Below are 72,089 nucleotides of genomic sequence, written 5' to 3' on the forward strand. Positions count from 1 at the left end.
CCAGTCTTAAAAGTTTATATAATACTCCATTGTATAAATGTACCACAGTTTCTTAATTCAGTCGTCTACCGATGGGCATTTCGGTTGTTTCCATGTCTTTGCTATTGTGCATAGTGCTTCAATAAACGTAAGGGTGCATAAATTTTTTCGATTTAGAGTTTTGGATTTCTCTGGATAGATACCTAGGAGTGAAATTGCTGGGTCATAAGGTAGTTCCATTTTCAGTTTTTTGAGATACCTCCATACTGATTTCCATAGAGGCTGCGCCAATCTGCAATCCCACCAACAGTGCACACGGTTCCCTTCTCTCCACTTCCTCGCCAGCACTTGTTTGTTGATTTATTGATGATAGCCATTCTGACTGGGGTGAGGTGGTATCTCATTGTGGTTTTTATTTGCATTTCTCTAATGATTGGTGAGATTGAGCATTTTTTCATATGTCTGTTTGCCATCTATATGTCCTCTAGAAAAATATCTCTTCATGTCCTCTGCCCATTTTTTAATTGGGTTGTTTGGTTTTTGGAGTTGAGTTTTTAAATAAATTTTTGATATTAACCTGTTATTGGATATATCATTGACAAATATCTTCTCCCATTCAGTAGGATCCCTTTTTGTTTTATTGATGGTTTCCTTTGCTGTGAAAAAACTTTTTAGTTTAACATAATCCCATATGTTTATTTTTTCTCTCCCTTCCCTTGCCCGAGGGGATATATCAGTAAAAATCTTACTCTGGGTAATGTCTGTAAAGTTTCTTCCTATATTTTCTTCTAGGAGTTTTATGGTTTCAGATCTTACATTGAAGTCTTTAATCCATTTTGAATTTGTTCTTGTGTGTGGTGTAAGGAGGTGGTCCAGCTTCATTTTTTATGCAACCATAAAGAAGAATGAAATCTTACCATTTGCAACGATATGGATGGATCTAGAGAACATTATGCTAAGTGAAATAAGTCAGACAGAGAAAGATAAATACCATATGATCTTACTTATATGTGGAATCTGAAGAAAAGAATAAACGAACGAACAGCCTCAGAGATATAGAGAAAAAACTGAGGGTTGCTAGATGGGAGGCGGGTGGGGATGAGGGAGAAGGTGAGGGGATTAGCAAACAGTCGGTAACCACAAGATTGCCCCGGGGATACGACAGTCAGGTTGGGGAATATAATCAAGAATGTTGTGAAGATTTTGTAGGGTATCCGATGGACACTTGTCAGAGGGGTAGTAGATGGGGGGAGCGGGATTATCACTGTGTGAGGGATATAAATGATAAATGTCTAACTATTATTACGTTGTTTTGTGCACCTGAAACTAATTTTAAAAAAAGGACAGGAGGTAACTTTGGGAGGGACTGGATATGTTTATGGCATAGACAGTGGTGATGGTTTCACAGGTTATACTTATCTCCAAACTCACCAAGTTATGTACAGCTTTTGTAGGTCAAAAATAAATAAATAGATAACAGCAACAACAACAGAAAAGTTTATATAGAGACTTTAAGGGGGTTTAGTCACGTATATAGTCCATATGACCTCAACAACACCTTACTCTCTCAAGGCTGTGTCTTTTAAATGGCTCCCACTGTGGGAATGGTGGGCATAACATACTTTGAAGGACAGGGGCGGGGGTGGGAGCTTGATTGCTTGGGTCCAGCTTGAGTGTCCACCGGTGGTCACTTCCTCTTGATGACCTCCTTCAACACTTTTGCAGGCTATCCCTCCATGAACCCCACTGAGCACTCACTGAATAGATCAAAAATAACCATAAGCTATTGGAGTGAGGGGCAGTAGCCCTGGAGGGAGGGCAAGACACCTCACCTAGAAGAACAAAATCACTAATCTGGGGGTGGGGGTGTAAAACTGCCGGCTTTAAGATATTGGTAAATACTCATTGCAGCTGAGGGAAGGGAACAGGAGGGAGGAGAGTCTGTTCTTGGGACAAGGGACAGGATTGAGTACGGAACCCACAACTGCAGCTAGAGAAAGGGCAAGAGAACTGAGAGGGCCCCACACCCCAGGGACACAGGCGTGCCTAAGAGCCTTAACCAGAACAATAGACTGCACCTCCCTCCCTGTACCCCGTGAAGCTAGGAAACTTCAAATGACATGTGACAGCAAAATACTGCTGGAAGAGGGATGGGAGAAGAATGAGAAAGTGCAAAGAGGATCTCTTTGAGGCGCGGCTCAAAGGGAAGACCAAAAACTCAGAATCAAACAGACATGGGTCTAATACACATTCACCATCCCAGAAACCAGCTCTCTGTAGAAATTGGAAATCTGTGCTTCACTGAGTAGAACCATAGCAAAAACAACAGCAGCAACAACAAAAAAAGTGAGTTCAATTACTAACTGGGTTAATGCAAAGACTTCCATTACAATTCTAGCAGAAGGAAAGGCATATCCACATCCAGGTATTAAAAACCCACATGCCTCCATTGCTACTGGCCTACACAATAATTTGGCTTTTAACAAAAAATTAAGAGGCATACAAAAAAAAAAAAAAAAAAAAAACAGAGAAAACAACAGCGTGCTCCCAACTGATAGAGTAATCATCAGAGATAATTTTAAGGTTTACTATAAAGTGACCGTAATTGAAGAATGTGGTATAGGTGAAAAGGATAAATGTATAAATAAATGGAACAGAATAGAGAGTCTTGAAATATACCTTCACAAATATAATCAACTGATTTTTCACAAAGATGCAAAGGCAATTAAATGGAGAAATCCTAGTCTTTTCACCAAATCATCTTGGAACAACGGGATGATCCTAAGTTAACAAAAAAAAAAAAAACAAAAAAAAAAAAACAAGACTTCAATATGTATCTCACATCTTATAAAAAAATGAACTCAGTCATCAAGATTAATATCAGCAGTGATTAGTCATACTGGTATCAGTTGCCCCTAATAGGATGTGAGAAGGGCCATCACCTATGTGACATTCTCCCCCAAATCCATAACATCAATCTATTCATAAGAAAACATCAAACAAACGGAAATTGGGGCATATTTTACCAAACAGCTCCCTACGGGTACTTTCTCCAATCTTTTCAATGACTCTGTACATCTAAAATTGTTTCAAAATTCAAAGTTTGAAAAAGGAGACACTGACGTGAACTTATGTATAATCTCTCCCTTGGAGGAGAAGCCTGAGGCAGCCCTGACCCCAAGAGCAGCCAGGGCAGCCAATCCAATTAGCCGTGGAATAATTGATACTTGATGCCATCGACTTGCAAACTTTTCTTAAACTTAGCTGACGGGTATAGGCCATTTCATTATCGGTAAATAAGCACTTGGGTGGAAGAACTGGCGCTTCTGAAGAGAAAATGCAGGCTATTGGTTAGCTCCCACCCTCCTGCTTGCTTATACCTGCAACACTTAATTCCCACGGGTGTTTCTATTTCAAGGACTGCAACATTGGGACTCTGTCTGGTTCTCCAGGTCTGAGCCTCTTGACGCCCCCTCTGCTTTTTATTTCCCCAGTTTTGTGGCTTTGTGTAATGTTTATCTGTATCTGCCCTTCTGTCAGAGTGGTCATAGCTGATCTGATTTCACATAGGGTTGGTCTGGGCCAACATTATGCTGTAAGTGACGGTAAAGTGAAAGAAAAGAGGAACACAGACTGGGAAAAGGATGGGATACAGTGGATCCTGCTCACGGTGACAGCCCCTTCTTGGGAAGTGTAACTGACAAAGACAGACCCTCACTGGCTGTGTCTTTACGCCCATATAGGGCAACCAGAGTCCCTTTCCTGGGAATTTGAAATTTTGAACTAAAAGATGCAGAAATGTAGGACTAGGAGACGTACAGGAACGTATAGGAACTTCTGCCCCAACAGGCCCAGAGCTATCTCCAATCTGCCATTCCCAAGGCTTGGGTACAACCTGAATTAGCTTCCTGTGGCTGTTGTAGCAAATGACCACAATCTGGCTTAAAACAACAGAAATGAATTCTCTCATAGTTCTGGAGCCCAGAAGTCCAAAATCAGGATGTCAGCAAGACTCTACTCCCTAGGAGGCACTAGGAGAGAATCTTTTCCTTGCCTCTCCTGCTCCCTTGGCTTAGGGCTATGTCACTTCCATCTCAGCCTCTGTCGTCACATTATCTTCTGTTTGTCCCCTCTGTGCGTCTCTTATAAAGACACCTGTCATTGGATTCAGGGCCCAGCTAGATAATCCAGGATGACTTTGTCATCTCAAGATCCTTAACTTAATTACATCTACAAGGACCCATTTTCTAAATAAGGTCACATTCACAGGTTCTGGGGCTTATAATATGAACCTATTTGGGGCAGGGGTGTCATTCAACCCAATATACCACCCTTCCAATTAAGTTTTTCTTGAACTAAATAGTGCCAGTTTCTATAATTTGCTACCAAAATAACTCACATAGTTTGGTCTCTCAATGCTAGTGTCAGCAATTATAAGTGGTTTGCACCATCTGCATGCTAAGCTTGACTTCAGAATTTCTCTAGTTTTAGTGTAATACGAATTACTTTGGACTTGTTAAAAAATGCAGGTTTCTGTCCTCCCCAGAGTATGTCAATAAATTAGCCCAGAAATCTGCTTTATTAACAATTCCCAGATGGTCCTGGTGATAAAAGAACAGAGAAAATTATAAAAAGTCACACCCACTAATGTCCCATTCAAAGAAAAGCAGGAGGGAAAGCAATGAAAAATAATTAGAAAACTTTAATGATGTTGTTTACATAATAAAAACATAAAATCTTTTAAATAAGGTACATTCAATTTCTCAGCGCATCTAATATTCAGATAATTTATATTTCATACAGTTTCCAACATTAAACAATTGACTAAATAATGTACTTTCTATAAAATGATATTATAGCTTATATAGGTAAAATTATATTACCAAAAAAATTCCACACAGCAAGAATGGCAGTACCTATTAGGAAATGCTACAAACTTACCATTAAAAATATATTTTATCTCTTTCATTTGTCATAATAGTAAACAGAATATATGTTTTTTTTTTCTTTCTAAAATTAAGTCTTACACAGTTTCCCTTTAGGATGATAATATGTACAAACCTTATATCTGAAAGAATATAAATAGCAAATACTGTAATAGTGTTGTAGATATATTAGTACTTTTACAGAAAAAAAATATGGCTTTCTTGTAAAAGCCTATAGACAGCTGAAATCTCAAAGCTATTTAAGTTAGACATTCCCATATTTAGTAAGGCACAATAGAGTCTAGTTTCTTATTTCCAGTTGAATTACTGCAACAGTAATAAGGGAAAATAAAGTCAGTAGATACTGGACCAGATCTGTCAGTTGGATAAACTATTTGGGGTTTATTGAACTTTTAGGGGAGAAGTTAGTTCTTTCTCCACACCATAGTTTCTTCCCATGCCTTGGGGCCAAAGCTCGTCCTTGGTGATGAGAAAGAAATCATTTTACCCCCCTCAAGTGCCTGAGAAACAGTTTACTCATCCATCGGATCTGGTCCATTGTGAGGAAACAGCCCAATGACCGTTTCCAGTTATAAGCAGCTTACTTTTACTGATTGGACCTGGTTCCCTATCATTTCTAAAAATAGCTTCTGATACAATCTGTACATCGTGAAGCTGTGAAGGAACCTGATGGTCTTCTTCAGACTCTGAGTGACAGTTTTGGGAAAGTGGTATGTTTTCAAGTGCTTTAGTGCGTGCATTAGGCCCTTTAGAGTGTCTTGGTCGCCATTTTTTATTCTCCACAGGCTGAGCAGCTTCAGTAACTGCTCATTTGATTTGCACGCCTTCATTGTTCTTTCAATGTCTTCTGTCATGACTTTCTTCCCTGGCAAGCTTTCCATCAAGCTGCAGAGCTGTTCGAAGGTGAGATTTGTGTGCCCGATGTGTTTCTGCACACTGTTTTCGCAGAGGTCGATATCTGCATAGAGCAAAAGCACAAAGACACGTTCACATCATGTATATTCTTCTAATGACATCAGCAAACTACACTGAGGCCATGGTTCGCCAAGTTCCATAACTTTGAGGATACCCTTTTCCTTTATTTCGGGGGGGAGGGCTTAAGTGATGCTAGTTATTTCTAAGAACTGAGATAAATATTACTTTGTGTTATAATAAGATACTATGCTATATATATTCTGACAAAGCTTTGTGAGAAACCTTCATTTTGAAAATTACCAGTAGAAAATTACAGACAAATCATTCTCAGTTTTCTAAAAAAATGTTTCAGAATACAATGTCAGAGGGGTAGTAGATTGGGGAACGGGGGTTATCACTTTGTGAGGGGTGTAAATGCCTATTACATTATTTTGTACACCTGAAACTATAATACAAAAAATGTTTGAGAAATTAAAGCTATAACATTTCAGATAAGCAAAGTATTCAAGTTAGTTATTCTGTAATACAAACTTTCATTAGTTGATATTCGACATATGTGATATTTGAAAAGAGTTAGTTGCTTCAAATGGTTTTTAATAAATAACACCAGAGGCTTACAACCACAGAAGAGAAGATCAAAAACCCAATAATATGAGGCCAAGGAACAGGATGAGACACACAGCCTAGAGAATATTTCAGTAATGAGCTAAGATAGAAACATAAGTGGGAGTAACTAATGTTTCTATTAACGACATGAGTCATTTAGTATCTGTGAGCCCTAAAGCAAGTCAGTTCATCTTTCTGGGCTGAAATGTCCTCATTTATAAAATAGGGATTTGGTCCTTTCCCATTCTAACAGTCTGATTCTCTACTTCCCTTTCTTTTTGCTTCAGGGCTAGTTGTATTTGCAAAGAATACATTTTGTTTGGCAAAAAAAACAAAACAACAACAATAACAACAAAACAACCAGAAGTTTACTCTTTGCACAAGTGAAAGCATTCAGCTGTCAAAGATGTCAGTCTCCTAAAATATGTTGCCTCAGTTTCAGGTGTCTGGACTTTTGGGTAGTGTAGGACTCCTGAGTCACTTCACTATGGGGAAGAGAAGATTGGCTTTCTCAGTGACAGTGTCTGCATTATGAAAAGCTTCCCCCATTTTTTTTTTCTGACACGTGCTCCCATTGTTAATTGAAGTCAGAACTCTTTCCACTGTTTCCAGTCCACACTGTATGAAATTTACTTTTCTCTTTCGATTCTCTCCCAACACTCACACACACACACACTCACACACTCAGTCACTGTTTCTAAAAGAGATTCTTTATAAAATTCTGATAAAACATGAGCATGCTTGGTTTTAACTAGCCCTTTTCTCTAAGAAGCTCAAACACTTTACAGCCCTTATCTCATTAATCCTTACAACATATGCTATTAAAATGGTAATTTTAAGATAGGTTGTGTTGTGAGGATTAATGAGAGGATATTTCTAAGACACTTATAGGGTCTCTAGAGAGTACTACCAAATAAATACAACATAGCTTCTTGGTAGAAATGCAAGGTAAGATTCAAAGTGGTTAAAAAACTTCTGGGAAGGTCAGAGAGGATACTCATAAAAGTGCGAAGGGATGTAGCGGCAGATTTTCTGAGGTCTAGCCTGGCACTGACATGCATTGTGTCTTCTTTGCACATTTGCAAAAGAAGAGGAGGGATGTGAAGGAGGTGAGACCAAAACCCTGCGTGATGGCTTTGGGAACAGCATTTACACTGTCCCTTAGTGAAAACTTTCGGTCCAACAATAATTCCAAAAGAGGGACAGTATGCACACAACAGAACAGGAATACAGTCTTCTTCCTGTTTTACGATCAAGGGGTGTCTTCGCTTGCTGGTTGACGTGCTTATTTCAGGTTACCATACCTTGGATGATCTTCTTGACCATATCTTGGTCTTTGTTTTGATGTTTCCACAACTTCAGCAGCTGGAAAGTCTGTTCTTGTGAGTTGTGTCTCCGCTTTATCCTCTCCAGACTCTCTGCATTGACTTTGGTGCCAGGCAGGTTGTCCACCAGGACACTGAGCCAGTTAGGGGTAAACTTGGTAGGAACAGCAAACCGGAAGAACGCCTCCTCACACAGGGTGACATCTAAAGGAAGGTGGGAAAACCAAGGCGATTTACTCAACAATTGGATTCTTGGAAGCTTAGTAGACAAAATCAAAATTAAAAACAAATAAACAAAAAAATACACAATTGAGTTGTCCAAGATAGAATATGTGAAAATGCAAAGTTTGAATAAAATCACTCTTCTGTTGGCTGGTCTTAGTGGGAGATTGCCAATCCAACTGGGCTTATGTCCTTTCTAATATTCTTTTGGGGCATTTTGAGAGAGAAACTTTAATAAATATTTAGTAAGAATGTAATATTACTATAAATTGCAGCAAAAGTTCTATGACTTAATGTAAATATTAACATTCTGTTGAGGTTTGCCTATAGCCCACCGGGTTATTCAAGGTCAATGTCCAAATAAATATGATCCTTGCCTTTAAAGGAGTTTGAAAGTAATCTGGAATAGTGTATTATTTTCTGCACATACACAAACACATCATTTACGTTTGGGAATAAGAATGCATATAGACCCATGAGCATATATTAAATGAGAAAATCGCACACAAAAAACATGTCACTTAGAAAAGAGGTACAATATCCTCAGTATCTAGGTAGGGTCAGTATATCCCAGGGCATAAGTCTGTCTTTGGATTTGTCAGGCCTGAGTTTAATTCCTGGCTCTGCCATTCACCCCATAGCAAAATACCTGGCACAGAGTAAGTGCTCAGTGAATGATAAAAGTAAAATTAAAAGTGAATTAAATAAAGAGGATATCAAAATTAGAAGTCACTACCCTTACCACGCCTTGTCTTATTCCACTTTTTAGGTAAGAAAGCAGAAAGGCTAAATGACTTGTCTAAGATTTTGATTACACGGTGAAAAAAAATGTAAGAACTGGGTTGGAACCTTAAATCTTCCAATCCCCATTCCTATGCTTCACACACTTCTGTGTTGTGCAAATAGATGTTTAGTGAGAGTCCAGCTGGTCCGTGATGTTTTTTGGCTAAATGCTAAAAGGCAGATTATCCTCCGTGTAATGAGTCCTTGGTAGAAGGTGTGAGATTAGCATAGCGGTGGGAGTGGTAGTGTGAGGACACCAGTCTGATTAGTGTCATGGAATGCATTCAGATAACTTCCGCTTGGAGTTAGTGACCCTGCCTGTATAGAGTTTAAGACAGCAGGACGAACTTGGAACTTCTGTGTAATCAATGCTGCAATACCACAGAAAAGTCAATTTCACATTTCTAACTTGCCATCAGTTTATGTCACTGCTTCTTAGTTGCCAACTGATACTTCGGCTAATGATATGGACATTAAAAGTGATGAAAATACATAACAAAAAACTCTGCAATTTGGACTCTGACAATTTGGCGCCAGACATAATCTGTACACCACCCTTTTCCCCATGGGTAAGAGTTGATTTAAGTGTGAAAGGAAGAAAGTCAGGATTTGGAGCATGATCTGTGAGAAGCTGAGGACTTTGGAGGAGTTTGAGTTGTGGCTTTAGTGACGGTGCACAGACCGGATAGTCTTAGCTGGTTAAAATTCAAGAAAGGGAAAATATGAGTTTGACAAAGGAGGTGGCCAGGGGGTCTCGTATTCACCTCAGGTGGTACAAAGGCTGATATTTCATTTTATAGTTACCTATTCCGCATTTGTGAGTCGATTCACTGTTTCCAGAACATACATTGTCATGCATTGCATTTCCTTTCTGAGTCAGAAGGAGACCCAGTGCACTGCAGTTGGTGTGTTTCCTACAGGGTGCTTTTGATGACGTCTCATTCGAGAAGAACCCATCTGGACATCTTTTGCAAACTGTATTTCGCTCTGGGGTTCCTACAAAAAATTACCAAACAATTTAGCACCTTCCTCTCACATACTTTCACAGCAGAAAACTCTCTCTTCCCACAGTTTCAGAAAGACTTTCCACTTGGTTTTCACTGCTATGTTTTTCCTATTAATGTTGTACATCACATCAGGCATTCTCATTTTTCACTTCATTAGACAGAGAGAACAAAACTCGCACATTTAGCCCCCTTAGGCAGTCTCCCCGCCTTGTCATTGTAATACAAACACAAGTGTGTTTTGCTGTTGCCTACAAAACCCTTGTGAAATGTGAGAGGCAAGGAGAAGGGTGTTCATCATTCCCGCCTGTGCTGAAGTGTCAGTAAAGTCTTGTCGTCCACCATATTCTTCGCACGTTTCTCCTGGAAAATCGTGAAGATAACTGTTGTGTAACTGCTGCAATATCATTCTCCGAAATCAGTACCCATCGAATGCCGCGTCATTAAATTCCAATCGGTTCCTCGCAAAGTTCTTTCTTTCCTGAATCCTAATTGTGAAGCAACGCAGAAGAATGCTAACCTTGAGAAGTAAAAATTTACAACCTTATAATAAACTTTGGAAGGTGGCAATAAAGTTGGCTGTTGGCTCAAAAGCATAAGCCTGCAGTTAAGCTACCCAGTACATGGAAGATGACATGCCGTTTGCTTAAACTGTTGAGATTTAGAAGAGTATCGTTGTTAAAATTGCAGGGAAGGGGGACTGCAAGGGCATTTTATTTCACGGTGGAAAGATACTTGACAAATTTGGAGAAATCATTGGTAGGCAAACTGGAACTAGTCAACACCTAAAGATGCTATTAAAAATAAATACCTTTAAACCCTTGACTCTCTTATTCATGGATAAATCATACATTACAGTGTATTTGCATATGAAAATACCTCCATCTAGTGTAAGCTAGTTGAACAGATTTCGACTTCAGATTTCAAATGTAGCTTTTATAGGACAATTCTGGCTTATGTAAGACAAATGGGACAAATGAAAGCTACAGGAAGTTAATGACCTTCATTTATTAAAAATTCAAGCCTCCCACCTCATTGTATCAAACCCCCCCGAAAAAAAAGAGCAACATAGTTTTGTTCCAGTTTCATCTCTTGCTTCTTCTATCGGGATTAATGATGCATTGACCAGTAAAAATGACGAAGGGCTGGCAGAAAAGAAAGAGGAGGTGGCAAACCACAGGAGGAAACCTTCATATATTAAAAGCCATTTCCAGAGTTGCAGTGACAGCATCTTAGGAACCAACTTACAAAGAGGTCGATTTTTTAAAAAAAGAGAACTTTCTTCATTTCCAACTCTACACCAACTTCTACAACACCATAAGTGAAGGTATTTGGGCAGGGATTCCATGGTCTTCTTTCATTGCTAATATTCTGGAAATAAGTGAACTTGGACAGGTGGGTCCAAGTCTCCCTCTGCCAACATGTTCTGGAAAGCTGACTGCACAAAGAATAGTCTTGTCGTTCTTCAGATACATGTTGACAGCTTGGGTCCTATCGCGCATCCCAACGAGAGATTCATGAGTATGAAATAGTCTTTCAGGTAGTGGAGCCTGTAAAGTCCTTTAACAAAAGAAATCTAAGAATGATAGAAGTTTCTTAATGTATGTAGTTGGAGGTTTTATATAATGACCTTGCTGAGTGGGACCTCCCTCCTTTAGAATCGATAGAACTTTTTTAAAGAAAAATGTGTGCATCCAGGTAAATGATTTTTGCCTTGTTAATATCAGGGAAACCATAAAAAGTATAATCTGGCAGGCAAAATAGAAAATATCATAATGATGAGAGTTCTGTTTTGTAGTTGAGAATGTCACCATGCAATCCTTAAGTAATTACATAGTAATTACAGGACTAACAGATAGGATGGAGTCAATAAAACATGAGGGGGAGACAATCTGACTTCAAAACAACAACAAAAAGGGATGGTTATTAAATACTTTTTAGAACAACAGTGCGTAGTCTTCCTTCTCTGTGGGCTGGAAACCTCTTTTGCATGAGGAATTTCTTTGTGGGCTTTTAAGGAGGGAGAGGTAAATATACACCACTGTGGTGCCACAAAATAAAATGAGTATCTTTGTCCTTAGTCCTTTGGCTGCCAGCTTACTTCACTCTACAAACAGATTTCCATGCTTATGTGAGAAAAATCCTTGCTATTTCCATAGTTTTTCAAAACTTTAGTTTCCAAGCTGCATAGTCCCTTAGTTATTTTTTCTACATATACAACTTACTAAGTTGACTTAAATGGATTTGTTTTTGTTGGATGGGCTTTCCCCCCTACAACTTGGCTTAGCTTTTGAGTCCCCGAGTATCATCCAACAAAAACACGGAAGTGTCACCGATTGCTCCCTCAAAAATTCGTACTAGGGGCATTTTAAGGAACTCTCATGCAATTTGCACCATCTGTGATTAATATTACAAGATTCACAGCTTAGGAAACAATAGATTTCAATTTTTGAACATTTTCTTTTATGCCTGTAAGCCTAAAGTATTTGTCATCTAATAATTTAGACTGTGTATATCACAACTTCTGAAAGTTAAAATAGTTACAAGTACTTAGCATCTGCTAAACCAGTGGTTGTCAGCCAGGGGTGGTTTTGCCATTAGGGGACAATTGGTCATGTCTGGAGACATTTTTGGTTGTCAAAGCTGAGGGAGGAGTGCTGTTAGCACCTAGTGGCTGCTAGATGAGACCGAAGAGGCTGCTAAATACTTGACAACGCACAGGACAGCTGCCCACAAAAAGAATTGTCCAGCCCCAAGTTTCAATAGTTCAGAGGTTGAGAAACACGGCTTCAAAGTGACTAATCAGCATCTATACTGATTACTACTTCCTCCAGAAAAGTAAGCGAATTACTCTTTATATTCCCAAGCTATGAGATGATACAGACGACACCGAGGCTTTGTCAATGTGGTAGAAAAAAAAAAATGTGGGTTGCAGCTTTTAAAAGATTCAAGGCACACTGGCCTTAACCTATGCTTTTCAAAATGCAAAATGAAAAAGTGCTTGGTGTGTAGACAAATACTGACACTTGGCTTGATAATCTGTTTTGTCGAAGATAAAAATAAGCTCACTGAGGAGATATTGCTAGAGCTTTTATCCTCCCAGACACTCAACTCCCATGCCAAAGGAAGAACTAGCTTCATTTTTTATAATAAAATGCCTTTCCTTTACCCATTCTCATTTTTTTGCATAATTACTTATAACTGCTCATTGTTAGCACTCCAGAGCCCCGTTAATAGCGTAATTACTCTCTTGGTATCAATTAAGATTTCTGATGTTTGTCAGAAAGCACTGCAGTTTGAAGCTGGCCATGCTGAAGTGAAACATAGAGGTACATGTCAACTATAAACAGTGCAACTCATAGTGTGTCGCTTTAAAAAAAAGCAATCCATCATGCATCTCATTAGAGAGCAATTTGCTGCATTTGAGATTTGTCATGAAATTGCCCTGTAGTCACAGAGTATTCCTCTGAGAAATGCTCCTTTGGCAGTGATCCAGACACATTGCACGTCCCTAGCAGGTTCCATTACTTTTGCAATTTGCTATCCTGTAATGTCATCAGACAAAAGTGTTCCCTTAAACATTCCCTACTAGACTTTGTACGATTCTAATTCTTTTGGGCGCATGTTGAAAGCTGATACGTACCAGCTTGTAGCACTCCAAATCCAGGGGGACAGCTCCGGTGCTTCAGGCAGAACTCAACCTCGAGGTAGCGCCCTTCTTCGCATTCGCACACGAGATTCTGGGTGCGATTGCAGTTCTGCTTGACATACTGCAGCTCCTTGCACACGGAGTTGCAGTACAAACACTCGTCACTGGTGTGCCAGGTGTCTGTGTAGTAGTTGTCAGGACAGGGGGCACACACGGTCTTCCACCTTGCTGTACAGTGTTGCTTTAGGTAGGTGCCAGGAGGACATTTGTCACACATAAGCTGACGAGAGGTTTCTGGGTCATAATGAAGGTACTTGGGAGGAAATGTTTCCTGGGTGGTCCATTTAATGGAAACGTCCAGGAACTAGAAGAAGAAAGGGAAAGAGTGGCACGTTAGCCTTGGAATAGGGTGGTGCCGTGCAGAGGCATCTTTAGACTCCAAGACCTTTACGATCTGAAGCCTCATGACCTTTCTGCCTACCCGGCTGCACACAGAGTAAGTTTAGAGGTCGTAATTCTTGCCTCTGTGAGCTCAATCTCAAAGACCAAGATGGCGATGGCAGCACACTTATTAAGTAAATCCAGCTCATAGATGAATGGAGTAGAAAGCTCATCAGAATAGAAATGACTGCAGTTAGATGTACCACTAAGTAAGCCACGTGGCCTCAGAGGCACTTTATCACCCTGGACTTCGGGATTATCTCTAGGTGATTGAGTTGGATGAACTAGTGGTTTTCAGAACAGCTATACCAGATGCCTTGGTAAAAATGTAGGTTCCCGGATCCACAGCCTTAAGCATTCTGATTCACTAGAGATGGAATTGGGGTTAGGGATTTACGAAAAACTCCTGCAGTGACCCTGGTGTATAGAGTCCATAATCAATAATTATCCTTTTGTTCATTGACTTGATGAATAGTTATTGAGTCCTTAATATGTGCCACGCTCTGTTCTGGGCCATCGGGATACAGCAGGGAATGAAACAGGCAGGAAACCTGATCTTGTGGAGTTCACAGTCCAATTGGGGGAGTAAAAAAATAAATAGCAAACTGCAGATAAATTACATGTTAGAAGGAAAGTGTTGTAAAAACAAATAAGCAAAAGAGATTGGACTCATGGAGGTGAAGGTGGGGAGATTACAGTGTTTAAGTGGGGAGGTCACAGCAGCCATGTTTAGGCCTCACTATCTCCTTTTTAGGTGACCCATTCTCAGAGGATACGATTCCAAACATAGAGTGAAGTACAGAGTTGGCGATGTGGGAAGGTTGCATGATTCCATAATAATCGTCCTGATCACTCCTTCATTCATCCCACAGATACGCATTGAATGCAGACCAGGATATACCCGGAACATGCTGGTGAGTAAGACACGCTCCCTGTCCCCATGGAGCTTGCAATCCACTGGAAAGATTCCTAGAATTTTAAGACTGATGTTTCCTCCGACACATCACAGGGCCCAGGCTTGACCCTCTTAGGTCAATGATATCTAGAAAATTAAACGACCACCTCTTTTCATGTTAACTGGGAAAAACTTCAGGGAGCACGCAGGGTTTCCGAAGTATCCCTACATACTGCAAGAAGACTGCTATGCAGCAAGAGATAGAGGATTTTGTAGGCAGGGGTCCTGCTTGGGAGGGCAGATCCGATGGGACATTCCTTCTTGTATTCTAGATCTCAAAGGGTCTTGAGGTAGTGTTTCACATGAATTACAGGAGACACATGCTCCGAAGAAACAGTGTTCTATGTGTGTAGAGGCGGTTTGTTTGGTTTTTATTATTTGTTTTTGGTAGAGGGACTATTTTCAGGCTTTGGGGAGGTGGCTGGCCAAGCACAATAAATTTTTCCAAACTCCCTTCTTTGCCGAACTCAGGAAATTTCACAGAAACCCCTTGACCTGGGAAAAGCATGCCAAGCTAGGGAAACAGTACTCCCTTTGGAATTAGGAGTGACAAAGGTAAAGAATGACCTTTTTCATAAGCATTTGGGCATTTTAATCTAAGTAATTTCATTCACTTCTGATGGGAACACAACAAGCGTCAGGGCTGACTGGACCTGATATGAGCTGATAAACCAGAAAAAAGAACAAAATATCTCAGGGCAATGGACCCTTTAACTGAGAGCAGTTTTCAAAGTGTTGCGATGGAAGGGACTCCTAATCAACAAAACATAGAATGCAGTGCAAAATCGGTTGGTCTTTTCATAAAGACCTGAGGGTTTCTGGGGAAGATGTACTTGAATATCCCTGGGGTTCCTTATTGTCTCAGTTGGAGTGCGTCAGCATTAGGAGAAAGAAATGGACCAGTATTCGGTGAAAGTTCTGGTTAGCTCTGGATCTTTCAGAACTAGATGGAATCAATTCATTCACTCAACACACACTTATTGAGTACCCACTGTATACCAAGCATTGTAGGAGGACAGTGCACAAAACAAAGACGGTCCTTCTTTCAAGGAGCACACAGTGTAGTGAGGGGGCAGACAGAAGAGAAGTGAAGAAATAAGTAATTATAAATAACGATCAGTGTTTTGAAGGAAACAAAGCAAAATCCAATGACTTTGTTGCTTCTTGGTCATTTGAATATATGATGCTGCATCTTCCAAGACCCCTTGTGTGGATCTGGCACAAATATTTCTAAAATCGTCAATGCTAGGCAATTGAGTTTTCCTGGTGCCACTTGCAAAGACAAGAAAAGCCACGAGAAATGCTTTTTTCTCTTGCTGTTTACTTTTGAGGGTTCTATTGCTTTCAGGAGGCCTGGCCCAAAGGTCCAGAGGGACACCATTGTCTTGCGTGCTACCCATCCTTGTAGGACTAGCCGTGAGGCCTCATCCAGCCCAGCTTCCCATCATTCCCCCTTCCCCATTTCAGTGTGGTCAGCAGCGTGTACTTGTTCACCAGTGCGGGACGACTCTCTTCTCCCTCACCAAGAAGTGATGGAGATGGGCTGGGAAAACCTCAAGATGGCACCTCTATTCCTCACTAGAAGGAGCCACACAAATCCAAGATCAGACCAAGAAGGCTGAATCGATTTGGATTTTTCTAGGCAATTGGACACGACCCTGTTGCTTTCCTGAAACTATGCTATGGAAATTAGTTGCCATTTCTTCAAAATACAGGGAAGTTGAGGTGAAAGGAACCCACAGAGAAAAAATTAAATAAGCTTGACCTAAGGATGAGAGAGCAATTGTATTAGTGAAGGTAATTTCTCTAAGGCCACTGCATGGAGTTATCATATATATATATATTTTAAAAAATCAGAAATCCTTGAGGAACTGCAGACTTGTTTGCAGCAAGTTCCATTGGGCCTCTGTGTTTGATTTGAAAAATTTCCATTTTGGTAAAAGACAGAACACTGTGTGGCCAAAATTGGACGTTTAGATCTCAATCTCTGGTTAGCCCCAATTCCCACATAGAATTTCTTGAACCAGTTACTGTACAGAAGATGGGCAAGATTAATAGAATTCTTCATCAGTCCTCTCACTTACTTTCTTTTGCATTTCCTGGAAAAGCAATGGAAAAGATGCCACAGGAAGACAGATCATTTTAACATTGGCTCTATCTCCTTTGGCAGCTGATAATATTGAAAATCTCGTAAGAGCTCAAAAATTATTTTCTGTGTATAATGCATAAGCACTGAGGAACATCTGCAAAAGCTAGGACATGGGCATAGGTGTCTCTGCCAAAGCATAAAGTGCTGTTTGAAGAAGAGGCCACTCTGTGTTCGGTATCTGATGCTTGACTTTTAAAGAAAAATTCAATGGAATTTTCTCTCCATTTTTTCTTTCTCCCTCATCCCATTTCCTATCTGTCCATCCTTTGGTGTAGAACACTTGTGCTTGAAGGGAAACCAAAAGTCCTCCAAGCTAGTGCTTCCCACCAGCCCAGGAAGTCTTCCTGAAGCCCCCATGCCTCTTTTCTTGAAAGGGCTCATTTCTAATAGCTTTGTTCTTCTCCTCACCTTCCATTTGTAATGTTGGACAGTGTTAAAGAATTTTCTGTTTCAAATCCAGCCATCTTTCCTCATCTCTCAACTGTTAGCAGATGATGGTAGTGGGTGAAGGAGGTGGGTGGGCTGAATTAATTGTTGTCTAAAGCCTTTTCTAGCTCCACCATTGTCGTATTCATTGGTTTGACAGAGCTTAATTAGCCAGTGAACTTGGAAACAGTGAACTTGCTCTAACCTCCTTCCTCTTTCTAGATCCACTGCTTTATTAGTGCAACCCCTTTTTATTGCAGAACTTTCTTGACCAATCTCCACTTTCCAGATTCACCCATGCCTTCCATTTCCTTTATAAAATCAGCTGATGCACCAGCAGCCTAAATTCTCAGCTCTGCCTTCTCCTCTGGCATGCAATCTCCCATCTGTTCTTACCAGTGGAGTTGCATGCTTACCAAGAGTCAGCTGTGTGTTTGATGCTGAGTCCGCTTCTGCTTGCTTTATATATGTATCTATATATGCTGTAGTTGTAACTACCATTAGGTAATTCAGTTAACTACTACGTAAACCAATAAACATGGGTGTGAAAAACAAAAGAATTATTTTTGTATAAAAAGTAAATGGAATGCTCTGGAAATGAGTTGATTAAGATAAGCCACACACACACACAAATAACCTATCATAAATTTGGGGTACCTGAGTCAATTGTAAAAACAAAATGGGGAAAACATCTCCAAGGATTATAGAATCAATTTATTTCATAAATGTCTTTCGATTCCAAAACTGAAACGAATGAGCAATAAATTATAGATTTAGTGTTGTGAAAGAAAGGCAGCATGGGACTCTAGTTAGCAAACAGATTCCAAGAAAGGCCCAGGTCAAATCTCAAAATACAGGTGAATAAATGTTTATTTCAATGGTTTAAGTCAAAATAAAATATTATATATATATATGATATATTTTTAATAATATTAAAAAATAATAATTTTATTATTTTAATATAATAATTTTATTGTTTTATTTTAATAAAAATTATATATATACACACACACATATATATATAATTTGTATTATTAAAAGTTTTAATTGATTTTTCAATTAGTCACCTAATTCTCAATCCCAAACACACAAAATTTCTAATGAAAATTCCCCATATTTACAAAGTAGTGTGATATGGTAATTGCATGTGCAGGCAGCAAAGATGGGCAATATGAAGACAGAATTCTGTTTCGTCTATTCCATTCTAACATATACACATTAAATCTCTATTCTGTGCCCGGCAGTGGACTAAAAAATAATCTTTATAATATTTTGGTTTTTGTACCTACTTTAGGATGTTTTACCATTATCATCAAGTCTCCGCCAGCTATAAAAATGAGTCTTAGAATGAGTAATTAACCATCCCAAATCATAATAATTAGTGGAGGCAGAATTCAAACCCAGAGCATGTGCTATAGAATACTAGTTTTGGGGCAAATCCTTTAACATTTACCAAATGCTCTCACTTACGTTATAGCCTTCATGAATGGTCCAAAGGTGAGCTCTGAAGTGCTAATTTGTCATTCAAACTCAAGAGCACAGAGTTGGGACATCAATCAAAGAGTTCTCAAAGTCCAGATGAACTGACAATGAGTTTTTTTTTCCTTGTACTAAGACTAGCTCTTGTCCAAAGCTACTGAGATGGACATTTCTCAGATAATAAGTGACTTGACTACAGCATTCTACTGGTGCATGCTTCTTTCTGAAGGACAAAAGAATACACTTCCTCCAGCAAGTTTATTTTTGCATTGTGCAGCGCAGCCAATCCCGTACTACTGAGCTTGCCCTCTGGGATGCAGAACCATGAGTGACCTAGTGGGTTTCTGTTTATGGAAAATTCATTAAAAGGAGCCCACACAAAGCTTGAAATAACTATTTGGTTTGGGAGTTCCTTTTGTGATCCCTTGTCATGATCTTTGCCACAGAGAACTATTTGAGGATTATCCAGAGTTAGGTAAAGTGGTCAGTTTGGAAACCATGCCATTTTATAGTTCATCTTACCCAAGAAAGGAAACATTCAGGATATATCTCCTGGTGAGTTTCCTAAAGATCTCTTGTAATGTGAACTATAAATCTTATTAAAAGAAGCTATTTTCTTATGGAAGTTAGTTTATTTGATTTTCTATAGTTTTATAGTGTAGTAGCTCCTTTGCATTTTCTTCTATTCCTTAAATCATTCATTCATTCATTCATTCATTCAACAAACGCTTATTGAAATAATTGCTATGCTCCGGAAATACTGCTAAATGATGACATTGAATAAGTTAACGTTCCTGTTTCATAGGAACATTCATCTAAAAGCCTACTTTGATGTGAAATACTCATAAATCACTGTAATATAATTGGTGGCAGAAGAGAGGAGAATGAGAATGAAGAAAGGTCAACAGAGAAACAGATCCAAAAGGAGGAAGGGTTGAAGTTAGACACTGGTAATGGAGGAGAGGAAGGGATAGATATATTGGCTAATTGCATGGGGAAGGGGTACTAAAAAGAATAATTGAAGAACATGCCCATGAATTCTAATCATTAGTTATGTGGCATTGCCACTAATTACTGAGAAGAAGGGGGAAAGTTATGGAGAAAGACAATGAATTTAGTTTGGAACATCTTCCGTCTGTGAGACTCAAATGATGATGTCTAGTAGACAATTGGATATATGTACTGGGACTTCAGGACAGAAATACAGATAAGGACACAGCTGTTAGAGATACAAGCACATAAATGGATCTAGAAGCAGGGCAGGTGATATTACCCAAGGATATGGTGTACAAACAAAAAAAGGACAAAAGTGTTAACCTTTGGGACTAATAAACATTTACAAGATGGGATAAAAGGAAGGCTAAAACGCAGGGATATCACAGTGTCAAGATGAATACTAAATGGGTAATGAAAAATCCGTTCTAAAAAGTATACAGCATGGCAATTAATTAGATCAACGTGAATTAACACGAGTACTTTCAGCTGGGAACCGGAATTTAGAATATACATACTGGGGATCCAAACTCAGACCACCAGGTTAATAACCCTGGGCCACTATCTTACCTCTAAAATGAGATCAATCCTGATTTTACTTATCCCTTTGCAATGGTTCATTTCAAATGAGTAAAGGGATACAAACTTGGTAAAGAATAAGGTTCCAGACAAGTACCAGGCATTGTTACATATGCTAATTACCCAGGATGTGGGGAACAGGAGAGGGTTTGAATTCAACTCCTTTCTGAAGATATTTTGAAGTTTCTAGTTCACTAGGAAGCAACACACCTAAAATGTGCCGTAAGTTGATTATCTACCTACCCTGTTCTTGTCTCCAGGAAAAGCATCCCTGGCATGTTTTTTAAAATCAGTTTCAGTGTCTTCCCAACTGGTATTATTTTCTTGCTCTAGATCAAATGCTTCAAGGCAGTTCGTGGGTTTGCTCAGAGGTCTCATAGAAAAGTATTAGTCTCCATACTCCTAAGCATCTGTAAATGCTTAGCATGGCGTCTTACACATAGCAAGTATTCAATAGATCAAATTTAATTTTATCCAATTCAATAGCTATAATGAATATCGACTATGTGCAATTAGGATTATTGATGATTATATAGACGCAGATAAATATCCACCATGTAAAGGATCAATTTATAAGGACAAGCACAAAATCTGCGATTTTCTCATCTATAAAACGATAGTGATGACAGAATTTGCCTAAAGGAAGATTTTTTTTTTTAAAGCATCTTTCATTTTTGCATGGCCTTTTGCATGTATTGTTCCATTTGTATGTAGCTTCCATTTTAAAGGTGAACGTGTGAGAAAAGCAGGTTGTTCATTTGAGAGGTTTATCTGCTGCTGCCAGTTCCCCCCCAGAGGGCCTACCACTGCTTCTTAATTTTCACAAGCCAGTTGTTTAGCTGAGGATTGTGTCTCTAGGTAGGAATAAAAGCAAGCAAACTAAATCTGTTCATCTATACAGACTTGATTTGGTGCCACAGCTTTTACTAGACAAACAGGGGAAAGAAAATGCAGGCAATTATGATTTATTAGATGAATCACTGGGCCAAAACTCTACACTATTTTGCTTCCCTTGGGGCTGAAGAACTGTCTCCAAGTAAAACTGAACTTTAAATGTGATTTTTTGTTTGTTCCCTTCAGAATTTTCCTTAGTTGTGTGAAGGCTTTTAAATTCATTAGTGGTAGCTTGTTTATGTTTGGAATCAACCAGAATTGTCAGGACATATTTGTTTATGATGCTTTGGGTACTTCAAAGGAGTGTTACAGATAATTAACATTTGACAGATTAATGAAAAAAGAAGGGGGAAAATCTCTGAGAAAAAGCAAAAGATCTTGTAATGCAGGTAAACACTTAAAACTTTCCAAGGAAGGAATGTAGAAACCTCACATATTTGGCTCCCACTTCTTAATAGTTCTTCTCTTGAGCTTCTGTTAATCACCAGATTTGAGATGTGACATCAATTCTGAAAACTTCAATTCAGCAGCAGGGCTGGTTGCTGTTTTCCTTGTAATTATGTCCACGCAGGCCCACTTGACAAGGCCGAGGGCGGGATCACTACTTTAGAATTTTCTGTCTGTAGTCCCTGGCATTTTAGGCTCCGAATTGGCAATACATTTAGTATGTTGCGAGTTTTGCGCATCAATTTTAAAATTCCATGTTATTTCTACAGTGCTTTCCTTTGAAGATCGCACATGGCTCAATCATCTTATGAATCTCTTTTGGTTGCTAATGATCTGGATTGAAACCCAATCAATATATGATTAAGGGCAGCTGGTGAGAGAAAGTTAGAAAAGAAAAGCCACGGTGGTTATGAAATAGAATAGAAAGTAGGAGTAGAAATGGAATAAAGTTAAACATGTTAAACACATGTCTGACTTAAATATGGAGACATTTATTATGTGCCTAAAACATGGAAAACACCATCCCAGCAGCCCTGGGTGGTACGGTGAATAATAGGTTAGTATATTATATTAGGTTGGTGCAAAAGTAATTGCCGTTTAAAGGGTAAAAAATAATTGCAGAAACCGCAATAACTTTTGCACCAACCTAATATTAGTATACAGTAGGCTCTGTACTAACACCCTTTCTTCACGTGCTATTATCATCCATCGCCTCTGACCACCTTTAAGGAGATAGGACTGTCATTCCCCATTTTGTAGACAAAGAAACTGATTCTCCGAGAAGTTGAGTGACTTGTCAAAGGTCACAGGTACACAGGTCAAAGGTAGACATTCAAGTTGGGATTCAAATCCCGCCCTGTTGGAATCTAAGCCTTTAATAGCTGCCTCTTCCCTCTGGGGACTTGCAGTTTTATGAAAGAGATAGGCATATAAATGATCAACTACAACACAATGTAAAACTCAGTAAGATCTGTCTTTTGTCTGTCTGTCTGTCTATTGTGAATGACAAAGGGGCTATGTAACAAACCTGGCAAACTCAGGGGGCCACATGGCAGGCCTGCCACGCTCAGTGACCAAGAGTAACCACACAGGATGGTCTGATCATAAATTGCTAATCGGGCGGCCATATTGGGTAGTCACATCCCAGGCCTGGAGCTTCCTTAGTACAGGTCAATTTTGACCTTAAGTGAGCCTGTCTACAGTCTTTTTTACATCTAAGAAAGCATACCTTTGAAATGTCAGAGTCATCTTCTCTTCCAGACTCCTCAGGGCATAACCACTGCTGGAGCAGAACCCCTCATTGTTACCTTGCCCCCCCCATAGCATCTCTATGTGCTGTAAATGTTAACTATTCATTCTCCTGTACTCACCCAGGTAAAAGTGTCTTCATTTTGCTTTTTATCCAATCCTAGAGATCCCCCCAACTTTGTTTTCTCCCAACTCCTTTCTCAACCATCAATGGACTTCATGTACCTTCCCGATGTTTTCTCCTTTGATTCTAAAGGCATAAAAGGAAATGCAAAACTGCCATTCTCCAGCGTACTTTGCTCAGTCTGTTGAGATTTTGCTTCCAGCATGTCCTCAAAATTTTGGCTCAAATAAACTCTTATAAAACTTCTTTATAGGCTAGACATTCTTTCATTGACTCTGTCTGTCTGTCTGTCTGTATATATAAATTCTTCTCCTTCTCCTGTCCTGAAATGCAGTTAGGTCACACAGGCTCTCTGGAAGACGGTCCTGTGAGATTGACCAATGACTTGACACCAGGCAGTGGCTTCTCAGTGACGCACCCCTTGAATTGGCTCTCCTTCCTTTTCTGCCTTATTCTTCTTTCGCTCACTCTTGCTTCCCTAGGATTGCAATGTTTAATAAGGTACTAAAACAGAAGTGTTTGCCTCCTGCCCTGTTCCCTGAGGCATCTGGGCGGAGAACTCAACTCTAATAGGAGGCCCAAGCATTTAATATCAAAACAACAACAACAAAAACATGGTGACTCCCTGGAGCTGAAGGAGGAGCTAGAAAAGGATGAAAAACACTTTGCATCACCTTGCCAAGGATTTGGCATTTCTGAATCCCATCCTGGGGCATTCTTACGCCCAGCAGAGAAGAGAGCACTGGGTCGAAGGCACCCACACAGGCTTAGCTCTGATTCATGAGTATTTTTCACTGGACTCAGTTACTAGATCTAAGCTTGTATAGGGCAGAAAAAAACTCAGCTAGGTAACTTATGGAAAGTTACTTAACTTCTCTGAAACTCAGTTTTCTCATCTGTAAAATAGACACTAATCTCTGCCTGATACGATGTTTGTGAAAATTAAGTGAAACGTTGTGTGATTTTCATATATAGTACAAATCCTAAGAATAGTTTCTTTGTGTTTTACGATTACGTCCTTTTGGCTTAGCTTAAATGGGTTGAAGTTTTCCTGATGAAAGATGAAGATGAGTGAACCTCCACAAAGGAAGGATCAGTTGGAAGTGATGAAAAAAAAAAGATCCCTATTTGCATACTCTCACAAAATAGGGTGTTTGATTTAGTCCCCTGCTGAGTATCTGTTCACCCTCCCATTTTGCAGCCCAGCTAAGCTTTTGGGTATTCTCAGTTGCATACATTTTGAATTTTCACCATCAGAAGAGGTCCTTGCTCCTGAGTCCTTCTTAGAATATGTTTGATGAAAAAGGAGTTTACGTTGATCATCGAAAGCCGTAGATTTTAGTCATCTTTGATCTTTAAGGGCTCTTTGCAGTTACTGTCCCCCGTGATCAGAGCTCTGACTAGGGTTTTGCTACTGCATCAGTCAGGACTGGCTGCGTGTTACGCTGTGCCGACAACCAACTTCACAGTCTCAGTGGCTCAGTAATAACAAAGGTTTATTTCTCACTCATGCTACATCCCTAGTGGGTCCACTGAGGGCTGTTAGCATGGCCCACTGCCCACGACCTAGGATGATACAGCAACTGATGTCTGGAACATGGCTGGCTTATTGTGGAGGAAGGAAAGAGACACAAAATGTTGGGGGTCCTGTATTGGCTATTAAGTGCTCTCACTGGGAAGTGACTTATTGGCCAGAGCTAGTCACACCATCCCACCCGGCTCCCTCCCCAGAAAGGAGGCTAGATACAATCTTACCAAGCTTCTGGAAGGGAGGAGAGCTGAGAACAATTTACAAACAGCTTTAGCAATTACATCATCGTTCACTGAACATCATTCATAGTTTTTAGTTGACATTTCTTGTAGCACAATCTAGTTGATGTCTTTCTTTTTACAGGGTTTTAAAAGGAGAGACAGGAAACAGAGAGTGTGGGAGTGTTTCAGTCTGTCAGCCAGGTGAGGTATTCAAGTGTAGTGTTTAATGTCCACTCCAACCTACTCATTATCATGCTTATTCGGCTCCATGGTGTGACATTTATTCCAAAGAGAGGTATGCAATTGTCATACTTCCCTGTGAACACAAATTCAAGGAAAATTCTGTTCAATGAAAAAGGAGATTGCTAGTGACCATGCTTATCCTTCTTCCGTATGTCCTGAGGGAATGTCTGGGACCTGCTTTCTGGGTGTAATATTAAAAAATAGGCTCATTAATGATTTCTACGCATCCTAAAGACAGGACTTGTTTCAGAATGGGACACGAGTTTTTGGTTTATAAAAACTAATCTCTGATCCTAAAGCAAATCTTAGCACTTAAAAGTACTAAGCTGCTTTCTCTTGTGATCACATTGACATAAATGGAATTTCTTATGCATGAAACCAGTTGGGCATGAGAGACTTGGATAACTGCAGCAAAATAGATTAAAACAAAAAACGAAAAACAAAAACTTATTCCTTTAGGAATAAGTAAGTTTGATTTAACTACTTATTCGAAAGCTTCAATATTAATGTTAAATTTAAATATATATTTAAGTATTTAAATACATATTTAAATAAGTCTGAGTTTTGCATGTTTGGGATATTAAATAGTATACCATATAATCAATCATTTTTTTCAATTCATTTTTTCAGTGACTAAAGCTTAAAGCTGAAGCAGACCTTCCACATATCACCTGGTCCAACACCCCTATTTTAGAGATGAGTAAAGGAAGACCCAGAGAAGCAGTTCTGCCGACTACTATGGCAGAACTGAGAAATCAGATCTCTTTTCTGTTGCAGAGGTCTTAGTGTTACTATGTCCCACAACTGAATTCTTAAATTACATTTCTTTATGTTGGTGGTGGTGGTGGTGCCAATTGATGGTAGGGGACACTTTCTAAAGAATAAGGTCCTGATGTTCATATCATCTAAGAATAAAAGATACCTTTTTTTTTTTTTTTGAACAAGAAAGTAAAATTACTACTATGTGGCAAGAGAGCTGAGGTTTTGGGATCAAAGACCAGAGGAGAAAATTGAATTTACCAAAGGCAGTCACAAAGCTTAGATAAATTACTGTCTCGTTTTAAATCTAAATTCATCTTGACACCTAGTTTCCTATTTTAGAGTTGATTATTTAAGAGGCACTTATAGAAAATACTTTCACAGTGCAGACTCAATTGAAGTGAAAATCCTCAGGCTATTCTTTTCATTGTTATAGAAGATGCTTCAAGGAAATTAAACCATGTTTTTACAGTATTAAAACTATAATTTTAGGGAGATACTTTTTTTTTTTTTTGTAATCACCATGAGAAAGTAATAAATTAAGCCTGTTAGGAGCACGTTACTTTTTTTAGAAGAGCGTCAGGAATGACGTTGCACTTCCTCCTACATCTCTGTCCCTTCCTGGTCAGGCTGATTCAGGTGCTTCTGCGAAATTGGGGCGAAAATATATCTACCCAAAACTTGGCAAGTTATGTCACCTTGTAGTTGGGAGAAACCATTTTAGTGTGTCTGTAGACTCTTCTGGGCTTTGGAACATTCGTTTAGAGAAGCCAGGTGAATGTGAGAGGGAGTGGGTACCACACAGCTTCTTACCTAATGTGTTGTAATACTATTCTTATCCCGTACAACTGTCTAAAAGAATTCTTTTTTTAGACATTTCTATGCTAGTTACCCCAAAATATTCTGTGGTAGTGAGTTCCAAAAACTAATTACATGTCACATAAAAATACCGTCCTTGTATCTATTTCAAGTTGGCCATACCTCACTCTTTCTTCTTGCATAGATAGTTTACAGATGTTGCTAGGATTTCCGATTCACTAGTTCCTGCTATTGTGGGTTGCTAAGTTTTATTTTGATTTTTGTTTTCTTTTCTAAACATGGCTGCTATTATTGTTCATATTTGCATTTTGTTTACCAGACTATCAGTATCAGAAATGTGCTCTGGAGCTGCTTCCTTCTCTCCTGTCTTACTCTGTGAAATCATCCTTCCCTAGGCTTTAAAAACCTGCTCTATGCCGATAAGCCAGATTTTTTATCTCTAGCCCAGGCGAGAATTCCCCTGAGCTCCAAACTTTTTTGAATCTAGATGCCTACTTGACATCTCCATTGGCACATTTTACAAACATGTAAAATATATCAAACCAGAAATGAACACCTGATGCTCGGACCAACCAGATGGGAAGGTCAGAAGGCAAGGTTCAACTGAGCTTCAGTAGCACATCCAAAGGTCAGTGTATGAATCTGGTTCATTTTTGTTGCTCACTTAAGAATGGGCCTTCATGAACCTCACAGTAAAACTCTACAAACAAATATTTAAATATTGATCAGGTGGGTAGAGTGTTACATTTATATCTTGAAAGAGATCAAAGCCAACATTAGAATGTTCAATCTCTGAGACTAAAATAAATTCTGTTGGAACATCCATGGAAACTCCTGGTGGAATCCACAACATGCTAGCAAATCTCACCATAGCTCCTTTGACTCAGCAAACATACAGTTCGTGGCAAGCACTGTAGAGACTTGGGGAGTACAAATATGGTGAAGATGGAAATCTATGTTTACAAAGAGCTCATACTTTGTTTACCACAAGGGTGGTGCTATCCCCTAGAAATTCTGGAAATTTGTGGGGGATTTCTGTTGTCACTCTCGCTGACTGTGTGCTGCTAAGTGTCCTGAATGATCAAGAATAAGCCCAGGGCCCACACAAGAATAAGTCCCGTTGACAACGGATAGAAGTGGTCTGAGGAAAAGAGCTGTGTAGCATTATCTGAGCCTAGATTCTAATTCCATTTTCTACGGACACAGAGTGGCTTTTGCATGCTTTTTATACATACTGAATTTTCCAAGAAGTCAACAACATAAAATTTGGTAGAAGGTTGTACTTTACTTAAAGCTTCAGTGAGATGTGGTCACCATTTCAGAAAAGCACAGCAGCCATACTGACATTGATCACGGTTTTGAGCCTCAGTGTGACACGTGCTCCAGTCTTTATTCCTAATGGTCTGTCCATGGCCATTGGACACGAAGCTCCTAACATATCACTACTTCATTACGTCTTCAAGTGAAGCTTATCTTATTATAAATTACTTTATTTCTCCTTTGTACTATAATTGTGCTGGTATATTGACTTTTCAAAATTATGTATATAGGTAAAATATATGCACTCTACATATACAAGTTGTAGAGTTGTTACAAAGGATTTATTTTAAAAGTGCATGGGAGAAGTCTGATATGGTCGAGAATTACTGCCCTATCGGGTAAAACATACAAATACACTGATAATTTGGGCTTCTCTATTCTATAGAAGCAACATAAGGGACAGCCAAGTATTATCAGTTAAAGCCTCGAATAATGCAGACATAATTTTTTGTATAAGATTAGTTTTTCTTCAGTCTATTTCCCAGTCTTCTCTCTCTCTCTCTCTCTCTCTCTCTCTCTCTCTCTCTCTCTCTCTTTCTCTCTCTCTCTCTCTCTCTCTACAAAGGAGAAACTCAAGTTAAAGGAAATGCTATTGCTTAATGTGATGAGAATAAAGCTTTTCTCAGAAAGCTTTCAGAAAAGGAAGCATGCAGGCAGGAGGACTGAGGGCTGCTTAGAGAAAAACTCAGCAGGCTGGTTAGTGGATAGGAGAGCAAGAAGATATGAGTGTGTGTTTAGTGTCCCTTTGATAGCTATTGCCATAGCTCTCATTCTAGAACTAAGTGAATAAAACATCTGGCACAGAATGCCTTCTTCCCAACCAATGGAATTTGACAACGGTGGTTTAAACCTAAGAAGTAAAATTAAAGGCCAGATTGAAATTAGGAATTGTGCTGAGGGTTGCTAGGTGACAGAGGCCAGGAAGGTTGCCAGGGACACGGAGCAGGACTGTTTTGGATTGAGTGTATGTCAGATTCACCTAGAAACTCACAGTGATCATTCTCTTTAAATAAACAAATAAATAGGCTCAAGAAATACTCAACCACTGCGGGAAGGGAAGGAAACCAAAGTAAACAACAACAAAACAACCAAAAGCCTGAAAGAGTATCATCCTAAAGGAGGTCCAACAGATCAGTCAGGCTGTTGTCCTGAGATTAAACACCCTGAACCCTGAACCCCTTGCCCCGCCTCCCCCCCACCCCAATCCACGCTGAAAGTCCTGTCATCGTAACATTAATTCAGAGCTTAGTATGGAGAAGGCCAGGGGATGGTTCTGGCACTCTATGACGGAAAGTTTCAGCCACCAGTTAAAATCTAGACCTAGGCCAGGAGGTTCCCAGTATATCAGGTGGCTCCTGGGCAACCAGGAAAGAGAGAACTTGGGGATGTGACTCCCGTACCTTGCGGAGCAGGTCTCTGCTTAATTCCATCAGTGAACATTCCAGAAAGCCCAGGACCGTGGTATTAGTCTTAGGGACCACACCCCCTCACTGCTTGCTTCTCATAAAAGGCAATACTTTGCTCTCATAAAAGACTCTAGAATTCTGCTTTGCCACAGAATTTCATTGTCTCCCACTTCTTGGGTTCAGGACACCTTGGTTTTGTCTCCAACAATGAAACATTCTACTCCTCCTTCAAATTAAAAGTCCGTGGCCCTCTCTCCCTCCTCAGAGAATCATCAACACTTAGTTTCCATAATTCTCTCGGTTCTGCATTGCCCTACAGTTATTTGTGAGCATAATTCTAGAAGCTGGTATTGATACGAATCAGGAACCTCCTGTGATTATCTAGCATGCGTCCATAGCATTATCTCCAGTTTAAGAAGAAAACACTCAAACTCAAAAGAGCTGTAACTTGCCCACTGACATTTAGCAAATAAGTGGTGTTCCTAGTATTTGAATTTTGGTCCAACTGATAACCACTGCACTGCAGCTTCCTAGAGGGCAGGATCTTTATAGTCCCAAGTCACCCAGTACGTCCCTTTTGTCGTTATCAGTACAATTACTTCTCCAATATCTGCATTCTCCGTTGGGCAGGAATGGTACACATCTTGCTTTCCCCCCTATCCTTAGTGCCCAGTGGCATTTCTGGTACAAAGTATTAAATACCTGTAACGCTTCCAGTTCCTCAGTATTTACAAAAGGGCATTTGGGCTCTTTATGGGTAAGTACAGTGTGCCCATTTCCAATCATTCACAAAATAAAAGCACTCGCAGAAAGTGCAGAAAGGGAAAGGGAAATCTTTTCCTATTTCAAGTGTTTACTATGTTCAAGACACCAAGTTTTCCCTTTTGATAATGCTGTGCCATCTATAACTAGGATTCTCTATCTTACCACGTATCTATCTTACCATACAGACCACATCGCAAAACATTTGTCTACCTACTATTTAGGAGCTTATGAATTAGGTACATATATTATTTAGTGGAAATTCTGAAATGTAAAAGTCACTGACTATACGCGTAGCATTAATTAAATCTTTGACAGAACGCTAAAGACTAGGAAACATAAAAGCGCCCGCATATTAATAGCAGGATTATTTATACTAGTCCCAAATTGGAATGATTAAATCAATTGTGCTGTGCATGTACCGTGGAATAGTACACAGCAAGGAAAACAAAGTATTGCACCCCCAACGATGGAGATGACCTCACAGTAGAATTTTAAAGGAAAGTAGCCAGACACAAAAAAAGTGCTTCAAATCCACTTATGTAAGGTTCAAATACAAGCAAAACTCATCTATGGTGTTAGTAGTCAGAATATTGGTTACTCTGTCCATGAACATAATAGGGACAGAGAGGAAGCCCGGGAAGCTTCTGGGTGCTGATAACGTAGTAGTGCTTGACCGGGATGCTAGCTTGTGAGTGTTCACTGTGAAAAACTGCATTAGGCATTAGGATTGGTGTAATTCTCTATGTGGGTTATTTTTAAAGAAAGGTTTAGTTTTAAAAAGTTCTCCTTAGTATCCATATTGGTGGGATATATATATATATATCTCGCCCACATACATATGGCGGTAGATAAGATTAGCATACTTACATGCGGACTCCTGTCCAACCTACCTTGCCTTTAGTGACTTTGCTATTTATTTATGTTTGTGTATCCCACAAACTAATTGGAAGACTTCTAAGCCTTCCGTTCACTGTGCTTTGGATGCTGAAATTCAAGCATTTACTCCAATGCTTTCAACACAACATGTAGCTTAAATATGGGTTTTTCTATCCTTTTGTGAATGTGTGATTCATATCTCAATCTATTCCTCACTTTAGTGACATAAAGGAAATAAGTCACTGGTCATAGAATAATCTTCAAATCTTAATAAACTTCATTGGTCAAAAATCTAACTTGAAAAAAAAAAAGCTAAACCAAGTCACAGAGATTACTTTCTTTTGCAAATAGTATGCTAAAAATAACTTTTAGCCCTATTTAGTGCTGAATTTCAATTATTTAAATACATTTTAGAACAACATTAATCCACCAATATTTTCTGCATTATACTGAAGTTGAGAACTGGAAGAAGCCATTGTATTAATAAATTTTTTATTAAAATGTTAAATTGCACAGTGATGGTGTGTGTGAGAGACAGAGAGAGAGAGAGAAAGGAGAGGAGAGAGAGAGAGAGAGAGAGAGAGAGAGAGAGAGAGAGAGAGAGAGAGAGAGAGAGAGGTCTTTTTTCTTGTGCCAATTATTCAACATTTCCCAGGACATTTGCTTAAGTGGGGAATGAGCCTAACGCTGTATGGTATCATATCACTGCATACGAAGTTTATTCTAACAGTTTCAAAAAGACTGACATCTCCTCCCATCTTACTCTGAGTCTAAAGGACTACTTCATTGTTAATAATAATAATGCCCAAGTTAACTAAGCAAAGATGGTCTGAACTACATGAGGGGATTAACCTGAGATGAAGAAAGGCAGTAAATAAAATGGGTAAAAATCATTCCAACACGAAAGGTGTAGAGTTCCTCTCTCTGCTCCATAAACCTAACAGGAACTTTCCAGTGTAAAGGGACAGACACCCCAGGAGAGGCGCACGTTTAGCTTGCAAGAGGTCTGCTGTTCCAGCCTGACCCCACATCTCTCCTGGGAGAGGGTGCCCGTTGAGCTCTCGTCCCCATCAATCCGCGGGGAGGTCCGGAGGCCAGGCCGCAGGCAGTCCTCCCAGCCGTCCGGGGCGCCAGCACCCGTGTCCCCTCGCCCGGGACTTACCACGAGCGCGCAGCACAGCAACTTGTTCATTGTGGTCCCCGGGAAACCTCAGGCGCTTGGAGGCGGCGGTGGCGGTGGCGGCAGCGGCGGGGCGAGCGCTCCAGTGCGTCTCTGTCTCCGCAGCCTGAGCAGTCATCACGTTATATATAGCCCCCGGGCAACAGGAAGTACCGGCTTGGCTTTGATCATCCATTCCCTATCTGTACTAAAGTTTGCACCTTTTTTAGGATCCTTGGGCGGCAGAGGTGGACAATACAAAAAAGCCCCGGGGTTAACTCTTTCAGAGCTGGCAGGGAAAGAATCGCTGGGAGAGATGGGCAGTGGGGGGGGGTACGGGGGGGGGGTGTCAGGCCCTTGGAAGGGGGAAAAGGCCTTTGGGCTTCGAACAAGGTACTCCTGTCTCTTGTGAGGCTCTGAGGTTTCCTGGCCCCTTCCCGCCAGCGGGCGGCCTGACCTCCTGGCAGCCGGGACCGGCGGAGGGAGGGCTGGGCACCGCTGGGGAACCGCTGGGGAACCGCTGTGCCGGCTCCTCCGCCCAGAGCGACCCCTTCAGCCAAGATCCCGGCGCAGCCTGGGGTGAGTCCCAGACACTTTATCCCCCTCGTGTCCTGACCCCATCTTTGTGAGTTCTGAGAATTCCAGCGACAAGGCTTATTTCTCATTTATGCAGTGCATTGTCTCAGAGCACTGTTCCGGGAGTTTGCAATTATTTTTCGTACATAGACAGTGGAGAGGGAACTTCTGTAACTTAGGTCTGGTTCTAAAGCCCAGGCTTTTCCCCATTCACTTCTTCTTGTTGTCTGAGGTGGTTAGAACCAGAGAGAATCAGCAGCAAAACGCTTCCTGCCTCTGGCAGGTAAACCCTTGCAGACGGTGGCATACCCTGGCTACTGTTTTGTTTACCAACACCATAATATCAGAGGGGGCTGTTGGTAACTTAGTGACCTACATACGGAACTTCAAGGTTGTTTCACTGCCCCCAAGCTGACCACAGAAGTTTGATGCTTTCATAAAGGGTTTCTGCCTTCCCCATCCATTCCCAAAAGTTGATTGTATGAAATTTGGACCCACTGACTGACTTCTAAAGTGCACTCCCATTCCAAGATCGTGCAATTCACCAATTAGTTCTCAGGTTAGTTCTCTGCTTGCAGCTGCTGGAAATGTCACTGCAGAGCCGGTGCCCTCTTGGGCCAAGTGCTGGTACATGTCTCGAAAAAAAGGGCAGGTTCTGCTCCTCACCAAGTTTAAGGATGGAATGTGGAGCATCAGGGAAGGGCAAGTATGGCCCCCAGAGACCAGAGCTTCTACCCCTTCACAGGGACGTGGTTCCATCAAGAGTGCCAAGGGGACCCGTAGACCAAGTAGAAAATATTTAGAGGAAAAGAATGTCAGCTCTTCTGCTGTGATTGTGAATTACAAAAGACAAAGGGTCTTATTCATTTGTACATCTCCAATGACAGAAAGTAACAGCATACTGATGTCTTAAGTGAACGAGGGACTAAATGAAGGTCAGTGAGTGAAGATTACAGTGGTGTATGACTCCAGACCTGCCCCATAACTTTTGAACTTCAGTTTTAACATCTATAATCTGCCCTATTAACACTTAGACTTTCATGAGACTCTAAATTCAAACGTTAGTGGTGAAACATTATGTAAATGGCAGTATTATTGTTTTTATTAGGATAATGTTTGTCTAGGATATTATTTGAAGGTATTTTTCTTGAAATACAATATTATTGATGTAAGAAACGTCCAAACCTGTACAGAATTTTTATGTGGCTATGTGAGCCAGACTGACAACAGTTGCCTTTCTGGGAAGCAAAATCTCAACGGATTGAGAAATTGCTCCAGAGAGTTGCAGTTTTGCAGCTCATTTTATACATTAAAATAAAAGGAAGAGATGTAAGGAGGGTTATGCAAAATCCATTGGTGGTAGATTAAGGGGGCGGAAGAAAGCAAAATGGGGAAATCTCTGGGATTGCATAAACAGTAAAACAGAGACACAGACTTCTTTTACATTTGTGGGTACAGGATAGTTAATAATTAACATTTAGAGTTTGTACAGATGGTATGTGGGCAACAAGATAACAATGAAGGGTTCTGTGGTCTTGTGCCCTGGTGGGTGGTTGTACCCTGAGGGGTCTGGACAAGGAGGTTACTCTGACATTTCAAAGGTATATTATCTTAGATGCAAAAAGACAATAGACAGGCTTACTAAGGTAAAGACTGACCTTTGTCAAGGAAGCTACAGGCCTAGGACTGGATTACTCCCATGACCTGCTTTCAGTTAGGAAATTTTATGTTCAGACCATCCCGTGCAGTTACGTTTGATCTCTAAGTTGGGAAAGACTGGCATGCAGTCCTCCCCTGAGCTCATCAGATATAGTATGATGCCTCTTTTACGTCTGCAATATAATGCCCGTATGCAGGAGTCAAACTTGGAGGAAACTGATCAAGGATTGAATCTTGCAGTATTAACCCTGGAAAAGTTTCATGTCTCTCTAAGTCTCAGTTTCCTCATCTGTTAGATAAAAAGAACACTGTTACTGCAAAAATGTGGGAGGGAGCAAATGACAGCATTTTCAAAGGATGTTAATCACTGATTGTGAACATTAAAAAAAGTAAAGCATATAAGATAACTTAGCATAGTGCCTAGCCCATAGGACATATTCACTAAATTATAGCTATAATTGTTCTGGGGGAGTACCTAAAATACTGATCTTTGCCGCCAGACACATACATTTGAACCCCAGATCTACTACATCCTAGCTCTGTGACCTCAGGCAAGTTTTACTGACTATTTGTATTTTTGTTTCGTTTCTTTAACCATACACTAAGGATAAAAATCATACCTACCTCAGAGGATGAATTATAAAGGTTATTATGAGAATTAAATTATATAAAACATGTAAATACTCAAAATAGTATCTACCACGTAGTGAGTGCCCATTAACTCCTAGCTATTATTCTTCTTATCTGAGGTTCTCTTAGGGACATTTATGTGGGCACAAGTTGAATCTAGATTATATAAACACCCAAGGGCAGCAACCATGTATTTTCCTATGGTATTTCCTAAAGCTTTTAGCTCAGTGTCTGGCTCCCTGTAACTATTCGATAAATACTAATAGTAATACTAGTGGTGGCTGGTTGTGTTGTGTGTGTGTGTGTGTGTGTGTGTGTGTAATGAGCTGTAATCTTGAGAAAAGTTGGGAAACCATTTATCTAGAGTCACAAATTAGACTGTGTATTGATTCTGTATTTCAGGGCCTGACTGTAGGTGGTTTATTAATCACTCACTGACAGGAACCAGACACTGTGAGTTATTGGTCATTTCATTTGTTTTATTCTGGGAGCCATCTGGCCAATCCCCCCTGTGTCTTCCCATGTGACCCACCACTGTGGGCAGCAGGCCTTGAACACACTGAAGCTAGAGTTCATCTTAAACTTCAATTGGAATGGACCCAGGGACTGATGACTGAACCCATGGGGGACATTTGAACACGAACATCGCAGACTACATTCATCTTCCTGTGACACATCCCTCATTGGTAGAGGCCATCAGTGGCATTAAATGGAGTGTCTCATAAATTTAACCTTATGTTTCTGGGCACCAGCTATGTGTGATGCTGACTTTCTAGGTGACATCTCATCAGATAGTTCTCATCTTCTCTTCCCTGAATTCTTTCGAGTTAGACCCCATGTCAAACACATGTTCACTGCCCGTATTTCTGATCGTCCGTGCCCCCATTCCATCCACGCCAAAGGCTTAAAGAAATGTTGCCTGAATACTGGGAGTTCCCCCAGGGAAGTACTTCACTCTTTAGCACAGTAGCGATACCCCTGATGCAGAAAGGCATTTATGATCATCGTCATAATGGAAATACCTGAAATGCAGGACAGGGATCCCTTTAGGTCATTTGGGAGATAAGGCACACTGTGGGCTCTGATGTGATTGATCAACTGTCTAGAACATCTTACGTCTAAGCTCCCTCACCTGGAAATGCGAAATACATGTTCTGAGGCTATGTTTATGAAGAAGAAGAACATATCCCGTGTTGTTACACTGTTAGTAAAATGAAGCTGCTTCTGATTTCATCGGGAGAGGAACAAAAGGACGGCAGGAGAAATGCCATGCAGCGAGCCTACTGATTTTTCCCTCATTGTATTCATGTTTGCCAGTTTCTTCATTTAAGAACACAGTTTTAATTGTGTTAATATTCCAGACAAAAGCTCTTTGACTTTGAAGATGTAGTGAACTATGTGAAGAAATGGATGTGGACTTGCTTTAAAAAAAAAAAAAATAGAAGATACAGGAAGACGAGGTTGTATAGCCGAAGCACTTTCTGATTAAGTCACCAACTGCTTAAGGATCTGCTTGAAAGTGTGGGACCAGGGGTTAGTGGGTGCTGTTATGGCTCCCCACATGATGCTAGTGTGACTGTAGCGTTGTCACTCACCCCCTAAAGTAAGCCTTCCATCGCCTGCTGGCATTGATCAAATAATCGCACAAATATATAATTATCAACCTTTGTCAAGGTTTATATTTATATTATGGATATGCAATTACATGTAATTATGGAAAGAAATAAGTTGCAGTTAGGAGTACCTGACCCGGGATGATTCTAACCCAGAACTCTGTAAAATTCGTATGTTAACTACTGATGAGAAGATAGTGGAGGCCGCACTGGAGGGCTGTAAGCATGATGGTGACATGATCATTTTAGCTGCTGTGGAGTAGAACTTCTCAGACCATCACCCTTGCCAACCTCTCAGGGTCACAGGTCCAAACATAGACATGCAAGAGAAAGCTCTCTTCAGCTAAGAATCACAGCATAAATTGCAAAGTATTTTCATTAGCTTAAGTAGATTTAAAAAAATTTTTTTTAATGCCTGCATATGGCAAAAAATTCAAAAATAGTATTAGTATGTGTACTATGGAGGGTCAATCTGCATTTCACATCAGGCCCCCACTGCCCCTTTACAAACGCTACGACTAAAGTAAGTTAATGCTACTCCTTGCAACCCACGTCACATGACACGGGAAGAAGCACTGTGTTCTCTAAGTGGGAAGTCTGGTCTTTCAAACTGAGATCTATAAAGAGAGCTGCCTCATTCATAATTCAGGGCTTAGCAACTGCTATCAGCCCATCAAGAGAAGTGGAGGGTGGAAATATGTCTTAGTCAGCTGGGGCTGCCATATCAAAATACCATTGACTGGATGGCTTAAACCACAGACATTATTTTCTCACAGTTTTAGAGGCTGAAAGTCTGAGATTAGGGTGCCAGCTTCTGGTGAGTCCTCTCTTTCTGGCTTGTAAGTAGATGTGCTCATGACTTCATGAACTCTTCTGTGTGTGTGTTTAGAGATCTCTCTCTCTCTCCTTCTTCTAATAAGGCAAGCAATCCTATTGCATTTAGGACTCCAGCCTTATGATCTCATTAACGGTAATCTCCGAAAAGTCTTGTGTCCACATATAGTCACAGTAGGGGTAAGGATTTCAACATTTGGATATGGGGCAGGGCACAAGTCAATCCATAGTAATAAAATTCTACCCTCCTCTTTTAGGACTCATAACCTCATGCTTCATTTTCAAGGGGATGTAGGCTTTTGAAATCCTTGCTACGTAATGCTCCAGAAACGTTAAGTACACAGAATGTCAATGTCCCTCTTTTTATGTTCCTCAGATTTCTTTGTTCATGTTTTTCTGGACTCTCTTTCCCCTCTTCAATCTAATAAAATAGTCTCCATAGTTCAGGCAGTGAAAATGTATGCCTACGTTGCCTTCTAAAATGCACCACCCATTTGTAGATTCTACTTCTCTGACTATGTGAGGTTGGCAGGCTACAAGCAGGAAGGAATTCTTGTTCATTCTTTGATGAAATCTTTTAATGGAAGAGTTCAATTACATTAAATAGCATAGTGTACCCTGCCCACTTGAACAGAAGAAAACATAGGTCAAACCTTTCTTTACATGTAACACGTATCACAGTTTTCTCTTCGGAATTTCTGTCAAGGACCATGTCAAATTCATGATACCTCTGGGTGAGGGAAAGCTGGGAAAAAGAAACAACAATCTCAACAGACCATAACAGAGTTCCTGTTGTTCTCTACAGCCAGAGGCAGAGACATAATTCCCTGCTTATAAACACTTTGACCTTGCCTACCAGTCTCTCTAGTCCCTTCAACCGGGGTTTCCTGAAAATCAGATACCCATCTGGTGCCTATTCGGTCCCAAGAAATTGGTTCCTTAATTAAACAGGGATGCATTTACTAAACAACCACTCACCTGGAGGTTTCTGAACAAATAGAAGTTGATGTCGGAAGGGTGTGAGAGTATACTGCCAGCTCATTCAGAGTTCCTCTTCAAAAATCCTTCAGGTAATTTGGTCATTTCTAGTGTCAATTCAAAGACTCTCCCCTTCTCCCAACCCCCATACAATTTGCACCTGGCTAATGAAAATATAATAGATAAGAACCCTTAGAAGTCTTTAGTTAACAGCCAATTTGGCAGGTTTACCTGGGAAACACCCCTCCTTTAACTAAAACAAGCCCTTAGAAACAGGTTTTGATGAGATAGTTTTCAGAGAAACTAGTCAGCAAGAGAGAAGTACTTCGTGGAATAAAACTTTGCCTATAAAGGGCTTAGCTTAAAAAAGCATCTGTCATGCAGGGGACCCTGCTCGCTGCACCAGATGTCATGCGGGGGATCCTGCTCACAGCGCCATTTGTCATGCAGGGGACCCTGCTTGCTGCGCCATGTGTCCTGCAGGGCGGCCTGCGGGGTCTCTGGTCCCGCTCCCCACATAAGAACGCAGGATATGGCGAGGTCAAAAAGGAACACCCATGGAGCCATAGATGGGGGAGTCATACTACTGTATTCTCGCTGGCGGCATCCACCTCTCGCAATCCGCACTTGCCAGCCACCACCTTCTTGCTAGCCCCCATTTTCTGCTAGCATAGCCACAGCAGTTATATTAGAGGCCAATAGCTCTCTGGTTACAACTGACAGCCAACTAGCCACAGCTGATGGCCACGCAATCACAGTTGATGGCCATTTACTACCTGAGCCAGCACCTTTCTGTGTGAGGCCGAGAGCCTGGAAACTGCTTTTTGGGGCTCTGTCCCTACAGCATCTTTAGGTGAATATTACTCTCAAGATGGGAGTAAAGTTCTTTAATATCAGCTGGAGGGAACCCATTAACAAAACGAGGAAAGAAAATCTGTTTCAGTGCAAGAAAAGTAATTTATCATTCATTCATTCAACAAGTATTTACTTGGTACCTAGTAGACGGCAGATACTGTACCCCTGAGAGAGACAAAAATAGTCCCCACACGTCTGAAGCTTACAGTCAGGTTGGGGAGGAAGTAATGGAGTAAACCTAGAAATAAACTCTTCCGACGGCGATAAGCCAATTTCAGAGGGTGATAAGAGAGTTGTAACACTGTAACACAAGTTATGTGTGATGGAGTGTGGCTAAGAAGGGATCCTTTAGCTGAGCTTCTTAGGGAAGGGCTTTCTGAAAAAAGTGACTTCTGATCAGACAATAGAATGCTGAGAACACTACCCATTCCAGAGGTGCAGTCAGAGCCTTCCTTCCAGATATAGGGGTAAGTGTGGTAATCCAGATGAGACATGTCAGTGAGGCTAGAGCTAAGGGAACAAGGTGAGACTTAAGCCATATGTGGCCAGAGAGGTGAGTAAGGCCAGAACATTGCAGTGTCGCGAGGGTCAGGTAAGGATTTGGCATTTTAGTTGAAGGACAGTGAGAAGCTATTGTCATGTCTTAAGATGTGAGTGAAGTGATTTGATATACATGCAAAAGGATCATTTTTGGTGGTAGTGATGTGGCTAGAGTTGAAGCAGGAAGACCACAGGAAGCAGTAAGGTAATTGTCACCAGGACACTCATCATCAAACGCTTAGGTCCTGAAAAGCAGAAGAGTGACTCTTACCTCCATCACTTATATCCAAGTGTCTTCGGTTAAGTCACCTAGTTTCTTTGAGCCTTCTGAGTTTCAGGCTGTAAAATGAATATTCTAGTTACTTAATGAAGCTGTCCATACTTCGTAAGGATACTAAGTAAAGCAGATAATGTATGTGAAAGAGTTCATTATTCCTAAAGTGCTGTGTAATAAGGGATATTTCCTTGGATCCTAAATTTGGAGTCAGCGCCCAACATGTTACAAGGATACAAGAGAACTAAATGGTAAAACAGATATACAAAAAAGAGACATTTATGCTTAGTGTACAAGAATGTAAAAATTTTTGTTTGTTTCTACATATTTTTCTAGGTACTTGAGGTTTAATGGTTCCTAAAAATAATGATAATAATAACATTTTAAATGCCTATAAGGTCTAAGAAACTGTACTGTCTTATATTTATTAACTTCCATATTATAGATACTATTATTTTTCCTCTTTTTACTCAAAGAGGATTAGGGCTCAGAGGGTTAAGTAACTTGCACAAGATCAAGCAGTAAATGGATTTGAGTCTTGTCAGTCTGGGCTCTTAACTATTAGCTCTGCTGCTTATAATAAGTTTAAGGGTTTTCTAAAGCTAGAAGTTAATCATTCCTGCAGAATGATTAGGTCGTTGGTATGTCTTAGTATCAGCCAACATTTAAAAATAGACGAGAATTAGCTCCTCTTAGATCAAAATTTGCTGTAGGTACAGATATCTATTAGCGAATAGACCCCAAATGGTCACACAATGTGAACGTACATTTTGCTGAAGTTCCAGTTCTCATCAAATTTTTGGTCTTCTGAACATTATTTGCATTATAGGTTGACCTTAAACAAATGAGACAATATCCAGTGGCTGGATGTCAGGCACGCAAGTAGTCCTAGAATCAGAGTTAGAATACAGGTCAATTCAGAGAGGTCAAACGTAGGGCACTGATGCTAAAAATATTTTGTTTCTAAGTATTTTATTGTTTTTGGTGCGTTTGTAAAGAGGATTGCTTTCTTGATTTCTCTTTCAGATAGTTCATTGTTAGTGTATAAAAATGCAATAGATTTTTTGTGTGTTGCTTTTGTATCCTGCAACTTTTAATTCATTAGTTCTAATAGACTTTTGGTGGCGTTCTAATAGATTTTTCAGGTTTTCTATATTTCAGATCATATCATCTGCAAACAGAAATCATTTTTTACTTCTTCCTTTCCAACTTGGTGCTTTTTATTTTCTTGCCTACTTGTTGTGGCTAGGACTTCTAGTCCTGTAGTGAGACTGGGTATCCTTGTCTTGGTCTTAATCTGAGAGGAAAGGCTTTTAACTTTTTACTGTTGAGTATGACAACTATTACCACAGAAATTCAAAAGATCATAAAAGGTTACTATGAATAACTATATCCCAAACAAACTAGACAACCTAGAAAAAAAGAAAAGGAAAAAAATTCTTAGAAATGTACAACCTACCAAGACTAAATCTGGAAAACATAGAAAATCTGACCAGACCAATTATTAGTAAGGAGATTGAATCAGTAATCAAAAAAAATTGAAAATCTCTTAACAAATAAAAGCCCAAGACTAGAAGGCTTCACAGGTGAGTTTAAATATTTTAAAAATAATTCATACCAGTACTTCTCCAACTTTTCAAAAAAATTGAAGAGGAAAGGATACTTCCAAACTCATTTCATGAGGCCAGCATTACCAGGACACCAAAGCCAGACAAGGACACTTTTAAGAAAAGAAAATTACATGCCAATATCCCTGATTAATATAGATGCAAAAATCCTCAACAAAATATTAGCAAACCACATTCGACAGCACATTAGAAGGATCCTAACCATAATTGAGTGGGATTTATCCCTGAGGTTTAAGGATGTTTCAACATACAGAAATCAATCAATCAATGCGATACACCACATTAACTGAATAACGGATAATAATTATATGATCATTTTAACAGATGCAGAAAAAGCACTTAACAAAATTCAACATCCTTTCTGGTAAACACTCTCAACAAATAGGTGTAGGAGGAATGTACCTCAACATAATAAAGGCCATTTGTGACAAGTCCACAGTTAGTATCATACTAACCAATCCTAAAAATAAAGGATGAAGAATTGGCCACATTCTATGTTCCTACAGGGATACAGAAGGTGTTACTTTAGGCTGGTATTTCTCCACATTTTTTTAATTGCCCCCAAAGGAGAAAATTTTTAAATTAATATAACTTAATTTAAGGAGAGAAATTAAATATTAAGGTATAAGATTGGGGCGGGGATAAGGTTGTGTTTTGGAGGGTCATGAAGCCCTTGTAACAGCTCACACTGTTTTTGCCCCCACCACTTTTGCCCACATGCAGACTATATCGGTCCTGTTGAGAATGCATGCTTCAGCCAGTCTCATGCCTTGAATACCCGTAATTTCACCAAGGAGAGCCCATTTTACTGCAATTATGCTAAGTGAGAAAGTCTCTGGTATTGTTGGGAGATGGACGGGGCTGAATCCCTGGAATGTGGACCTTCTGATGAAATGTTAATTCACCTTTCGGGAAGTGGGAATTCTGACCAAGTTGCCTATCTACATGTAGAAGGTAAATTAATCTGACTAATGTGTGCAGAAGAGCATGCTGTGCCAAAATATTAAAGTACATTACCGACATAATACAGGAATCCAGAACAAGGAAGTGGACAGAGAAAAAGAGATCTGTGCAGGAAACAGCTTAGACTATAGAGAAAGGATGAAAGGATATGGTTTGGCTCTGGAGGACTATAAACAATGTGCAAGTGGAAAGCGGCCCAGGTTCTGTCATCACGGTTCCTCCTCCGGTACATGAAATGGACTTTAAAGGTTCCTATTTCTTTAGGCGCCACACAGCAGTCCGTGAGAATTGGGCAGGTGAGAGCAGTGAACTTCCTGGAAGGAAGGCCATTATCTGTGCTGTGGTATCTTCTCTCAAAAGACACGTTGCTTCTGCTGGGAGAAGGTCCAGTAGAGACAAAGGCACACTTGAACTTCTAAACCAGACCAGTTGGGAGGGTTTCGCACAGTGAGACAAAGGCTGGGCCTAGAAATGATGACAGTGGTTCTAATTCCAGTCGATGTTACAGCAGGAACAGTTTCACGGCAAGAGACAGCCTCATCGCTGGGGCTTCCAAATTCATGAAAGCTGCAGGTCTTCTGCCCACAAGAAAAATACATGTAGGCTCACATACATTTTGCATTCAATTTCAGAAGGTTCATGGCCTATGGTCCCAGTAGGGAAATTGATTTGACATATGATGAAACTTTTTGCTGCTCGGTTGCAAAGAGATGTTTGTATCTTGGTTAACACAAATATTGTTGTGTCATCATTTGCCATGTTTCAATATTTATATTGCCTGGATTCTGGTCCAGGAGACCATGATCCTGAATTTTCAGTGTTACAGAAATGAGGATTGTTTTCCCCTCGCTAGTGCATTATAGACCCACCAGGTCTATAAATGGCCTTGCCTTTTGCAACTGTGTACTCTCAGAACAGCTCAGCTCTCAGGGCGGCTGATGCTGCGTGGCAGGTGTGGGAGGTGTGATTGAGTCATTCTGGAATCTCAAAGAGAGAGTTGTTAGACGGAGCAGCAAACAGTCACTGATTCAGTAGCTCCTTGGGTTCCAAACAACCTGGTACTTACCATAGTTTACATTGGAAGGAAGTTCCGCTGCGTCTTTAGTGGTTGTTAGATGTGGAGGAGATGAAAGGCATACAAAAGCGGAAGTCCTAATGGGCGGGCACAGTGGGAAGTGTGGAAGGGGGGTTTTCCGTGGCCTTGTCTGTTTCAACCCATTTAAGATAAGGCGTAGAATACATAAGATGAACATCTGTCAGTTTAGCAGCAAATGCGGCCAAGTGATCTGGGGCCCTTTTAGACTAACGACAGGAGAGCCCAGTATAGCTGTGGTTCTGAAGCTGGACCGCTTACATTTGAAGCCTTGCTGCCATGCTCGGTGTCCTTTCATTTCTCTGTGACTCAGTTTCTCCATCTACACAATGGAGGAGTTAATCACAATATTCCCTTGTTAGGAATGTTCTGAGTATTAAATGGGAGGATATATGCAAGGCACTGAGACCAACACCTGGCAAGCAGTGAGCTCTCCACAAACAACAGCGCCTATCTGTAATCGAATTCACTGATGTGTTACTTGAGAATGATTGTACCCTGCGCTGTGTGGACACGGCTATTTAGGCCATTGAATTGAGAGATTTTATCGTTTCCAAGAACGTTCATGCTACATTTACTACCTGTTTAAAAGTATAAAGTAGATATTCAAAGCAGAAAATCCCCTGGCAACCATGGCAGTCAAATCAACTGGATCCTATGTGTCCAGGAGTGCCTGCAAAGTGTGCTAAGCACTGCTGAAACCTACGGGAGGTGGATGTCCACTGGTCTGTCTGTCTTCCCTGCCTCCTGGGAGATAATTATCCCATTTCTTAATCAGAGCTTCGCCTATACTGTTACACATGCTTTTAAAAAAGTTACAAAGAAGAAGTGGTACAGGAGGTCAGAAAGCATAATGATGTAAGAATGGTATGAGGTCTTTAGGAGTTTAGGGAGTCAGAAGGATGCATCTGAAATGGGATTGGCGGGGATGGGGGAGTATCTGCAAAGCCCTCCTGAAAGAGAGAGGCTTTGAAAAACTAGCAGGCCTGTGAGAGGCAGGTATGAGAAGGACATGGATTCCAGACAGGGCTATTGAAGGCCCAGAGGTTGGTGGGGATGGTGATGGTGGCCGGGGAGGATTGGGTGCTATAGGGTGCGTGGTCCCAGCTGAGGGCAGGGGGCTAGCAGCACAGGTGAGAGAGGACCTTGTCATTGGTGCTGAAGCTGCAGAAAAGGAAGGAACTGAAGGAAAAGTGTAGGTGATTTTGAATGCTTGGGGCTGCTGTTGCTTTCTGGACAGGGGAAGCACAAAAGGTTTTTTAGCCAGATCAGAACTATGCTACGGCGCCTTTGTAAACCATTTTATCCTTTTAAAAGTACAGGTCATACTTTATTTTGTCCTTAGGGCAAGATTACACAATACATAAAGGAGTCATTAGTTGCCTCATTTTTGCCTCAGATTTGCCTAGCCACGTCACACATATTACAAATAAAGCAGAAAGATCAAGAGATTGTTCTGTTCACATCCAGAGAAGGAGTAGGAGGAAGGGGTCCATATGGACCACCTGTGGACCACCCTGCAAAGCTACTTGTTTGGACCAATCTGCTTTTGTTCCTACTGTAACTGGGTCAAAAGTTTTAATAAGAATGATGTCCTTATTCATAAAATAGTTCCATGTTGCCATGACATTTTTAAATAGACCCTGTTATTTTATAAGTTAAGCCATAAGATAAAATCCAACCTTTGTGCAGTGCTTTTAAGTCAACAAAATATCATTTGATCATTTAATCATTTGACCTTCCCAATAACTGATAGGTAGATAGGTTAAAATATGATTGATATTTCTATTATGAGAAATCTAGCAGTCAGAGAGGACCGGTGACTAGTCTAAGAGATGCACTCAAAATTAAAACAAGAGTTTGCACTCCAGATTTTTTCAAAACTTCCGTAGTCCACCGTATTTTACTAGCTGTTCCTGCTTACCTCAATTCTAGCCATGATCCATCATTTGACGGTAAGTTTCCGTAGACTACAGGGTACTTTCTGCTTTTGTTAAAATTCTTCCTGGCCTGATTATTTGAGGTCTGTGGGTGGGTGCCAAGATGGAAGACTACAGATGACTCATCTGATACAGGGGCTGGCTGGCCCCCTCTGCATGGCGCAGAAACAGCATCAAGGGACTCTGCCATGGCTGAGTGGCTTGGCTATGAGACGTATTGCAGTTTGTTGATTTTCTGGCCTGTCTTCCTCTCTTCCCATCTTCCACTTCCAGGACAGAGTTACAGGGAGAGTCTGACAGAGGGGCTCTTCCCTTTCTGGCTGGCTACCCATCTGCGTCAGAATGGTGTTGGTTTTGGCGCCCGGTGGGTGCTGGACACGAGGCCATCCTTGGGTGGCTGAAATGATTTCTTTCTAATGGTTTCTTGACCTGTGAAGCCAGAAGAACGTTATTTTTGCCTAGAGAGACCTCGGCCTTTTATTGAGGGAGCTTGGTTTTGCACGTTTTTAATGCCCTACTCAGTTCTAAAGAAATGAAAAGAGCTAGGTCATTTTCAAAGACATGACTTTACAGGTTGGCAAGTCAGCTAGTGGGCCTGCAGCTGAGCCCATGCTCCCCACGGTGTACTTGTCTAATTGAGGAAGGGAAACCCATCATTCCCATTGTTTTGCATTACCTAAAGGCCAACCCTCTCACGGGGCAGCGGTGGATGCAAGTTCTGGCACCCATACAAAACGCTGAGGAACATTTGCTGTGTCTTCAGAACCTTGTCAAGTTGAACAGCTTAGCGTGGAAGGGATTGTCGGAGCAGCACATCCAAATCCAACTGAAAGCAGTAAACTGCGGGTGGTAGAGATTAGCTAGGGTAACGGGGAAAGCCCTGACCCGTGAATGCCATGGGATATGCCTGTGTGTTACAGGTAGCAGCAGTGTCCTGTGAAATTCTTGCCAGTTAGCACTCAAAGACAGTGTTGTTCAGTGACTGGATGGACGCCTAGTGCATTCCTCACTAGGGCTCTAATGAAACCTTTCCTTGTACCTGGGAGGCCCTTTACCAAACACATTTGTTCTTGCGTCCAGGCAGCAACTAGTATAAGAATCTTCTAGGTGTTGAGCACTGCACTATGGATTTGATAGATGTGACTAAGTCAGGATTCACATGCTCAAGGAATTTATAATCTCGCAAGGGAGACAGATAGGCTACAAGTTGAAACTTAAGGTGCAAATGACAAATGAGTGCTGCGGGAGCTCATAGAGTGGGGAAAAAGCCCAGAGCTGGTAAGTCGAGGTGAGCGCCCACAAGTTCAAACAGACAAACGGGAAGTCAACTAGAATATAATTCAAGAGTTACTGAATAAAACAATAAAGGTAACAAAAGCTACCATTTTCTGAATATCCATTAAGTTTAGGGTCTCTTACGTACATTATCTCAAATATCACATTTTATAATACCCGTTTTCCAAAAATTGCGTGAGCCCACACAGCAAATGACGGTCGGCCTGGGGTTAGGATACATCTGCCACTGTGGTGACTAAATTCTATGTGAATACAAGGTTGCTTCTTGATTAATATTATCAATCCTTCACAACTACCTTCTTCTCTGATACTCCTCTCCATATCTAATACTCAACATATCTTGCCTACCTTTATTTTTCACTTTAACATTTGTCATCATCTAACACACAATATACTATATTTCATCAATTTTAAGATGCTCCTTTATTCATATTTTTGTTTCTGTGAGGTTAGGAATGGCAAAATCTGTGATGTCTTTTTCTTTGTACGTAAAAGTCACAGGGCATCTTCAAATTGGTGGCATCTGAAATTCCTTAAATATTTTGCTTATTCTCTATTGTTTAGTTTCTTTCTTTCCTCCGTAGAATATAAGCTCCAGGAGAGCAAGGAGTTTTGTCTGCCTTTTTCATCTTTGTAACCCCATAAGTTGGGACGTCATTGAATAAATTAATGATTGATTGGATATAGAGTGTCAGTAGCTATGAGAGGTGCTGCATATAGAGTGAAGAATAGAATAGACGTAGTGTTTACCCTCCTGGACAAGATGCAAATTAAACAAACAGGCAGGCAAATAAGCACATCAACAAATGTGCAGAGTTACATGGGAAGGTAGGAGAAGTGAAAATGGTAAGGTGCTGTTGAGAGAATAAATGAAGTGGTGTCCAAATTTAGAGTGGAACATCAGAGAAGGCCTCTCCAGTCTGATATCAGAACAGTGATGCCGGAGAATCCAAGAACCCAGACGCTGCCTGGCACATATAATGGCCAATTTTGACCATCCTCCTCCAAAACATTGTCTCCCCTCTTATAACAGTGCACACTGATTGTATCTGCATGCATTTTTAGTTATATCTGTGTAGATATCCTTTTGGTCCACCTAGATTACCAAGGTATTCACCCTTCTTATAAAACAGAGCACTGGATTAACAGATAATAGGCCTGAGTGCTAGTTCTAGCTCTGCTCCTACTTTCCAGATTGGAGAAGTTATATAAACTCTCCAGGCCTCCGTACCTTTAGTGTAAAATTAGGTGCTTATATTAGAGACTCTCTAAGGGGTCATTGAACTTTAACATTGGAATTCTGTAATTATCATTCTATTTCAACAAACAGTTATTGAGGACCTACTACGGGCCAAGCTGCTAAACTTTCTGCAGAGCCCTGGAGGAATTAAGATGACAGAGAGGATGACAAATAGTTTTCATTTAAGGTATCCATGGTCTTGAGGAGGATGCTGATGCACTAGTGACTTCAGTATAATGCAGCCTAGAATTTCCTCTGCTTCTGAACTTTCAACGACTGTCACCGTCTACCCTACGTGTGAGCAAAGTCTCTGTCTTAGTGAAGGCACTTAAGCCTGCCTACCACCAACAGATGGGGCAAGTGGTCACCTCCACTAGACACTGTTGCGTTGGATTTGAGAGCTAGTGGATGAGGGAGCTTTGAGAATCTCAACTGCTTGTAGGAAAATAAGCATCTGTGTGCCAGGGTAACATTGGCATTGAACGTCAGGGTCACTTTGTTCCACCTGGGTGAGGATGAAAGTGGGGGAGCTCTGGGGTGGGTCAAAGATGCCATTTAGGTCATTGATGTCTCAGTTGAATTTTGAGGGAAGAAGAATTAGGCAGGTAGATTAGCTGGGATGCCTTTGATTGCAAAATATAGACTACCCAACTAAAGAAAGATTTGGTAAGAAGTGCATTATTCTACCCCAAATAAAGTACAGAGGCAGGGAAATTCCAGGTTTAGTTCAAGGGCTCAAATGTGACTGAGGAATCGAGCTCTTTCTACCTTTCTTCTCGTTCTCAGAATACTGTTTTTTTTTTCCTTACAGCTTCCCCCCCATGATTGCATGATAGATAGCTGCCAAATTTCTTGGCATGGTTTCTTGAACAACTATATTTAAAAAGGCTGAAAAGAGGCCACTTTTCTGTGATCAAAATCCTTTTGATCACAGAAAAGAACCATGTTCTTCTTGTCCTGTTTTCTCCTTTCTCACCCCAGTCTCAGCGGACCTCCCCCTTCTGGTCCCAGTGACCATGGCTGGGCCACATGCCCAAGCTCTAAATGCAAGAGAGGCTAGGAAAGTATGTGCCTAGCCTTTAGAGCCTCCATATTGGGTGGCAAATGCAGTCTGCTAGGAGGAAGTGTGTTTTCCAAGCAGGGAAGTAGTGAATGGTGTGGTGGCTGGGTAAGCCTCCAACAGTCTTCAAAACAGGAAAAGAAGGGTGGGGAATTATTCATGGAGCTCACGCTCAGGCCCTGCCACAGTCCTTTGCTTTCTGAATTGTAGGCATTCAACTGATATTTGTTGATTGTAGGATCATTGTCAGGGACATGGAAAAATCAATGTCGGGTCAGACAAGTGAGTAATAAAATCAGTTTATTCTTTCCAGGCCATGACTGGATGAAAAAAGAATAATAACTTTTTGTCACTTGAATAAGTGACGATTGCTCTTTCTCTCCGGGATGGCCAAACAAAAATACTAATTCAACATCAGGAGAGGTAGTGGTGGTTTTTTTTAAAACCATGTCTAATTTGGCAACAGTTATGTAATCTAAAAGCAAATGAGGGAAAAATCTGAGTTCAATGGAAAAAGACCAAATCCTAGGAATGAAAGTTTACTGAAAACACCATGTGTGGTGTTCTAATGAAAACAAGAGTGTAAGATGGCCCCAGGGCTATGGAAGAAATTTAGTTGATCCTAATAAAGTACTCAGTGTCTGTTTATTACACATGGAAACTCACAAGAAGGAAGCAGAAGAGGGTACAAAATTAGTCCATTTTTAAAAATCGACTATAGAGACAAGAAGACATTAACATTTAAAAAAATTTTTTCCTTTGCCTTTCTCATAAGTACAAACAAAACAGAAAGCCAAAAAGTTGTCTTCTCACTAAAATAATCACAACAAAAACAATATTTTGTAGAGATTAAAAGAAGACGGGAGTCATGGTGTTGAAAGGGGGTGAATTATTTTAAATAATTCATATGAAGTACTACAGAGAGACTTCAAAATCAGTATGAGCATGTCACAGCACACTAATCCTTTGAAATGACTTTTCTCCATATTGTTTAAGCCGGTTAAACCCTTTTGCAAAAATGTGACAGCTTGCCTGGAGAACGGAAAGCATTAGAGATGAATAAAAGCTATGGCGTTATTTCCCACTGCTCTTTCTTGGATGAGATTGGTCCATTTGTAAATGACTGGGCCTATTTAACATCAAACACAATGTATATTCAGTGTTTTGTTTTGTTTTGTTTTTTAAATCTGGAGTTTTATCCTTTTGTTCCACTCCACCCTACCTTTCTTCTCATGAATGCAAAGGCATGCCCTAACACAGGGAAAAGGACCACAAAGGACCACAGGCAGTTGACTCATCTTTAAATGTTTCCAGTTTCATAGTGTTTGCTATGATGTCTCAAGCCACGTACCACATTTCTGCTGTAAATTTTTCTTTCCACCTAGAATAGGTTCACAATCTTTTTGGAGTTGCTATATGATTTTGTTGATCAACTTTCTAACCACTTGGAATTCCTAGATTCCTCTAAGTTCTTGAATGTAAGGATGCAATTTCTGCACTTCTTTCAGTATCTAATAAGACCTGGTGTACAGATTCTTCCACAGGAGTCCACGTTAGCGTTACATTGGGAGCTTTTTCCTACACAGAGGTGTCTACTTGCCTTGGCACGTCAAATCAGAATCTCTAGGGTTGGATCAGGCAAACATACTTAGAAATGTTCTTTGAGTTACTCTGATGTATGGGTCTCATCAAACTATTAGTCTATTGGAAGTCATAAATTTATCCTCAAAAACAAAAAGGAAAGAAATAGTGAGAAAAGCAAAGGCTTTAGAGGCAGCTCTTGCATCTGACGACCATGATACCTAACCAGTATGGTAATACTGGGAGTTGGCGTGGGATAATGGTTAAGAGGCCAACTCTGCTGTGTGATCTGCATCAAATTGAGTCGCCACTCTGTATGCCTCAGTTTATGCATCTTGTAATGAGTATAATAATGCCTGCAGTAATTTTAGGATTAAATTATGTATTATGTATAAGATTAAAAACAAAGTATTCGCTGATAGCTTGTCACAAAGTAGTTGTTCAAACAGTTTTAACTGTTATTATCTCAGGCTACTCAGAAGCTCCCTTAAATAGTATGTTTGATAAAAAAATGAAAATATGAATACTTATTAATAAAAACATGTTATTTAATCGATAAAAAATTTAAAAACCTGAGATTCATGGTGGGATTTTGTTTTAGGTCCTTGGTATTATAAATATTCGGTTCATATTTTAATTTAAATAATTATGTTAGCATATATTAGCATGGAGAATGCCAGAGGCCCTTTTAATGATAATAGGAAAACACGAAGGTATCATAGAATGGTATCTAGGAATTACTGACTTGGATAATTAAAGATGGTGTTATTTTCTGCAGGCCAGGAATATTTTGGGCTCCACTTTCCAGTAAGAAAATGAAAAATGCATTTAGTGTATCCACATGAAGGCATGAGAAGACACTGGTAATCCTTAAAATGAAATTATTTGATAGAAATATTTTTAAACATTCATAGATAAAATTAGAGATTTGTTGTAGCTCTTTATTTTGTGGTTGGGGTTTGTTTGTTTGAATTAAAAATGAAAGAAGAGCACAATAATCTTTTCAGTGCTTGGAAGTCTTCTACAGGTCTTCGCATGGTCCTGAGTCAGACTTCTGGGGATGCGGGAATTCCATGCGAGTGCCTTCTTTCGAGTGTCCTCTTTAAACAGTGTCCTCTCCTAGTAATGCCCTTTAGGGGCCGTGGTGTTAGTAGAAATACTGTAACAAAAGTCTTTGCTCATATCCCCAAATGGATGGCAGAGATTTTAAGCCAAATGGTTCATCCAACAGACAGAATCCGCTGACGCATAAATTGTATTTCAGCAACTCTGAGTTACCATAGGACATCCTTGCCATCTTAGTAAGAGATTTTAAGCAGCACAGGCAGCAGAACCAGTTGCTCTCCACAGTTCTTAGCATCACCATCAGCAATGACAGCATGCCAGAATTTTAGAATTGACAGGGGTCTCATGGTGGGCTCTCCAAAGATGTCCACATTCTAATCTTACATGGTTAAGGGAGCCTTGTAGATCTGATTTCATAAGGATCTTGGGATGAGATTATCTTGGATTGTCACATAGGCAAGAGGGAGGATAAAGTCAGTGGAAGGAATTGTGACAACATAAGAGAGGTTGGCGTGATGAGGCCTTGAGCCAAGGAATACCAACAGCTTCCAGAAACTGGTAGAAGCAAGAAACTGATTCTCCCCGGGAGTGTCCAAAGGGAACCAGCCCTGATGATACAGTGATTTTAGCCCCGTAAGTCTCATTTCAAACTTAGGATCTCCAGAAGCACACGATAATAAATTTGTAGGGTTTTCCTTAAGATACTAATTTGTGATAATGTGGTACAGCAACAACGGGCAACTAATTCAGACCTCAGAGATAATCGAATCCAATCTTCTTAGTTTTGATTGAGTTATATAAGGCCCAGAGAGCTCGGTCATTCATTTGTTCACTCTCTCAACAGTAATATATTGAGCTGGTAACATCTGCTCGTCACTGCTAGCAGCAGGCATACGCTTTGTGCTATACCTTTTTAAGCCCTTCTCCCAGGATCCTGGAAATCGAATCTGGAGTGGAGAGACCCTCCCTCTACCCATCCCAAAAGAAAGGTATTTGGGGCTGATGAATTCTGAGGGTGGTACACCTGATCCCCAGAGCTGCACTGTTTCAATTTCTTACAAAGCCTTGGTAGTTCACTTTCATTTGATTTTTTGAACTACCAGGTCCTTTTAATAAGTTCCTTCATTCATGAAAGTTGGCTGGAATAGATTTTTGTGGCTATTTTTACCCACTCTAGGAAATTATCTAAATATTCGATAGTGGCCTCTGATCACTTCAAAGGTTTGTGATGACGTTATAGATCAACAGATTATTTTTAGCAATCTCATTTTATTTCCCAGAAATAGTCTGCAGGTCTTTAACTAACTGATGTTTCACCCCCAACAAGCTAAGACCATATCTTAATCCCAGCATTTGGAAACTGCTTTTCTCTGTCCACCTGGGGAGAAAAAATGTGAACCACAGACTGAATTTGCAATCCTCTGATGTCTGAGCTGCTAAATTTGTTATGGACAGAATACTTTTATTATAAATATGCATTTTATAATAATTTCCCTGAGTATTACCTACCATCAGCAAATAACAAAAATTGCCTTTGCTGGATAACCTTTAAAAATAGCCATGGAAGAGCTGATGGCAGGTATATAATGCCTTAAATAAGTAGCTGTCATCCCATTCAAGAAATCGCAAGTTCTTCCAATAAAGAGAAAGGGTAAATCAGAGAGCAGAGGCATTGCCTGCATGGCACAGGTCTATGAGGTTTGGTTTTGGACTCTCAGTGAATCTGGTCCTGGGCATTCTTGAGACTTCACATTCTTGTGTCTCCCCTTGCAGAGCTTGGCAGACTCTGATGCTAGCAAGGTTCAACAGGTCGGTTAAGTGATTGAGGTTTGAGTTCACGCTCCCCCATTTCATTGCCTTGATCAACTCAGTTAATCACTCTTAGCCTTGAGGTCCTCAAGTAAAAAGTGGGACCGATAATAGTGTCTACATTCTAGCAGAATTATAAAGTATAAGCAAACTGACATGTGGATGACAGCCATAGAGATGTTCACAAATATTCTGGTTCTTTTCCCCTTCTAGGTGAGATTGAACTTTCTCACCCCTTTTAGAGTAAGAGTGATAGCCAGTTGACTTACTTTGGCCAGTGAAATATGAGCCAAACTGGCACATGCCACTTCCAGGAGGAAGCCTTTGAGCTAGCATTTGATGCACAGTCTCGTTGTCTGCTGAGCAATATCGGTGTTCCAGGTGGTGGCCTCTCCCTCCACTGGGAGTCCTGGAGTGACGGTGATTTGGTGCTGAGCCCCCAGCTGACCTGAAAGAAACCTTTGTTGTTTCCAGCCACTGATACGTTTTTGGGTTGTTTACATCTACCACATACATTAGCCTGCCTGGAATCACCTGTCAAGCACGTAATACCTAATGACCTGTCAGTTTGGATGAGAGGTGAGGTCATGGGGATGATGAATTTACTCATTTAAGAGAAGTTTACTGATCACCACCTATATGCCGCACGAGGTGAATCCCATGGAGAGGGGGCAAATGGAATCCCTGGCTTCGTGGAGCTCACAACTGTGCTGGGTCTGCTCGCATCCCAGAACTGAGGAAAACAATCAGGAAAGTTTCATATCCCCGCAGGAGAGGAAAAGCTATGAAGCTGGGTTGGCCAAAACTCTTCATGTAAGACGGAAGGGTGATGAATACTTAATCTGACCAATAACCAAAGGTCTGATGGGTACAGTAGATGTAACCTGGTTTATGTTGGTTCTGGGCATACCTACAGATGTGAATCCTTCCTGGCCGTGGCACCGTTTATTTATGCTTCTGCTCGGAATTCCCTGAACCAATATATCACTAATACACCCAACAAAATGGTCCTCCTTCTGAAAGTCATGCCTGTGGAGGGGAGGAAACCATTTCCCTTCTTTCCTTCTAGGATCTTTGGCTGGCTCAATAATTACATTGATGTAAGACAGACTAACAGGAGAAAAACAGATTTATATGTGGGGGAATGCCACAAACATGTGTCTTTGAGAGGCTCCCCAACAGTCAGGCAGTTAAGAGGTATCTGCCATCCTGAGCTAAGGGGAAGTAGGTAGGGGTCCGGACTTCAGAGCAGAGGAAGACAATTCACAGAAAGATGGGAAGAGCAAGTGTTTGGTAAACAAATGTTTGCCATGCCACACAGATAAGTCTTTTTGATGTGAAAAGTTATCTCTGGTGAAAACCATTCTTTCTTATAGGTCCCCTATCTAAATTCTTGTAGACAATGAAGAGGAAGATACAAAGTTCTTCCTGAGTCTGTTGGGCCTTGACTGTCTTCAGCTGGAAATAATCCACCATGGCATATTCTGGGGTGGCCTGCCCTGCACCCCATCACCTAGTTCCCCTATATGAATTCACATTCTGCCTAGCCCCTGCTATCCCACTAGATCACAATAAAACCCAATGTTTACCACCCTGATCTAACATCCATCTACTCCGGGTACGTGAGACCCACCGGAGGTATAGCCTTAGGATGGCTTTCTGAAGAAACTGAGAGGCAACCGATCTAAGAGTTATTTCCTTCACTCCCTTTCTGGAAACAAATGACTTTTGGTGCAGTGTGGCAATGATCCTCACTGGGTTCCTGGCAGAGAGCCTGAGTTCTGTTGGGTGGGGCCTCCTTCCACTGAGGTGGGAAGGCAGAGGTCCGTCCCCCACCGGCCCCTCGTTGCCATTCTGTCTGCTCCCACGTGAGAAGACGTGTTGGAGGTGGTGGACTTTGAAAAGCAAGGCAGAACATCCGTTCATATTGAATCCAGCGGTGAGCAACTTGGGCTGGGCAGCGACGCCCCAGCTCTGGCTGCCACCTTGCAGAGTGCTCTGGGCTTCCCGATATTCTTCTTGGCACCTCACAGAGAAGGAAAAGGAAGGACTCTAAGGGAGTTGGTGATCAACTTCTTCTTCATGCCCAAGAGAACTCGGAAATGAAACATACAATTTTTCTGTATTCTTGGTGGAGCTTTAGGCAGGATTGATGATATGGAAAAACAAAACAAAACAAAACAAAACAAAAAACCCCAAAAAACATTGGCTTGGAGTTCATGCTGCTTCAATATGAATCCTGGCCTCGTCACTTACTTACAAGACATGTGACCTAGAGTTAATTGCTTCATCCCTCTGAGTCTCAGTTTTCTTACCTATAAAATGGTAATATTAACATCTATTTTATAGAAGGTGTTCAAAGAATTAAATGAGATAATATATGTTAAGCATTTAACAATGTCTGAGGCATTGGGTGGAGTTTCAATAAACGTTTGTGCCTTTCCCTTTTTCCTTCTAAAGCAGGTATGACTAAGTACTTGCTTTTGCTCTCCTGTCTCTGGGAGGTCATCAGAAAGCATTATGGTTCTTTGCATGGTTCAATGCCTTTTCACCTACATCGTATTTTGTTATCCTCCCAATAATTTTATGACTAAGTACTATAATTATTCTCGTTTTATAGATAAAGAAACTGAGACTCAAAGAGATTAAGCAACTTGACCAATGATTGCGAAGATCGTACTTGTCACAGAGGTAACATCCTCTCAAGTCATTGGACCCAGAGGCCCATCTCTTTCCAGTTCTTGCTTTTCCTTTGAGATTCGCATGGAGCCTGACTTTGTAGTGGCCAAATATCAAGCCAGGTTAGCACTGTCTCTCTCTACTCGTCTTCCTATTCCCACTGCATTAGAAATACCTGGATCTACAGTCAACTCTAGGCATGATGAGGCTTCACTGCGGAAGGAGGGATGCTTGTCAGATTGGATGTGTCCCCTTTATTCTGTAGGACTGGGACACCATATTTTAATCTTGGTAGGTTCGCAGGCAGATGATCAAAAAGAAGGTGTGCCTGTTTTCTTTCCATCCCTCACCCCCCACCTCCCACCCCCAATCCCAGGGAGGTTGATCTTCATGGATTGTACCTTTCCTTGCAGGGTCACCTCTGGATGGTTGGCTTTCTCTTCTGAATGTCACATCTCATCTTAAGGTATGACTCTCTTCGTCTGAGTCCCGTTAATCATGCCATCTTTTCCTTTTAGGCAGCGTAGGAGTGGTAAAAGTTTGAAGGTACTGCACATAAGTATGTAAATAATGTGTTATTAAACCTTCCACAGTTCAGTCTAGTTTGCTGATGGGACCCTGAGTGATACAATAGGTAGCTCCATACGGGAGGAAAAAGTACCCTAAGTGGATAATGGCTATCAATATCCGATTCTTTACCAAAACAAAGTTCTCAATTGCGCAGTGTCCTTTAAGGACTGTTTTCCTTCTTTAAGGGTATCCTAAACAGTAATTTTAATTTGGTTTGCCCTCTATATGGAAAGTGTTGGGATCTGGTGATGTGGACATAATCGTTTTTCATAGAACGTAATCCCAAAAAACAGCCTAGATGAACTTCAGAGATAGTAGAATATAATTGTTTTATATTGTCCTGGCTGCCATAACAAAATACCATAGACGAGGTGGCTCAAATACAGAAATTTATTTCTCACAGTTCTGTAGCCTGGAAGCCCAGGGTCAAGGTGTTCTCAGAGTTGGGTTCTATGAGGTCTCTCTTCCTGGGTTGCCGACAGTCACTTTCTTGCTGTGTCCTCACATGGTGCAGAGAGCACGCTCTGGTGTTTCTTCCTCTTCTCACCAGAGCACTAACCCCAGCATAGGAACTTCACCCTCAGGACCTCATCTAATTACCAGTCAAAGGCTTTATGTCCCAATATCATCACATTGGGGTCAGGACTTCAACATATGAATTTTGGGGAGGCACAAACATTAAGTCTATTACAATCATGCCATGAAAGCAATGGAGTCAGATCTCCTGGGTTAAAAATTTCAGTGGTAGCGCTTGCTAACTATTTGATCCCAAGTTACTTAACCCCTTTGTACCTCAGTTTCATCTATTATAAATAGATTTTCCTAGAAGAGTTATTATAAGAATTAAATGAGTTAATATGTGCCCATAAGACATCCGTGAAGATGGATGTTTGTGTGTGAGGTACCACAGGAGTCCGCATGAAAGAAAACAAAAAACATTGGGATGCTCTCAGTTATTGAATGGCCCACTCAACATTCTTTTACAGTGGCGGGATAACCATAGACACTTTGTCAATATGCAAAAGATGATGCAATATTACGTCACAAAAAAGATAACATGTTTCATAAGTTGCCCTGAAAGAGTTTCATGTATATTTGTCCTCATCTTATCTCCTAGTGACGTTTGCCACAGAAATGCCACACTCTCTAGGGAAATTCTTGGTGCCTCATTCAGTAAGTAAATACCAGAATCACCCACATGCTATTACATCAGGGATTACATCAGGAGCTTCCAGATACATCTGTCCTATTCTTCGACCTGATAGCAGACATCTGACATCTGTTATCTTAACTCCTACTTGACTGCTCCACCCACTTAATAAGCTCATCCGCTTATTAGCTCAACTACTGGACAAACGAAATGTATTTGTTTGTTGCTAATACCACTTATGTGTCTCCCTCCTACACCCTCCTCACAAAGTGGCACCTGCTCAGTAATGTGAAACATTTATTTAACCCTTGGTGGACGTATTTCCTTAAGTAGAAAAAATTACGTTGGGTATATAACCAAGTTGTTTGACTTCACCACTCATTTATTTGTTTATCGTTATATTTCACCCAGTCCAGCCACAAATTGGAAGGTACCAGAGATTCTCAGTGGGATTTGAGGACTTCTCTGTAGCTTTTCCTGGTTTCACATGATTCTTGGCTTTTAGGGAGTCAAGTAAAGAGCTATTGCCATGTTCTGCTTTCTTCTGTACTCTCCAGGGCTGAAGGTAGCTGCTCTTACAATCTCCCAAAGGGAATGTGAGATGAGTCATGTGACTTCTAAATTTGTATACTCAACCTGGACCTTCCCCCTGAATTCTAGACTTCATATCTACTTGGAAATGTCTCATAGCCATCTCAAACCGGGCACATCCAAGATAGAACTCTTATTTCCAATGTTTTCCCCAATTCATTTCCCAAAAGAGGTAAAAAAGTAAGATGAAATTAAAAAAAAATACAAAACTCTTTTCTTCTACTCTTTCCTAGGTCAGTAAACAGTAACTTGAGTTGCTCTGCTAAAAGGCTTCGCAATTTCCCTGACTCCTTTCTCTCTCTCATAGTCATATTTGATACATCAGCCAAACCGTGAGCTCAGCCTTCAGAATCTATGTACTTCCCAGCACTGTCACTCCTGTAGCTGTACTCCAGGTCACTGGTGCCTATCACCTGGTCACAGCTCTGCCTTCTTAACAGTTCTCTCACCTTCTACCCCTACTCTCTACATCGGTTACCTATTGATGGATAACAACTCACCACAATTTTCAGTTGCTTAAAACAGCTAATGCATTTATAACCTAATAGTTCTGTGGATCAGGAATCTGGGCACAGCTTACCTGGGTCCTCTGCCTCAAGGAATCCAACAAAAGTGCAATCAAAATGCGATCCAGGGACAAGTTCTCACCTGAAGGAATGACTGGGAAAAGTTTTACTTCCATCCTTACGTGATTATAGACAAGGCTCAGTTACTAAAGGGCTGTAGGTCAGAGGGTCTTAAGAGGGTCTTAGTACCTTGTTGGCTTTGCCACATGTGCTTCTCCAACATAATTTCTTGCATCACCAAAGTGTGCAAGTCGAGAAAGCAAGAGAGAGAGTCTGCTCGCCAGATGGCAGTTACAATCATGTGTAATCTAATCACAGAAGAAATATCCCATCATTGTTACCATAGTCTTTTGGTTAAAAGAAGTCACAGATCCTGCCCACATGCAAGAGAAATATATCACACAACAGCATGAATTCCAAGAGGCAGGAATCATTGGATGCCATCTGAGAATTTGCCTACTTCATTTCCTGCAGTTTATTTTATATGTAATGGTCAGAGAGATTCTTTCAAGCATCAACTAGGTCACGTCCTAACTCTGTCCCAAACCTCCAGCTGTGTGCTGTTTAACTCATGGTAGACTCCAAATTTTATACAATGGCCTTGCACCATCCACATCTTAAACCACTCTCCCTGAATCCACTTTGATCCAGTTGTATTGTCTTCTGGTTCAAACTCAACCAACACTATCCCATTTCAGGGCGGTTTCACCGTGACTCACTCTGCCTGAAGCCCTCTCGCTCCAGATACATCCATGGCCTGCCCTTCACTTAATTCAGGCTTTTGTTCCAATGTCACATTTTGAGAGAGGACTTTATGGACCATATTATTTAAAATAGCAATTCCTTCATTGTTCTCTTACTCTTCTTTATTTTTATTCTTAATATTATTATTCTTTTTAAATTTTTTATTAGTTTCAGGTGTACAAAACAATGTAATAGTTCAACGTTTACACCCCTCACAAAGTGATAACCACCCCAATCTATTACCCCTCTGACATCCTACATAGCTGTTACAATTCCATTGGCTCTATTCCCTATGCAATATTATTTTTTAACCACATAAAATATTATATGCCTTATTTAATTGTCTGTTTTTCACCGCTAAAATTAACTCTCTGTAGAGCAAAGACTCTCTTTCTACACACACACACACACACACACACACACACACACAATACATATACATACATACATACAGGGGGTGCCAAAAAGTGTATACACATTTTAAGAAAGGGAAAAACTATATTAATATTGTAATACTCAATATATACCGATAACAAAAGATGAATACAAGTCACATTTGACTTTTGCAATTACAAGAGGTGCTCAACGTGGTTACCATCAGCATCCAGACACTTCTGATTATGGCGAACTACTTCTTGAGCAACATTGACCAAGGTGTCCAATTATATACATTTTTTTGGCACACCGGGGTGTGTGTGTGTGTGTGTGTGTGGTGACCTAGGTGATAAAATAAAGGGCAAGTTGTTAGGATAAATGCAAGCACATCAGAAGGAAAAAAAGAGAGTATAGATTTCTTCTAATAATTACCCTCTAATCATCTAAAAGCGTAGACCAAAGTGCTATGTTCTGATCACTAGAGAGAGGTGTGTATCTTCCTTTAACTAAAATTCCTTCAAGAACATTCGGTCCCTTTACTGCTGTCTCATCAAGCAACTATCTATCACTAAAGCAGTTTCCTAATTGCATTGTTCCGAGGAAAGACCATGAAAGGAGGGCTATAAGACACGAATGTTCTGTTCGCTAGAGTTGTTCATTCTCACTGTTCTCGGTAGATCCCTTAGTAATTAGTAAAGTGACTTTCCTGTTTATAATGTAGCATCAGAGCTGAAATCTAGGTAAACTTACAGAATCAAACTTATGAACCTGGAAAGCCAAGGACTCACCTCTTCATTGTAATCTTCCTCCAATGGGTGGCAGCCATGATGAAATACATCTGGAAATGTTATCCAGTCTTACCCATTGTGATCGTCCAATATTCCAGAGAAGCACAGACATTTTGAGAATGTTTAGATTCAAGTTCATGTTTGTTTAGATGCCGCAATTACAGAGCTTCCAAGTTAACCTACATGAACGTAAGGTTTATAGTTTGTTACTAGAAGAAAAGGGAGACACTTCCGTGGCATTGACCACAAAGTTTACTTTTAATGAACAAATTTTCATTTAGTGAACTGCAGCAAAACAAACCAAAAATGCTGCAGATATTTTTTCTCTCAGCAGCTAGCTAATAAAGCCTAAACTGGCTAACTTCCATGCCCTTCGAGGCTCCAGAAATAAAAACAGGAAGTTTAACATTTCCATAGCAATAACTATTCTGTATTAAAAGCTGAGGAGAAACAATAAAACAGAAGGTCAGGATGAAAGCAATTTACATTTTATTAACATCCTAAGATTACATCAGTACTGATTTTAAATATTAAAATGGAGTCAGAGTATAATTAGAAAAAAAGCATTTGTAATCAAATGACATTCTTTTCATTTTTAGACGTGGCTTTCCTCTGGTCTGTAGCAAGGTGCAAACTTATATAGCATTTCTACATTCCCTCGACTTGTAAATTCTGCTGTGTTCTCCATGGGTAATTTTAGCCCAACGCGATTCTCTATTTCTGGTGTAAATGTTCTTTTCAAAGAAAAGCAGTGTGATTCACTGTGTTGTTCATTTGCTCCTATTCACTCCATTATCGTGAGACAACATACACTCTAATGAATGTAATGAAGACAGTGATTTGAAGCAAGTCAGATGAATCCTGTGAGACATCCCTAGTAAGCCAACCGGGTGACACATTGTTCTCTGGGTATGGACATAGCTGGTAACTGGTGAAGTTTCCTCAATTTCCCTGTACTTGGACCTTTCTTTTCCAAACTGTTAAACATTCCTTTCCTCCTACAATGGAAGATGGAGGTGATTTCATAAGAGAGTGATAAGATACTTCAACCCTGTGTAGGAGAATGAACTGAAAGCCAAGGAGAGAGATAAGAGGGCACTCCAACCCTCAGGTTGAGAAGGGTACCCAGGAGGTGATGAACCAGTGTTGAGGACAGAAGAGAGAGAGGAGAGTGTTTAGTTCTGTAAACCATGAGTTTGTTGTTGTAACCCTGAGCTGAGCAAGCTTCCATGGCCTTCTGTCCTTGTCCAGATGATCGGCTCATAAGGCATATATCATAGCTAACAATTGGAGCACTGATTCAAAAAATTGGAATTCCTCTTATTGTAAAAGAATCTATCTTTCTTCAATTACCCATTTTCTTTAAATAATTGTAAATGCCTTAATAGTAGTTCCTAAGCCACTAAGTTTCCACTCCTTTGAAAATACGTTGAGAACTAAATAAGATCCAAACAAATTCTCATCCAAGTTTGAGAATTTTTTTTTTTCCACTTCACCTCTTGTTACTTCAATGTGATTTTGATGTGGGACATTGAAACTGATTTTGAACATTTAATTTCAACTATCTGCATTGCAGTTTGCACACAATCCACAGAAAAATATCTTTTTATAAATCTGCATCCTGACCCTAGAGTGTCCCCACTGAGTTGGGTTGCCAAGTGTGTTTTAATATGTCACAGTATTGATGAGATTGAAGAATAGTCTCCTTAATTTCAATAAATGGAAGCCTGATAGCCAGAGAAATAGTAACATGCCTCTCCTTTGACTCCAGTTGCAATAAATCTATGTGTTCTTACTTAAAATAGGAAAATTACTTTTCTTAACCTAGTCCTAAGGGGGTTAGTACTAGCAAATGCTGTACCAATCTCAAAGTCCTATTATTTTGGTGTACGGAATGCTGGCAGGAAATTGTGTAAGAAATTGTGTAAATGGAATGCTGCCCTCTTATGGTTTCACACATCTTTCTAGGGCCAAACATCAAATCCCAGCCTCTAGTTAGGGCAATTAATAGAGGGATTTAAGAACTGGAGAGACCTGGAAATTTACCCACACTTTGATTTTACAAATTACAAAACAGAGTTGCATGGAGATGACTCATTCCAAGTTAATTTATCTAGATAACCTAGAGCTAAGGACAGAATCCAGTCCATTGCTTCTTCCATTCTAATACGTTTGAATACAATTTTAATTTCTAGTTTCATAATTCAGGTATTTCAAGAGAAATCACAAAACATCAATTTTTATAAAGGGAAATTGTAATAAGGTTAATTCTACTGAGTCAATATGCTACCAAATTCTTCAAATGTTAGAGGACTTTTGCATTGTATCAAATCAGAAAATTTTAAAAGTTCTCAAATATCAAACTCAAAAATTCCGGTTTTCAGGACAATTTTCACTTATGTTTTCCTAAGATTATTCTTACTCTTGTTTACCATCTATGGATTCACAGAGCCAGTTGAATACTTTTCCAGTACATGGCAGTCTGCCAAACATTGGTTCGAAGCATTTTTTTCCCCCTAAAAACTTCCATCTCTTCCAAGATAACCATTTGCATATTTATTTGTTCCCAGGCTGTTTTAATTTGAATCAGCTTTATGAAGGTAAAATGCATACATTTGAGTCTATGGTGGAATGGATTTTGATAAATGTCTGCACTGGTATAACCATCATCAGAATCAAGAGATAAAATGTATACATCACCCAAGGAAATTTCCTTGTGGCTCCTCTCAGTCAATCTTCCCACTCTGGCCCTAGGCAGCCATTTATCTGTTCTCTGTCTAATCTATAAAGATTAAATTTGCTTTATATAGACCTTCATCTATAAGGAATTATAAAGTGGGTGTTCTTTCCTGTCTGGCTTCTTTCCTTCAGCGTAATGGTTTTGAGATTCATCATTGTTGTTTTGCATATCAGTAGGGTGCTCCTGATTATTTCTGAGTGGTAGTCTACAGAATGGATGTACCATAATATTTATCTTCTCCTGAACTATTGGATATTTGGATTGTTTCTAGTTTTCTTTGTGTTTTTTTTAAATTATTATTATGGGGAAAAAATGCCGCTGTGAAAATTCATGTGGAAGGAAGTCATTGTGTGGTCATATGTTTTTATTTCTTTTAGGTAAATACCCAGAATTGCAATTGCTGGGTATTGATATGATAAGTATATGTTTAACTTTAGAAGACACTGCTAAACTGTCTTCTGCTAGAAATGTGTGAGACTTGCTTGAGATTCTTGCTTTTTTTTTCTTTTTTTGTATTTTTTTCTTTTTTATATTTTGTATTTGTATTCTTGCTTTCTTGTATTTTTAATTTTAGCTATTCTAATGATTAGAGAGGTCTCATTTGGTAGGGGTTTTAATTTGCGTTTATCTGATGAATAATGACGTTGAGCATCTTTCATGTGCCTGGTAACCATTCAGATATCTTTTATTTCTGAGGTGTCTGGCCACATCTCTTGCCTAGTTAAGAAATTTAGATTTGCACATTACTCAGTTGTACGTGTTCTCTATGTATTCTAGATGACAATCCTTTGTCAGCTCTCTGTATCGTCAATATTTTCTCCCAGGCGGCGGCTTGCCTTTTCATTTTCCTAATAATTATTATAAAGCCCGATGTGTTATAGATTGACTGGAAGTTTGTATCCTCCACCTTCAAATTCGTACGTTGAAATAATAACCCCTAAGCTGATGGTATCAAGAAGTGGGGCCTTTGAGGGTGGTGATTAAGTCAGGACAGTGTAACCTTTTATAAGGAATTAGTGCCCCTATAAAACAGGCCTGAGAAAGAGGTCTCTTGCCTCTTTCCACCAGGGAAAAGATGATATTTTTGAGGAAGCGGGTCCCTACCTGACACTGAATCTGCCAGTGACTTGATCTTGGCTTTCCCAGCCTCCAGACCTGACAGAAACACACGTTTCTAGTCTATAAGCCACCCAGTTAATGGTATTTTTGTTACAACAGCCCAAATGAAGTAAGACACCATGCTGTTGTTTTAATTACTATACTTTCCTCTCACTGATCAGTATCGTTTTAAGATGTCTTTTAGTTATTGAGCCTGTCAAAACATGACTCTCAGAAATAACCACAATCCTAGCAGGTATTCCTTTCTTTTTGAAAAACATCATAAGTGTATTACTTAAGTACAGAAATATGTACATAAAACTCAAGAATAGAGACAGACTATACAGCGTATATCATTTGGAAAATGAGTTTTAAAAACTGCAAGCCTCACGGAATAGATCCTATCTTTATATTGAAGAAAGGAGGATGGATCTGAATCTTTCATTCTTCACTGTAAATGAAAGGGCAGAATTAACATGGAGGAATATGTAAAAATGCAAATTATTTCTCTCCACAAAACCTTCAAATATCACGTTAGGAGATAGAGCTTCAAAGGGAAATGATTTGTTCCTGGAACACAGTTTTTGATTTAAACACAATCTTCATTTTGAAGAAAACAAATGGGTGCAATATGACCCCTCTGGCCCCATGCCCACTCATGTCCCACAAGTGCCATATGCAGCCATGAAAGGAACCACATCAAGGCAGATCAGACCACTGAGAACTTCAAGGAGATCACGTCAGCCACGCATCATTTATCTGTAGACCTTTGTTAGGAAAAGCAAGCTGAGTGGCTCCGAGCTAATGGGAAAAGTCACCAAGTTAGAAGTCATCTTTTGAAATGACATGAAGAAGCGGGGATCTAAAAAGCCTGGAAATGCCATCAATTTCATTGGTTTAGAGCTTTCTCTCTTTTAGGGAATAAAAAAAGCATAATGCTGTTCAGTGTACTTAAAGGCATTATTATTTTCACAAGTTAGGCAACCTTTTATTATCTCCCTTTAGCCTAAGAAAGAATTTTTAAATTGATATTTGGTTTACACATTAATACAGTCATGCGCCAAAAAATGTTTCAGTCAACAGCAGATGGCACATACGCAGTCTGACAATTAAGTTTGCTAACTCATCCTAGAAAAAGTGCTACATACCTCATTGTAGAATATCACTATGGTCACCTTCGAAGTACTCCACTTGGGAAGCTAGTACCTAGCCCACCCTTCAAAGCAATTTTGGAACTCTTTTTCTGGAATGGCCATCAGAGCTGTCATTGTATTACCCTTTTTGTGCTGAATGTCATCAAACTGTCTTCCCTTCAATAGTTCCTTCTTCTTCAGGTAAAGAAAGAAGTCGTGGGAGGCCAGACTAGGTGAGTAGGGAGGGTGATCCAATACAGTTACTTGTTTACTGGGTAAAAACTCCCTCACAGACAGTGCTGTGTGAGCTGGTGCATTGTCATGATGCAAGAGCCATGAATTGTTGGCAAAAAGTTTCGGTAGTCTAACTTTTTCTTGCAGCCTTTTCAGCACTTCCAAATAGTAAACTTGGTTAACTGTTTGTTCAGGTGGTACAAATTCATAATGAATAATCCCTCTGATATAAAAAAAATTAGCAATATTGTTGCAACAAGTTCGCAGACTTAATTGTCAGACTTTGTCTGATGGTGGTCCCTTAAGATTATAATAATGAAGCTGAAAATTCCCTATTGCCTAGTGAAGTCTTAGCCATCATAATGTCGTAGTGGAATGCATTACTCATGTGTTTGTGGTGATGCTGGTGACAACAAACCTACTGTACTGCCAGCTGTGCAAAAACGTAACACATACAATTACAGTACCGTATTTCCCTGAAAATAAGACCTAGCCAGACTACCAGCTCTAATGAGTCTTTTAGAGCAAAAATTAATATAAGACCTGGTCTTATTTTACTATAATGTAAGATTATAATACTTATATTATTTACTATAATATAATATAATATAATACCAGGTCTTATATTAGTTTTTGCTCCAAAAGACGCATTAGAGCTGATTGGCCGGCTAGGTCTTATTTTCGGGGAAACACGGTAGTGGGCTATACCTTCTAGGATTGTATAAGTGCACTCTCTGATGGTCACACAACAACAAAATTCCTAATGGCACATTTCTCAGAACGTATCCCTGTCAAGTGGTGCATAATTATAATATAATGGCAAATATGCTGTTTTGGGAACATTGAAAATATTTCTGGAACTTCACATATATCATTTATGATCCAGAAGTCGTTATTGTGTAGGGTGTTAAAAGACTAGGCAGTAAAGCCACACTGCTTGGGATGGCTTCCCAGCTGTACCACAACGGGCCACAGGACAATTGTCAGATATTTACCTCCCTGTGTCTTGGTTACCTTGACCTGAGAATGAATGATGAACTGGTATCCATTTCATCACGTCATCGTGAGGCCTGAATGAGAGACAGTAAGCAAATTTCTCACAGTCCTCCCAGGTAAAAATGAACACCAACAAAGAAGAGCTATTAACATCCTCATTTCCACCTAGGGGGGTTGATTCTCATTCTGTGGATAAGGATGCTGAAATGTTGAGGGGAGAAGTAACTGGCGCAAGATTTTATTAGGTTGGTGCAAAAGTAATTGCAGTTAAAAATAATTGCAAAAACCACAATTACTTTTGCACCAACCTAATACAAATGGCGGAGACAAAATGAGCATCCACTGGAGGCTGGCTACAAAACCCTCACTCTAAGTGCTCATTAAAATAGATTATTTTGTAACCATTTCATATTACAGTCTTTTGTCTTTACAATTGGATATGCACTCTAGGAGGGACAAAAGCAACTGTACCTTCTATTTATAATAGGTTTTCCTGTGTGGCCCAATTCAGTGCCCTAGAAATGCAGGGCAAAAATGGCGGAAAGAAAGAAAATTGATATTTATAAAGCACTTAAGAAACATCTGCCAAGAACTGTGGCCAGATACTGAGATAAATTACATTTATATTTAATCTTTACAATAACCTCAAGAGACAGGTGTTAATATCACTGTTTTATGGCTATTTTACAGGGGTTGCTTAGAGGATGAATTTTCCTTTCGTCAGACTGTGGATTCTCTTTGTGGGATGCACCCTGTCACTGAGAGCAGAATTTTAACACCAAATCAAACAGGTAAGAAACTTGATTCTGCTACTTAACTGAAGTGTGTGATTTTGAGTTACAAAAACTTCCCTGAGTTTCACCTGTAGGATGCAAATAGTAAATACAGCCTATATCAATGGATAATTGTATTAAATGAGGCAATACACTTGAAGGCTTCTACTGGAAACACTAAGCAATCAATAGATGTTATTACTATTGCTGTTATCATGATTAATATGAGTTTCAATAGAGTCAGATGAAATGAAAGAACCTTTATTCAATTTTAGCCTGTCAGTATTCGTTTTACAATGAGAAATATCCTCTCTGAAATGAAAAGGCTTTGGAGGTCAATTTTACAGGTAATTGAATCAGTTTAAACAACTCCACTGAACAGGACCTGTCCAAAATAATCATTGCTTCAATAAAACAGTTGGTAAAACTATTAATAAAACAGTGAAAGTATCATTTTCTGACAGGAGTTGCCTGTCACTTTATGGTAATAGCATGCGATGTGCAGATAGAAATCTGTCGGCAACAAGCGTTTCTTCTCAAGCAAAAGGGTCTGACCTCAAAAAGGATTGTGAAGCCAAAACTATTGAGATTTTGTCATCATTTGGTGATTACACTTCAGAAGTTTAAACTCCTTTGGGAATGAAAACTTCACACATAATATTTTTATCTATTTTTAGAAAGTATGATAAACTATCTTTTATCGAAAATAATCGGTAAACGGAGAGTGCTAGTTAAAATCAAATGATATTTATGAAATGTCCTAAATTCATTAAAAGCTAGGATAGTTATATCAAACCATAAATAGTATACATAAGTTTAAACTTTCAGTGAGTAAAATGTTTTCTTTGATTATTCTGAAACCACTTTAGATTCTTAGTGTCCCAGTGTTATCATTATGAACTTTAATTGTTATAACAAATTTCAGCACAAACTAAGGAAGGTTTTTGCACAGAGAGAGCAGTTCCGAGATGGAATGGGCCATGCTGGAATTTTTTGATTTCCCTTCGCAGAGAGATTCAAAGGCTCAAAGGTTGCAAAACAGATGTTAGCATAGAATGAGGAATCCCAGAATTGATGTTTCCCAAAGCTGATTACGTTGGTTTCCTAGGCCTGTCACAACAAAGTATCACAAAATGGGTGGCTTAAACAACAGAAATTAATTTTCTCCAGTCACAGATCAAGGTGTCATCAGGGCTGATTTCTACTGAGGCATCTCTCTTTGACTTGTGGATGGCCATCTTTTCTCTGTATCTTCTCATGCTCTTCCCTCTGTGTGTGTCTGTGTCCTAATCTCCTCTGTTCATAAGGACACCAATCCTTTTGGTTAAGGGCCCACTGTAATGACCTCACTTAACCTTAAATAACTCTTTAAAGACCCTGTATTCAAATATAATCACATTCTAAGGTACTGGGGGTTAGGACTGTAACATACGGATTTTGGGGGTGGGGACACACAATTCAGTCCATAACAGTGGTTTTGTGAGAGAATTACCTGGGTGAAAGACTGAAAATTCCTCACCTCCACTGTTGAAGAATGATTCATTAGGTCATGGGAGTTGCATTTTTAACAAGGGTCTAATAGTTAAGACCTGTTTTTTTAAAGGTGGCATAAGATCTATCCCAAGCTGGCTCAATCAAAATAGAGAATTTATTAGTTTACACAAGTGAACATTTCAAGAATGAGGTTTTAGGGGAACCTTAGGTAAGACCCTAAATGATACTCTAACATGTTACTATAGTATAAATGCTACTATAACAGCCGGCTTCTCTTTTTACATTTCTTCATCTGCTTTCTCCATGTTGCTTCCATTGCTCAGTTCCTTTCTGGTTGGAAGGTGGTTTGACTCAGTTCCTATGTCTTCAGAGGTTCATATTTGGTGGAGTTGTGGGTAAATCTCGTTAACTTTTGACCTGTAAAGTGGCAAAATGAATGTTAAATGGCAAAAATGGATTCTAAGTGGCAAAATAGGTAACGGATGAAAATAGATGAATTTCTGTTTTGAGGGGTAAGGTTGTCAAGTAACCTAATAAAAAAGTATATACAGTTCTACAAAGTGTAATGCGCAGTTGACTTTAGCAGTAGACTAATAATACCGATAGCGTTTACTGAGTACTTACTGAGTGAGCCTCTATGCTGACTGCTTCACATGTATATTCATATTCACGTTGGGTGCAATTGTTGTCACCATTGTTTAGACACGAAAACTCAGTCTCCCAGAAGCTATCATGGCCAAGACAGCAGGTCTAGTAAAGGAGGCCGAGCTGAAATTCATGTCTCAGCACTTTAATTTTAAAGTTCCTGCTCCTAATGTCAGTTTTTGCTGCCTCATTCATTCACATACTAGCTATCAGAGTTAGTGCTCTTTAAAAAAAAACACAAAACTAATTAATGTATTTATTTTCTTGTTTATTTTCTTTCAGTTTTATTGAGATATAATTGACATACAGCACTGTGTGACTTTAACGTGTGTAGCATAGTGACTTATTTACATATAGTGTGTATCCCGAAAATAAGACCTAGCTGGACAATCAGCTCTAATGCGTCGTTTGGAGCAAAAATTAGTATAAGACCCGGTCTTATTTTACTATAAGACCCGGTCCAATATAATAATATAATATAATATAATATGTAATATAATATAATACTGGGTCTTATATTAATTTTTGCTCCAAAAGACACACATTAGAGTCGATTGTCCAAGTAGGTTTTATATTCGGGGAAACAGGGTATTGTGAAATGATTGCCACAGCAAGTGTACTTACAATTGATCAGCTCATATAGATACAAAACAAGTGCTTTTATCCTTGTGAGGAGAACTTGGAGGACCGAGTCTCTTAGCCACTTTCAAACATACCACGGAGCAGTGCTAACTGTAGTCGCCATGCTGTACGTTATACCCCAGCGTCAGCTCGCGTTAGCACAGCTGCACTCCCTCAAATGTCTGTAGTTTTGATGTGACAGCAGTGTCGGGGAGGAAAGGAAAGCATATTATTTACTGTAATTATCTGCATGGACCAGAGACACCACTTATCTGACTTGCATTTGCAAAGTTGTCTTCCACACTCAACATATAATGGTCATCGTATCTCATAGCACTGGCAAGAGAAGTCTTCACACGGCGATGACTATTCATTCAAGTTAATGTGGACAAAAGGAGAAAAAAAGTGCAAACATGCTACTCTCCCCCTGCCTGAAGCTATCAGTCCTATTCCATGACTAGGTCACTTGACAACCTTACCGACTAGCAGTCTGCAGCACTTATCATGTTACAAAGCAGCGTTCAGTGTGGGATGCCCTCGCTCAACGGAGTACTTTTATTTTACTACTAATTTGCAGCAAAGGTGTAGGTAAGTCTTTCCCCGGAATTCGAGTAGGATGCCTTTATCCAATTGCTGAGAAAATGCATATAAATGCCTGAGCCAGTTTAGTGGGCTTTACCAAAAATAGCTTGGCCTTTTGACTCACCCAGGCTGCCAGTAAACTCTGTTTTTTTTCCCCCCTCTCCACAGATATGCTAAATCTAGTAACATCATGTCAGTGCATTCCAAATTGGATACAACACTGAATTTGTTTTAGTTTGGGAACCCTTGTTATCAGTTCATATGTTGGATATCAGAGAACATTGGGGCAAGGAGGGTCTGGCAGATATTCAATACTGAGTCTAGCGTCATAGATTTATAGATAAAGAAACAGAAGCCCAGAAAGGTCAAGTGACCCACACAAGGCCCCATTGCTGGTAAATGGCAGACCCAAA

The 72,089-nt window shown here is 40.0% G+C and overlaps 1 protein-coding gene across 1 annotated transcript; it reads right to left on the bottom strand.

Moving 5' to 3' along the window:
• Nucleotides 1-5,216: 5,216 nt before the first annotated feature.
• TNFRSF11B (TNF receptor superfamily member 11b) lies at nt 5,217-32,516 on the bottom strand. Its single transcript, XM_033126113.1, has 5 exons — nt 32,267-32,516; nt 13,424-13,793; nt 9,581-9,772; nt 7,751-7,975; nt 5,217-5,883 (listed from the first exon to the last, which is right to left on the bottom strand). Exons 1-5 carry the CDS (start codon nt 32,294-32,296, stop codon nt 5,495-5,497), a joined length of 1,206 nt encoding a protein of 401 aa, XP_032982004.1. The 5' UTR covers nt 32,297-32,516; the 3' UTR covers nt 5,217-5,494.
• Between the last annotated feature and the right edge of the window lie 39,573 nt (nt 32,517-72,089).

The sequence above is a fragment of the Rhinolophus ferrumequinum genome, chromosome 14 (assembly GCF_004115265.2).
Source record: "Rhinolophus ferrumequinum isolate MPI-CBG mRhiFer1 chromosome 14, mRhiFer1_v1.p, whole genome shotgun sequence".
In the NCBI taxonomy this organism is placed as follows: domain Eukaryota; kingdom Metazoa; phylum Chordata; class Mammalia; order Chiroptera; family Rhinolophidae; genus Rhinolophus; species Rhinolophus ferrumequinum.

What these genes read in the sequence shown, in the direction of transcription:
- TNFRSF11B (XM_033126113.1), bottom strand. Translation starts at nt 32,296, where the DNA reads ATGAACAAGTTGCTGTGCTGCGCGCTCGTG. An exon ending in ATTTGGAGTGCTACAAGCTG is followed by an intron (nt 9,773 to 13,423) that starts GTACGTATCAGC and finishes AATTTTTTGTAG; the next exon opens with GAACCCCAGAGCGAAATACA. An exon ending in GGTCAAGAAGATCATCCAAG is followed by an intron (nt 5,884 to 7,750) that starts GTATGGTAACCT and finishes TGCTCTATGCAG; the next exon opens with ATATCGACCTCTGCGAAAAC.